Genomic DNA, 72,089 nt, shown 5'->3' with positions numbered 1-72,089 from the left:
TATATTGCAAAAATGATAATTCGTCGTGACTGATACATATTGCCTAAATGTTCTAAATTAGCGGTTGACCAAATTTACGTGTTTTAGTTTCTGTGTTGTCCCCTTAGCTGTGATTGTACAGGAATTTTTGGAAGTCATAGGCGAGTCAACCGGATGTGTATTAAATCTAGAACATAGCCATATATTAAGGGCCCTGTAATTGTTTCTCATTTCGTCTCTTTAGCTGCCCGGTAAAAAAACCTTTTTTTACACTTTAGTTTAGCGCGTAATTCTAAGTTTTTAATAATGTTGTAACACTGTATGTATTGTATCATTGTGCATGCACCCTATACGGGGCGTTGCTGAACCAGCAGCGAATAGACTGTTTCTGGTTTTACAGAAACTAGAGATAAGGATATCGAGGAGCGCCCTGTATATTCGTAGCGTAAGGACATCTGTAAATCCCCAATGTGATATATACTGATAATATTGTACGTGTAGATTAGAATTAGCACCCTGGCCTAGTTCAGAAAAAGTTTACAAGGTATTACATAATCAAACTAGATTCTTCGGTTAGACCACGGACATTGCACTTTGATAAAATTGATAATAATATTTTACACTAACATATAACACAATGTTAATAATTTGTTTGCTTAACTATCGTAAGTTGTAATAAAATATTGTTGTAAGTTGTTAAATAAGACTGAAAGTATACAACCGACGTGTTTTATTTTCAAACACCTCTCCCGTGAATTTACAGAGGAATGTTGCCGTGCTTTTTCTTCGGATTCGTCAGCTTTTTGGTCTCCAATAAGTCCAGGTCCCTGCATAGCCTCCATCGCGTCGTCCTGGGTTCTATGATGTCATCAATGAAACCTTGAAGATAAGTATACATTGTAAGTCTATAAAAAATGAGATAACTTCTATTCTAAGTATTTTCCCAGAAATTTTCACATAATTAATTAAGAAAGATGATACATTTCTCTCAAATTTTACATGCAAAAAACTATAAATTTTTACTCGCTATTTTTAAATAGTGCCACTATAATTTCAAAATGAAAAATGTGACGTTAGACCGTGGTTAGACCTATGTCTAAGATAAAACCAGCTAGGTGGATTAGATTATAATTAGAAAATAACCGAACTTTTTGAATTGCGCGGTAATGGAGATATTTAGTGATATGCAGTTGGCAGTACTACGTTGCGCATAACCTCCTCTACAACCTCATGTTCTCCAATTTTTGATATCTCATTTAGTTTTCGTGATATTGATATTTGAGTACAACGCGTTCAAGGGTTAGTGACGATTTTTGGAATGAGCGATTTTCTGGAACATCAATGCAACGTAAAATTTTGCGTGAAATTGAGGAAAACTTTCACAGAAACGTTTCAACTTTTGAAACAAGCTTACGGAGATGATGCTTTGCTCTGGGTCGTACGCAGTATTACGAATGGTTTTCACGATTTAAAAGTGGTTGTCAATTGAAGATGATCCTCGACCAGGAAGGCCTTCCACTTCAATTGGTGACTCTCACGTTTATAAAATCTGGTGCGTGCAAATCGCCAATTGACTGTCAGAAAAATTGCGGAAGAGGTTAGCATTTCAGTTGGGTCATGCCATGAAATTTTGACTGAAAAATTGAACATGCATAGAGTTGTAGCAAAATTTGTTCCCCGCTTGTTTACCGAACAACAGAAAAAATCGTGTGGACGTTTGTCGGCAATTTCTTGGAGGGGTGGACCTGGGGGGGGGTATAGTATTTTCAAGGAAACAAGAACCAATAATGTATAAAATCAATAATAAAGTTTAAAAAATAAAATTCGGTTATGTTCTGAATAGAACTAGTACCTATAATAGTTTCAAGATTCATCACCGTATATGATAACAGCTACAAAATATATCAAAAATGGAAAAATTCATCAAAATACCATTAGAAATATATCAAAAACTACTTAGTGCGTCAGAAAATTCACAATACACCATAGTACCTATGTCGGTGGATATACATCTAAATAACTAAGTCGTTCATCGGTCGTCTCACGCAAGTAATACTGATGAGAACCAATAAGTCGAAACTGATCTGTCTTATGATGCTGTTGATGAATGATCTGTTTACCTACTAGGTATTGGGTGTGTATAATTCGGTACTGGACAGAGCACTTACAGGGTGATTCACTATACTTTGACCCCCTTTAACTTTTTTGTTTTAAGAGTTATCAAAAAATGTGAAAAACAAAAGTTGCATGATCTAATTAGTGAGATTTATTTAAAATTCCTATACCTATTTTAGACCATATCAATGTCCGATATGTCAAAAGATATTATAACTAAATCTGTAAATCCTTACGTAATTGAAAAAAAGGTAGAAATGCCTGAAAGAGGTCTAACAATTACAAGAGATCTTATTTTCTTAATAAGAAACCCTTTTTTCGTTTCTTAGTAGTCTCTCGCTTATCGTTAGAGATGGATCCAACAAACCTTATATGATTACACTCGACAGAGAACGTCCTATCCAAATATGTAAAAATATACAGGGTGTTCCATTTAAATTAACAAATTTAACATCCACGGCCATTTTGTTTGAAGTTCAATTGTTTTTCAACTATTATTTTCGAAAAATTCATAAAAAATCATGCAACTTTTGTATTGCACATTTTCTTATAACTATTAAAACAAAAAAGTTAAAGGGGGTCAAAATATAGTGAATCACCCTGTACCTCGCAGGGTAGTTGTTTTCCACAGTACCATTAGTTAAAAAGTTTATTTCGCCTAATGCGACACAAGTTATATTTACATAGCACCTACAGATCAGTAGGTAACTCTTTGTCAGTAGATGCAAAGTAGGTATGTACTGTTTTGTGCCAACAGGTATTGGGTAGCAATGACATTTAAGATAAGGTTCTATAGGTTTAGGTTTAGAATACATTTAAATCCTTCAAAACTAATATGAAATATATGAGACGTTTTTTTCTTAATTGGATATTTCCATTACACTAAAAAAAAAAGAAAATTTGAAATAAATATCTACTTGTGTCACGTACAGGTGTTATTCTTATAAATTTACTATTTTCTAACAGAAAATATAATAAATATTCGGTTAAATAAAAAAAATGGTAATTAAAAATGCGACAAATAAATAATTACATGGTACATTAATATGTTACAATCGCAACACATCTAAAATCATAAAAAATTAAGCAAAATCTCTATGTGCAAATACTCTGAAATCCTTAAAAATTCTCGAAATACCTGAAAATATTTCGAAATCTTCAAAATACTTCAGAACATTAAAATACCTCGAAAATTTCTAAATATCTTTAAATATTTCAAAAACTTCTAAAAAACTTTTACCGTTGACCACAGGTTATTACCACCTGTTATTAAGTATTAATACATATTCTGAGGATATTATGAGAAATTTTATTTTATTTCAAACAGTTTTTTCAACATTTTGAACAGTCAAGGGTTATTTTTATGCGTAACGAAAAAATCTCACACAGAAAAAGCAAATAATATTATGTATATATTTAGTAACAAAAAAAAAAGTATATTCACTGGTTTCAAAGGTATGTATTTTGAGGTACTTCACCCCTTTTAGTTTCCTGAATATTCTGTTTAAATATAAACGCTTTCAAGACGATTGAGGATGATGAATTACTTACCTTTCTGTGCAGCCGGGAAAGGACTTCCAAAAGCATCTATATACTCCGCTTCTCGCTTGTCCAGATCAGGTTTTCCCCTGTATAAAATCGTCACTGCACCTTTGGCGCCCATCACGGCGACTTCGGCGGAAGGCCAGGCGTAGTTTATGTCTCCTCGGAGATGTTTAGAGGACATTACATCGTAAGCTCCACCATAACCCTGAAAAGTTACTTGCGAAATTAAAGATCCAAAAGTTTGCGTTAACTTTTAGAAGTCCTAATTGGTAATACATCATTCAGTTTCACTAAGGTTGTAAAAAGTTACGGAATGTGGCTCAGTGTTATGGTGAAACTTTTTCTCGGTTATTAAGTGGGATACTTATGGGGAGCAAACTGATTAAAAGTTTGTAAATGAGAAAAAAGCACTCTGCCTAGGTTCATTAGACAGTTTGCTTTTCTCTAAATCAATGTTAAGACATCAAAATAGTAAGTATGTATATGTTTTTTAATTTATTTACTTTGCCATGTCGGAAAAAAATTTAAAATTAAAATTAATGAAATTGCGCCAAAAGCATCAGTCAAGGATTATTTTGTGTGAAAATATGTAAAAACCAAAAAGTCCGTGGAAACTGACNAAAAATTGAGATTATTACCCGTACGCGCGCCAATGATGAACATAAAATTCTTAATTGCGTGTCAAAAAATGCTCAATAACTACCTTTTAAAACCCACCAAATTTCATTTGCACATCACGACCGGTTTCAGAGCAATAAATTAAATAGTCAGTTTTTAAGAAAAACTTTGACACCCCGTACCTCGGAAAACGAATTATTTGCGGACATACGTTTATAAGCAAACTGCCATTATTTTCTCATGTAGAATCACCCCCTGAAATTTGTCGCACTTTTTTACTAACACCCTGTATAAATATTTAGGATTTTCTGTCATTTTCTTCCTCTTTTCTTTATTGGCTATTTTGCGACCCCTTACAACGAAAGAATCAATTAAGGATTATTTTTATGAAAATAGTTTTGCCTAATCAAAAAATCGCACACATAAAAATGGAAACAATATAAATATTTAGTAACAGAAATAAAAGTATATTCACTGTATATTAAAGTATATTCAAAGGTATGTATTTTGAGATACTTCGCCCCTTTTAGTTTCTTGAATATTCTGTTTAAATATAAACGCTTTCAAGACGATTGAGAATTATTAATTACTTACCTTTCTGTGCAGCCGGGAAAGGACTTCCAAAAGCGTCTATATACTCCGCTTCTCGCTTGTCCAGATCAGGTTTTCCCCTGTATAAAATCGTCACTGCACCTTTGGCGCCCATCACGGCGACTTCGGCGGANCAAGACGATTGAGAATTATTAATTACTTACCTTTCTGTGCAGCCGGGAAAGGACTTCCAAAAGCATCTATATACTCCGCTTCTCGCTTGTCCAGATCAGGTTTTCCCCTGTATAAAATCGTCACTGCACCTTTGGCGCCCATCACGGCGACTTCGGCGGAAGGCCAGGCGTAGTTTATGTCTCCTCGGAGATGTTTAGAGGACATTACATCGTAAGCTCCACCATAACCCTGAAAAGTTACTTGCGAAATTAAAGATCCAAAAGTTTGCGTTAACTTTTAGAAGTCCTAATTGGTAATACATCATTCAGTTTCACTAAGGTTGTAAAAAGTTACGGAATGTGGCTCAGTGTTATGGTGAAACTTTTTCTCGGTTATTAAGTGGGATACTTATGGGGAGCAAACTGATTAAAAGTTTGTAAATGAGAAAAAAGCACTCTGCCTAGGTTCATTAGACAGTTTGCTTTTCTCTAAATCAATGTTAAGACATCAAAATAGTAAGTATGTATATGTTTTTTAATTTATTTACTTTGCCATGTCGGAAAAAAATTTAAAATTAAAATTAATGAAATTGCGCCAAAAGCATCAGTCAAGGATTATTTTGTATGAAAATATGTTTGCCTAACCAAAACGTCCGTGGAAACTGACAAATAAACAAACTTAAACTGTCAAAACTATTTTAAGACGAAGTGTCATTCCAAGTTCTGATAACAGAGTGGTTTTCGACACGTCAACTTATTAAAATCAGTAAATATAGTATAATGTATTTTCTTCTTTTTGTATTTTTTGAGAGATTGTTGACTAGGATAAAATACTTTCATAAAATATAACTCTTGACTGATCCTTTTGACGTGAGGGTTTATGTCATTATTATTATTTTTTTTTTCATAAGTGGAAATAAATAAAAAATAAAAATAAAACTGTCAACAGTAAATAATTTCCGATAATATATAATAAGTAAGTATAATTATTTTTCAAATGCTTTTTTATTACACTTTTGAACAATGTGACTTCACCAAATTCATATTAATTTTTCTTACATTACAAAAAGTTTCAAATTGATATAGAAAGTTCAAATTTACCTTTCTCGTAATCACAGTCAATTTTGGAACAGTAGCTTCAGCGTAAGCATAGAGCAATTTGGCGCCATGCCGGATAATTCCTGAGTGCTCTTGTGTTACCCCGGGTAAAAATCCGGGTACATCAACCAGAGTTATAATGGGAATATTGAAGGCATCGCAAAACCGAACAAACCTTGCCGCTTTCACAGATGCATTAATATCCAAACAACCTTGAAATGATAAAATATTCAATATTAAATTGTTGAATCTTCCTACTATACACCACGTCCAAAATAGTAGGGAGTGTATCATTCTATACATGCTATTCTATGGGCGTATCATTATAGCGGGTTCAAAAAAATTAATTAAATACAAACAGACATGTCGATTTTAGTGAAAACTCAAATTTACACACACCTTGGTAGATCCAACAGGCAGGTATGTATGTTTTTTTAATTATACTATAATACGTATTCAACAATTCTACCATCGTATGCAAAACTGGTCTACTGTACCTGTATACAGTTTTTTTTATGGGACATAGCCAGTGCTTTCATTATCTGATGATAACGACTGTTACAAGCATTAGCAAAACTACTCATTACTGTTACAGATATTACTATCTCTCAGTATGACTGGTTCTTTTAACTTCAACTATTGAATCCAAGTCCATTACTTACAACAATATACTTAAGGAGGTTTATCTGATTTGGAATTGACGAAAAAATATTCATATAAAAATTCATATAAGCTTATTAATATGAAGAAATTCCTCAAAAAAAATTATGACTAGTTTGGATACCTAAGAGATGAGTTATTAATAAAATAATTTTTCACGATTTAATACAGTCTTATGAGAATGCAGATTTTTTTGGTCTTTCCACTTAGAATGCGCAACAATTGACGAACAGTTTCCACAGTAACTTGTATAAATAGGAAACCGGTATCTAAGAAACCGTATGACAGCTTGTAGAAATCGATTAGGTACTTGTAAGATACATAATTTATAATAATTCTCCTTCAAACTGCTGTCGTTGACAAACTTATCCTCCATATGCGTGATTGCGGCAACGCCGCGTTCTCGACGTAGCGTATTATTTGAAATTTGCAGGTGTCCAAAGAGACTGATCGAACGGGAGCGAGCGAACGCCGAGCTGAGCGCGCCAGCCAAGTGCAACGTTGCCAAATCTAAAGGCTTACTACTTTAGTCACTACCGCATCTACAGAAACTTTCGTTAAACTTTAGACGTACCTTTGTACCCGATAAACCTCCTTAATATTCCAAATGGGAGCGCAGTCTAAACATATTGGAACACTATGCGAAATCGACGACACATCACAATTTCTATACAGAGAATATAGAAAACTGTTTTATCAGATTAAAAATTAGTACAAATTTTGGCTTGATATATTTATGATTCTGCTGTGTACTATTTTGATACTGCAGTATAAAGTAATTATTAATTTACAATAACCGATTTGAGAATAATACCGAAAGGCAAAAGTTTACTAATCCTGGAAACCTTTACCTGCTGCTACTTTTGGTTGATTGCCAACTATTCCAACTGTTCGTCCATTCATCCTACCAAATCCAATGATGATGTTCTTGGCATATTTCGGCATGATTTCGAAAAAGTCCCTTTCATCTATAATACTAAGAACTACGTCCAGCATATCGTAAGGTGTGGTGGTTGAAGGAGGGATAACTGTGTCCAAAGCTGGAACATCTTCGTGGCTAAAAAAAACATTATTCGCAGATTGGATTGGTAGAAAGTTTTATAAGTTAACATCGCAAATGGTATATTACCATGGGCGTAGCTAAGGGGGAGCAGGAGTGTGTACGGTCCCCCCAGAAAGCCCGGGAAGATCTAATATTATCGTCTATCATATCGGCATAACGGTAAACGCTGACTGCATGACCTCTTTTTTTAGAATGAAATCAAAACGTATTCAGGTTTTTGAAATTTTATTCGGCAAGTTGCTGATTGAGAGAGCTTTTTTTTAGAGGCTCCATAGAGCTTGCAGCCCTGAACCCACTCCATGCAAAAATTGTAGTTACGCCCATGTATGTTACTATTATTCTTTTGCATAAAACAACTATTATTATAATTTCCATTTTTTATCTTTTTTGAATTTCGCAACGTACTTTATTGGGAAACATGTTTTTTTTATTTTGATCTATACCATCACGTGGGTACTGAGTGAAATTGAAAAAGCTGTATATGACAGAGAAATTTGGAACATCAAATTTAAATATGTATATTTTTTATGAATTTGGGGGTAATAATACATCCACACAAAAAAAGAAAAGTTGTCTGTACTTTTCATGCGACATATGTTATCCGTAGTATTTTTGGCTCCTCATCACGAATCCGGTGTCAGTATTGAGCTATCACAGGAATTTTCTAACCTCTAAAAACAGGTCAAAAATAGCAAAAATTCACGAAAAAGTGCTAGGAAAAATACCGTTTTCTATATTCAAATGTTCATTTATATGGTTAAGACCCCGCCAAACGTGAATCCGCGATCAGAATTGTTGGTTCTTTTTCTAACCTCAAAAAAACGGGTCAGATATCACGAATTTTCAAAAAATAACAGGTGCGCGTCAAATTTAGCATACGGAGGTTTTCGGGGTCGCTAATCACGGATCCGAGGTCAATTCTGCAAAATTCAAGATGGCGGATCCAAGATGGCTAACCAAATTTTCAAAAAACGACAGATTCGCGCCAAATTTGGTATATCGGGGTTTTCGGGGTAGCTGATTATTATTCGAGGTCAGAATTGTGAAATTCATTTTGTAATATTTTTGTTTACTTTATAACCTTCGTACCTAATCATGTTTGAACCTTTCTATTTTCGGCTATATCTTGTTCTTTTTTCTGTAAAAGATCTATTCACGGGTATTCTGCCTAATCTCAGGTAATAAAGTACATAGGTAATTGATTAAATTTTTAAAAACGAATTTTATAAATCTGATCTCGTATTCGTAATATTCGTATTCTCGAAACCCTCTGTATATCAAATTCGGCGCGAATCTGTTATTTTTTTAAAATTTGGTCGGCCGCCATCTTGAAGTTTTCAAAATTGACCTCGAATTCGTGATGTACGACCCCGAAAAGCCTCTTATAATAAATTTAGCGCGAATTTGTTATTTTTTGAAAATTTGGTCACCCATCTTGGATCCGTCATCTTGAATTTTTCAAAATTGAGCTCGCATCAGTGATCAGCGACCTTGAAAATCCTCATATACCAAATTTGGGGCGAATCTGTTATTTTTTGAAAATTTGTGATATCTGACCTTAATTGACCCGTTTTTTTTTAAGTTAGAAAAAGAACCATCAATTTTGACGGATTCACATTAGGCTGGATCTTAATAACCATATAAATGAACATTTGAATATAGAAAAAAAAAGTTGTATTTCTCCTAGCACTTTTTCGTGAATTTTTGCTATTTTTGACCTGTTTTTTCTGACACCGAATTCGTGATCAGGAGGCAAAAATACTACGGATAACATATGTCGCATGAAAAGTACAGACAACTTTTTTTGTGTGGCTGTGTATTTGGCTTTTTTTCTTCAGAAATAGTCGAGGCAAAAATTTCGAAATTCAGTTTGCATGACACACTTCTTGTACGACCTTGATTTACCATGGATCGTCACACATCCTAACAGGCGTAGGGAACTGATTAGATTGCGGAAGAAATCCCATGAAATGTCTAAGCTGCAACAGCGCATCTACATCGTTATTGAACGAGTTGTGAGCCACCCCAGAAATTGAGGTGTGAGTTTTGGCACCACCCAGTTCCTGCTGACTCACGTCTTCATTGGTAACAGACTGAAAAAGTTTCGTATATATACTTGCGCATATGTAGTCGATAAAAGTTAAAATTTCCTTGGAGATCACAAAATTTAGTTGCTAGAAAAATATTCATTCAATTTTTGACAAGATCATGAAACAGCCATATTGGAAAAATAACGATTGAATTGTAATTTATGGGAGTACTTGACATAACCATTGTTTGTTTTATTTATTGGTGCCGAAATATACACATGACAAATAAAATATTAGGCAAATCTTACCAAATGCTTCATACGTTTAAAAATGATGAAGTAATATAAAAAGGAGCAATAAACTTACGTCCTATATACATACCTTTACAACTTCGGGTCCCGTAATAAAAAGGTATGATGTATCTTCAACCATAAAAGTGAAGTCGGTAATAGCCGGAGAGTATACTGCTCCACCAGCGCATGGTCCCATTATAAGTGATATCTAAAATAGGGATCCAATGAAAGTGAAAGTAGCAGGATGAAAAAAATGGGTAGATGTATAATAAAACGAAACTTTTATATGCCGACTTGCTTATAGCTTATTCAGTTAGATAAAGCTACATAGGGTCTTACATTAGACAAACGCAACACGGTAATGCTTTCGTAACATATTTTGACTTAGGCACAGCTACAAATTTTCAAAATTGCCTAGTGTATAGCAATGCACAATGAACATCTTTTTGTGCTGCCGCTCTAGAAAATGTCTGTTTCTGATCCCTTTTTAGATAGAAAAAGTGCTGATCTAGACGGGACAGGAGGAGAGAGCTCATTAAAGCAACTTTACCGNAAGTTTACATTTATTATGTAAACTTTGGTTATACGCAACTGCATATTGAATAATAAACTGAAATACTAAAACTGTGTATTATTTAACATAATAAATTATAAAACGTCAAAACGTTAATAATATTAAAAATGATAAATTGTAATAACCGTACATTCGAAAACAATCATCCCTATTCATTGATGACACGATTTTCCTTTGATAAAACACCGACAACTTTTTGCGACGACACTAAAGTGCACACGTGCAAATTAGAAGATTATTGAACTCGACAAAGGTTGACCTAGGTCGGAAACGGACGGACGAAGTTGTTTATTTGTCTCCGTCCGACTGTATTTTTATCTTCTATTACTTACAGTCAATATTTAAATACTACATTACATTTCACCCTCTCTTTATAATTTATCTAGTGAGTGTTGGTTTTTTATGTCATTATTTCTATAATGATATTGAAATGGTTATGAAATGAAATTTAAATTATTTGAACTCTTGGGGTTTTGTAATTTCAATATTAAATTTTATATAGAGTGAAACGGAGCTAATTTTTTTGCAGCCATAATAGTCACATTTGGTCACCCGCACACTACTCATCGGTTTAGCTTTCAGAGGAGGTTGGGTGTCAATGTATGAACAGGAGTATATGGCGATCGTTTAATTGGGCCGCATTTTTTACCTGTACATCTGAATGGGCCGCGTTACTTTCAATTTTTAGTAGAAGGCTTACAGCAAATTAAAAAATTATCACTATAATGTTAATAAAAAATGATTTTTGGCAAGTCATGCTCAGACCTCCTCGAGGTTCTTGCTGGGTAACAATAACAATTTAATATGTTGATTGCATAATTATAAAAAAATAATTTATAGCATTTTAAATTATTATTGGCTGACGTGAGCAAACCGTTTATTTATTGTCTTTATATGTGCGAAAATATATAAATATGGCAACATTGCATCTAGGTCGCTTTGTTCATATCGTAGCCGGCTGACGTCAGCCGGTCAGTAACAGCCTGAAAAGGGGGTTAAATAATGATTTGAAAATTTTTTTTTCAGCTTAAATATGCATTTAATTTTTTTTTAATCACTCCATCGTATTATACTCATTTTTCTCTATCTGCTCTTAAAATTAATGACATTATGACTGAATCACCCTGTATACTTGTTTCTATGTTATCGATAAAAGTTCAAATTTCCTTGGAGAGCAAAAAATTTAATTGCTAGAAAAATATTAATTCAGTTTTTGACAGGATTATGAAACAGCCATAATGGAAAAATGGCGGTTGAATGGGAATTTATGCGAGTGCTTGGCATAACCATTGTTTGTTTTATTTATTGGTGCCGAAATATACACATGACAAATAAAATATTAGGCAAATCTTACCAAATGCTTCATACGTTTAAAAATGATGAAGTAATATAAAAAGGAGCAATAAACTTACGTCCTATATACATACCTTTACAACTTCGGGTCCCGTAATAAAAAGGTATGATGTATCTTCAACCATAAAAGTGAAGTCGGTAATAGCCGGAGAGTATACCGCTCCACCAGCGCATGGTCCCATTATAAGTGATATCTGAAATAGGGATCCAATGAAAGTGAAAGTAGCAGGATGAAAAAAATGGGTAGATGTATAATAAAAGGAAACTTTTATATGCCGACTTGCTTATAGAAAGACTATTCAGTTAGATAAAGCTACATACGGTCTTACATTAGACAAACGCAACACGGTAATGCTTTCGTAACATATTTTGACTTAGGCACAGCTACAAATTTTCAAAATTGCCTAGTGTATAGCAATGCACAATGAACATCTTTTTGTGCTGCCGCTCTAGAAAATGTCTGTTTCTGATCCCTTTTTAGATAGAAAAAGTGCTGATCTAGACGGGACAGGAGGAGAGAACTCATTAAAGCAACAACGAGCTCTTACGTCAAAATTTGCGTTAAAACAAAGTATCAGCAGAAGATTTATACTCGATCTTTGGTGGTTTATATTTTGATAATCAAGATCGTAGATAATAAGTGCGACCCCGCTAGATTCATTTCCAGAGATGAATATATGAAAAAAATGTTTCTTTTTTACATAGTTGTTTCTTTGCCGATAAATGAAACAACAACTTTCCCACTGCACTTGCCTGTGGCACAACTCCTGAAGCCAGTACGTTCCTCTGAAAAATATCAGCGTATCCAGCTAAAGAAGCCACTCCCTCTTGTATTCTAGCGCCACCAGAATCATTCAGGCCAACAACAGGAGCTCCGACCAATATAGCTTGGTCCATGATTTTGCAGATCTTCCAGGCATGGGCGCTGGAAAGGCTGCCTCCAAAAACAGTAAAGTCTTGACTGAAGACGTACACTGGTCTCCCATTGACTAGACCGTGACCAGTTATCACGGAATCTCCTGGAAACTAGCGAAAATACAAAATTAAAGATAACAGATAAGATATAACAAAGTGTTACATCTATGAACGGTCATTGATATTCAATGCCCTGGCCTTCAATGTGGCCAACTGGCAGAGAGCGACCTACTATTTCATAGGTACAATGAAATAAGACCTGTGTTGTCAGTATGAAGGAGAAAATAATTTTAAAATGTGATAAGGAAACAACTACTGCGAATTAATGCCCCAACCAGCACTGATTTATCCCCCAATACTTATTGTTAGTAAGCATTGGCTTTTATTAATATTGCGGGTATAGTTCAATACTAGTCGAGGCATTCTTCCGCAGAGTAGTTATTTTCTGCAACATGGTCAATTAAAAATTAATGTTTTGTTTCTAAACTAGAAGATTATTATAAAGTATCTAACATATCTTATTATAAAGTATACCTTATTATAAAGTATCTAATTTACCTTTTGTTTGTCCATTCCAAAATCGGTGCAGGTGTGTTCAACGAACATGTCGTATTCCACAAAACTTCCATGGTCACAAAATAATGTTATCCTTTCTCTTGCTGTTAGTTTTCCCTTAAAACATACGTTAAAGATTTTAACAAATATCGTTCGAAAATTAAAAATATTTTCTGTATAAGATCTCACATCTAATACATCTTTACCGGTAACTTTGGTTTATTTTATAATTGAATTTGCAATATGTACTTTGACTAAGGGGCACACTTTAATCATTTTATATTTATTTTGTTTCGCTAAAATTTAACTACATAGACATAATATCGTATTCATTTCATTCATAAAATCCAAGTGGTAATGACGGTGGTGCTAACTATTGGTTTTGCAAGATTAATATACAAAATATTGCAATGCCAATATTTTTCTACATTTTGTAGGCAACTAACTGTACACGTAGGTGTATTAGGAGTTATCTAACTTACGGAATTGATGTAAATAGCTCCACATACCAATAAATTAACTAAATAAAAATTTTCTAGATAAGAAATACAAAAATCGCAGAATTTATTGTTTGTCTGTTTTAGATCAATCAGACTTCTTAATTTATTGGCATAATTATACTATACGTCGTGGATCGTGAAGTAATATTTAATCATCCTTATCTTTGACCTTCCAACTTTATACTGCGGAATTTAATGTGATTTCTTAATTTATAAATAAAAATTAATAAAAAAAAGACCAGAATTATATTAAAAGTGCCTAGGTATAACCCATTTCCCAATCCTAGCAGAACATTGGTAGGAAAGTTGAAGGTGAACTAGGTATCTGATTTTTGTACTTACCTTTTTGTGTTGTGTATCAATACGCTTTTGCCCTCCTCCTAGTAGTGCTTCATTTCTTTTTTGTTTAATTCTTTCAGCGATTTTGAGCGTATGAGTAGCCGAACTGGAATATCTTAACAATTTCTTAGTATCACATTTTTTTCTATAGAAAGAAATAGTATTGTTTAAAACACGAAAGGACATTGCCTCGTTATTTGCGACTGTAATAGAGGTTGCCCAGAAACTGGTTTATCTCATTATAAACATGGTTTGAATAGATAAACGTTGTTGATTGTTAATCAATCTTTAATTTACTTTAGGGACACCTCATTCATTAGGAATATGTTGTTTGTTTAATTTATGTACACTGATCATCCTGATTATAATAATGTGGTAGTACTTAATAATAAAGACTTTATTCCTTATTCCAATATTTTTGAGCTGTCATATTTTGAGGACTAATAGGTAGGTATATATGCCTACAAAATTAGAAAAAATATTCAGTGCCGAGTTGAAAATAATAAAAAGTAAGTAAATATATCATTTATATTATAAGTTATGATATCAATTATATTATAAATAAATCTAATTTTTATATACTTTACTCCTTTTGGATTGTAGGCAACCAACCAAACGATAAGTGTGTATTTCTTGTTAGAGCCCGACAAACCCGGATTAATTTTAAAGTTAACTACCTATTTTCTAACACGTCTGTGAAATATCATGAAAGAATATTTGGTAGGTATTTCATATTACATTTCCAGTTTCCTATTATTGATTAGATCACACTTATATTTTTATACTGTATATTTATTTATCAATTTTCTGCGTTTATGAACGGTCAACTGCGTCTATATAATTAATCTTCGTTCATAAAAACATAAATAGAATTATACGGAAATAGATTACAAATATATACCTATTTGAAAAATGCCCCCTTTAAAGTTCAGTGTAGCCAATGTAAACAGCCAGGCAATGTAACCGTACTACCAACTTCAGCTGTGTAAGTCTAACTAAACTAACTAAAGTAAATCTGTCTTCTGTCAAGTCTGTCTGACTTGTGTACTTAGATTGAATACCAACGGATTTTACTTTATTTCAATTACACACAATTGATGACTCCTATTTTTATAATGTATTTGTGTATTAAAATATATTGACGCGAAACGCAGAACAAAGAGGGTAAGAAAACAGGGAAGTACCTAATCGATATTTTTGGAAGTCGATCGGTGGTAAAACAAAAAAATGGAGGCCCTAATTCCAGTAATTAACAAACTGCAAGATGTATTCAACACTGTAGGATCCGATTCGATCCACTTACCACAAATCATAGTTTTAGGATCTCAGGTAAATAACCTCGTCTCTTACATTATGTATGACATAACCTAATTTCTTAGTTTAATTTTAGAGTTCGGGGAAGAGTTCTGTGATTGAAAGTTTAGTGGGTAAATCGTTCTTGCCCAGGGGCACCGGAATTGTTACCCGACGGCCCTTAATTTTGCAGCTGGTTTACTGCCCAAAGGATGATAAAGAACATCGCAATGCTAGAGATGGTGAGTAACAAAAATATTCAAGTATAAAGTGTAATACACCATTAGTTTTTATAACATGTTACAGTAAGGGATTAGGATGTTATAAATCAGAGTAGTTAGGTGTTGTTTTTCATTAACAATATAAAGTTCCTCGTTCAGGTTCAAAAAGAAATTAATTAATAATCAACAATTTAAGTTTTTTTGCAGAAGTGAAATGTGACGATATAAGTATTTATGTTCTCTTCTATTCTTAATACTTTTATCAGAAATCTTCTATCTTTCAGATAATCTAATTATTTGTGCGTGTTTTTTATCCTTTTAATTTCTCTTATAAATATAGTAGTTTGTAGTAGCTTTCTTTGTATCTAAGTATCACATTTTTCATTATATAAATAAGTTTTTATTATTTATTTATTAATTTATCTTGAGAATTTACTTTTGAATTGATTAGAACAGAACACGAAAAAAGTTTTGTAAAAGAACATTTTGTGGGAAAAAATTAAATATTTTAATATCATAAAATTTTTTAAACATGCTATAAATTCCATAAGTTTTTATTATTTATTTATTAATTTATCTTGAGAATTTACTTTTGAATTGATTAGAACAGAAAACGAAAAAAGTTTTGTAAAAGAACATTTTGTGGGAAAAAATTAAATATTTTAATATCATAAAATTTTTTAAACATGCTATAAATTCCATAAAGTTTCATTAAGATATTTGTCTACTAAATATATTTTAATATGCATTCAAAACTTAGAAAACTAGTAAATAGAGAACTTGACTTATATAATTTTGCTTTCTTTTAATTGCATTTGAATATTTAACACAAAAGGAATTACCAAGAACACAATATATATATAACAATTTAATTCTACAATGGTTAGATTGTTTTTCAATTTTGTTATAATCTTGAAATTCTTGTCCAAAAAAATGTGAAACCCTATTATAATAATGATAGTAGTTTTGTAAAAGATTACCTACTTGAGGAAAATAATATGGAAAAAAGTTCCAGTAAAATAAATCAAATTTTAGACGTAGGTGTTCTTATAATAAAGATATTATTTAAAAAGTATATGGTTAGTCAAGTCATTCAGTGGACTAATACCTACAGTTATGCATACAGTAATAAACTGTTAACAAAGCATTGTCTGTGATATTTCGAATTAATTAATATATTATTGTTAGTTAGTCCACAGAATACAATTATGATAATCATAACCATAACTGATAAATTTTCTGGCCAAAGAACAAAACATGATTTGAAATAAATAATAACAACGATAAGAATGGATTGTTCTGTAGGTATGTGTTATCTAATTTTTTTTAAGGTAAGTATAACATATAAGTAAGTACTTATTGAAAAATTAAATTAGTTTTAAAATAATAATTTGTGGATGTTCTGACACAATAGTAATTTCAAAACCAAAATTTCAAAATATTAATTACAGCACATTTTGATTGTTTTTTGTGCTTTTAACTTCCAGAAAATCAAGAATTGAGCAAAAAAAATGTATGTAACAGCTTATTACCACTCATATTCAGTGATATAGTGAATTACCTATTTGAGTGAAACCACGGTGGATGTTTAAAAGTTTTATGCAAGGTACATTAGCATTGTAAAGCCGATCATAAAACATATCAATGTTGTTTATTTCATCTAAAAAACTCCAGTCAGTTTCAAACAGGGAATTTTAAAGGGATAGAAAATTGGCTTTTTTAAAGTTATACTTTTTGCTGTTTATATTAATTGAAAAGTTAGGATTGACAGAAGATAATTGGGGTAAATTGATTATTAAAGGGGGATGATAAGCATCTTCACAGACAAGACGAACGTTATCTCTAATAACTTCACAGGTGATAGTACTTATAACTAAATCTAATAATCTTCCGATGCTATTATAAATATGGTTACACTGGACAAAATTAAATATGTTCATAAAATTAAGAATATTTTTTTTATCGACAGAATCTAGGTACCTATATATATGTATACAGGTTGTTTGGTTAGTCGATGCATTCCTTGCAGGAGGTTATAGTACAAGCGATATGTGATATATTTCCTTAATATACCATATTCCGAAAACGCTTAGTTTCCGATCTACAGGGTGATAAAGTTTTAATAAAAAATGCAAATTTATAAATATTGCGAAAACCGCTCAGAATATTTTAATGAAATTTTACAAGCTTTGATAATTAACAACAATACATGTTTTACGATAAAAATATTGTTTTTAGTTTCACCAGTGGCGTGCGCACAGGCACGTCTTTAGACATTTTTAATGAAAAAAATGATACAACACTGATTTTTCTTAAAATAAAAATTATTTTTCAATTCCTTGTTCAATTTGGAAGAGAAAAGGTATCTCAACTGTTTTTCTTATGATGCACCGTTTTCGACTAAAAAAATAAAATCGATTTATTGCATGGCGTAATGTGGTTTCAATAATTTGAAAAATAGCAGAAATTATGCATTCAATTTTTTTTGTAGCAATTTTCTTACAAAAAATTATTATTTCTCACAGTTAACTTCAGTATATAAACATTTTATCAGTTTTTAGATTCACTGTTATTGACTATCTAAACAGAAATTAGCAAGTTGACTGTGCACTCGTTTTTGTTATTGTTTGACAGAATTAATAATAGTTGTCACTTTGAGTGTTTGAGTGTGAAGCAGTTAAGTGCATAATTTTTGATATTTTTCAGATTATTGAAACCGAATTACGCCATGCAATAAATCGATTTTATTTTTTTTACTCGAAAACGATACGTCATAAGAAAAACAGTCGAGATGCCTTTTCTCTTCCAAATTGAACAAGATTCAAATTAAAAAATAATTTTTATTTTAAGAAAAATAAGTACTGTATCATTTTTTCTTTGACAATATGTGCGCACGCCACTGGTGAAACTGAAAAAGAATATTTTTATCGTAAAACGTCTATTGTTGTTAACTGTCAAAGCCCGTAAAATTTCATTAAAATATTCTGAGCGGTTTCCAAAATATTTATAAATTTGCATTTTTTAATTAAAACTAACAGCCTGTAGATCGGAAACTAAGCGTTTTCGGAATATGGTATATTAAGGAAATATATCACAAATCGCTTATACTATAACCTCCTGCAAAGAATGCATCGACTTACCAAACACCCTGTATATTTCTTAATACATACAATTGAAGGCCGACACATTATAATAATTTACTGCTACATATTTAAGTATTAAATTGTCTGCAATAAAGTATATTTATTTATATTATCAAGGCTTGTAAATATTGTTAAATTATTCTATTATGTATCCTGTATTTTCAGGAACTGTTGATATTGAAGAGTGGGGTGTCTTTTTACATGCAAAGGATAAAATATACAGGGATTTCGATGACATTAGAGTTGAAATCGAAGAAGAAACGGCCCGTATGGCTGGAACTAATAAGGGGATTTGCTCGGAACCTATTAACTTGAAAATTTATTCCACGAAAGTAGTCAATTTGACTTTGGTTGATTTACCTGGAATCACCAAGGTAAAGCGAAGAAAAATCCAAAGATTTTCCTTTGCTTTATCGGCAACACATTTCAGGTACCTGTGGGCGATCAACCTCCAGACATAGAACAACAAATTCGAGAACTAGTTTTAAAATATATCGCAAACCCTAACTCGATAATCCTAGCTGTAGTAACGGCCAACACCGACATGGCAACTTCGGAAAGCTTAGCTATCGCCAAAGATGTGGACCCTGACGGTCGCAGAACATTAGCTGTAGTCACCAAATTAGATTTAATGGACGCAGGTAAGGGAATCGTGATTTACAGATCAAATTCGGTCGTTTAGTTCCGTTTACCAAAAAAAAATAAGGATTTCCTTTGCAGGAACTGACGCAATTGATATTTTATGTGGTAGAGTCATACCTGTGAAACTGGGTATAATCGGTGTTGTAAATAGGTCGCAACAGGATATTATGAACAACAAAAGTATTAAGGACTCGCTTAAAGACGAAGCTACGTTTTTACAAAGCAAATATCCCACTTTAGCTGCTAGAAACGGCACGCCTTACCTTGCAAAAACTTTAAATAGGTTACTCATGCACCATATAAGAGACTGCTTACCTGATTTGAAGGTAAGTGGGCTTTTTATAAATTTTAGCTTTATAAAACGTGAAAATTGTATTTTAGACGAGGGTCAACCTAATGATATCTCAGTACCAGTCGCTCCTTAACTCCTATGGGGAAGATATTTCTGATAAGAGTAAAACGTTGTTACAAATAATTACTAAATTCGCGTCAGCGTACTGCTCGACCATCGAAGGCACGGCTAGGAATATCGAGACCACGGAATTGTGCGGCGGAGCTAGAATATGCTATATTTTCCATGAAACGTTCGGCAGAACGCTCGATTCCATTCACCCTTTAGCCGGTTTGAGTAAAATGGATATTCTTACAGCCATAAGGTAAAAAATTACCTTGTAATATTTTTATGGTGCCTAATTAAATCAGGAGAGGAAATATTTTGAAATTTATTAATTACTGGGCGTGATTTTATTGTTGGAAAGTCTTGGTAATGATAATACAAGAGGCGTCTCTTCTTGTGGGTCATGAAAAAGTATAGCGTCATTGTTTTTTATCAAAATTCGTCATTTTTCGTTCTACGCATTATTGTAAAAATACTATTAATCTTAGCAAAAAATGTTCTAAGACGATTTGATTTAGAGAAACTCGTCTTTAAAATGAGACTTTATAAGTTAAAATTGCTTTATAAACAAAAAATTTATTGCAAAATTAAACGGAAAAAGTGCTTTTTTTTTAATTGTTAATAACTTTTTAAATAATTAATAAAATCTTACGAGTTTTTATATCCTTAAGAGATGTGCAAAAGATGGGCTCGATCAGTCAAATAGTTTTTGCAAAATTCCATTTATTTATCACATTTTTGCAAAAAAAGGCCAATTTTCGAATGACTATTCAGGGGGCAGGGTTATGACTAGAACATTCTTTTTGGGCTCATTTTCTTCGAAAGGACACCAAGTATCCTCTAGNTAACGGCCAACACCGACATGGCAACTTCGGAAAGCTTAGCTATCGCCAAAGATGTGGACCCTGACGGTCGCAGAACATTAGCTGTAGTCACCAAATTAGATTTAATGGACGCAGGTAAGGGAATCGTGATTTACAGATCAAATTCGGTCGTTTAGTTCCGTTTACCAAAAAAAAAATAAGGATTTCCTTTGCAGGAACTGACGCAATTGATATTTTATGTGGTAGAGTCATACCTGTGAAACTGGGTATAATCGGTGTTGTAAATAGGTCGCAACAGGATATTATGAACAACAAAAGTATTAAGGACTCGCTTAAAGACGAAGCTACGTTTTTACAAAGCAAATATCCCACTTTAGCTGCTAGAAACGGCACGCCTTACCTTGCAAAAACTTTAAATAGGTTACTCATGCACCATATAAGAGACTGCTTACCTGATTTGAAGGTAAGTGGGCTTTTTATAAATTTTAGCTTTATAAAACGTGAAAATTGTATTTTAGACGAGGGTCAACCTAATGATATCTCAGTACCAGTCGCTCCTTAACTCCTATGGGGAAGATATTTCTGATAAGAGTAAAACGTTGTTACAAATAATTACTAAATTCGCGTCAGCGTACTGCTCGACCATCGAAGGCACGGCTAGGAATATCGAGACCACGGAATTGTGCGGCGGAGCTAGAATATGCTATATTTTCCATGAAACGTTCGGCAGAACGCTCGATTCCATTCACCCTTTAGCCGGTTTGAGTAAAATGGATATTCTTACAGCCATAAGGTAAAAAATTACCTTGTAATATTTTTACGGTGCCTAATTAGATCAGGAGAGGAAATATTTTGAAATTTATTAATTACTGGGTGTGATTTTATTGTTGGAAAGTCTTGGTAATGATAATACAAGAGGCGTCTCTTCTTGTGGGTCATGAAAAAGTATAGCGTCATTGTTTTTTATCAAAATTCGTCATTTTTCGTTCTACGCATTATTGTAAAAATACTATTAATCTTAGCAAAAAATGTTCAAAGACGATTTGATTTAGAGAAACTCGTCTTTAAAATGAGACTTTATAAGTTAAAATTGCTTTATAAACAAAAAATTTATTGCAAAATTAAACGGAAAAAGTGCTTTTTCTTTAATTGTTAATAACTTTTTAAATAATTAATAAAATCTTACGAAACTTTCCCAAAATGTGAGTTTTTATATCCTTAAGAGATGTGCAAAAGATGGGCTCGATCAGTCAAATAGTTTTTGCAAAATTCCATTTATTTATCCCATTTTTGCAAAAAAAAGGCCAATTTTCGAATGACTATTCAGGGGGCAGGGTTATGACTAGAACATTCTTTTTGGGCTCATTTTCTTCGAAGGGACACCAAGTATCCTCTAGTTAAAAAAAATTATTTTTTTTTCAAATTTAGTTGTATATAATTGTTAACAAATGAAAAACTCTTTTTTCCCTAATAAACAAATAAAATAACTCTGCGGTTTTTAACTTTTGAAAGAAGTTTACACCATTCGAAAGCTCGTAAAAGAACTACAAATTGAAAAAAAATTTTTCTGTGACCAATAGGTCCGGAGTTAGCAATTTTTTTACAACCAAATTTGAAAAAAAATTTAATTTTTTTTAACTAGAGGATACTTAGTGTCCCTTCGAAGAAAATGAGCTCGAAAAAAAATGTTTTAGTCATAACCCTGCCCCGGGAATAGTCATTTGAAAATGGGCCTTTTTGCAAAAATGGGATAAATAAATGGAATTTTGCAAAAACTATTTGACCGATCGAGCCCATCTTTTGCACATCTCTTAAGAATATAAAAACTCACATTTTGGGAAAAATGACAAATTTTTGACCTATTTGTTAATAAAAAACAATGACGCTATATTTTTTTCATGAGCTACGAGATGAGACGCCTTTTGTATTATCATTCCCAAGGCTTTGCAACAATAAAATCACGCAGTAATTTTCACGATTTCTCGATGATTTTTCACTATTATTTCTTGGTCTAAATTTTATTGTATCGCAGAAACGCAAATGGTCCACGTCCAGCACTGTTTGTGCCAGAAGTGTCATTTGAACTACTAGTCAAGCGACAAATTAGAAGGTTAGAAGAGCCGTCTCTAAGGTGCGTAGAATTGATACACGAAGAAATGCAAAGGATTATTCAGGTAAGAAATTTTCTTCCTGGGTTTTTAACACATTTTAACCGTGTCTTCTCTCGTAGCATTGCGGTAGCGAAGTGCAGCAAGAAATGTTGCGCTTCCCGAAACTCTACGAGAAAATCGTGGATGTGGTGACTCAACTCTTGAGGCGCCGGCTGCCCACCACCAACGTGATGGTCGAGAACTTGGTAGCTATCGAGCTAGCGTATATTAATACGAAACATCCCGATTTCTACAAGGAGATCGCGATGGTTCCTACGATGATAAAATCCGGCGAAGGTTCTCGGCCTTCTCGCCCAAAGAGCATGTACGGTAAATATCATCCAGAGCAGCAGGAATTGGTAAGTAAGGTGTGTTTTTATTCCCGATTTTTTCCGCTTTTTGTAGAGTAGATGGTGGCGTTAGTTGCGGGCATGTTCTTTCTACCTTTACTATTTTTACGAGGTCTACACGGTGTGAAAGCTTGTAACACATATTTAGTTACGCCCTATGTATATTTGCATGCAGGGTGTTAGAAGTTTGACTGCCTTAATTTTAACAAACGATAGAATACATTAAAATAAACAAAAAAGCTTTATATGACATGGGTCCTAAACTCAACCATTTGCGAGAAAAAAAATTATCAGTCCAACTTAATATACAAAAAGCTCAATTAATTAAGGAATATTGACATAACTGCGTGCATAGAATACCATAAAATCACTTTTTTGAACTTTAAGCTTAATTCTAAAAAATAATTAGCGTAATAAATTTAAAATTCGATAAAATTCATATCAAGCAATGTGACAATGGCGCGACGTGTAACATGAGGTAATACTAAACTGTCCAGCAATACGCAAGTTAGTTGTTGTTGGTATCTGGAATTGGACGGTGTTGGAGTGTTTTTTGCGTACCACTATTTCCTTTTCTTGAGGTATTTTCCAGCGAGTGCATGGAAATTGGATTCTAAGGTGTCGTGCGTGCATCGAAAATGGTGGTGGACATTTTGAGAATATGTTGTAGTTTGTTTTATACCTATGCATTTAAAAATTACTGACTTTGCTTTTTGGAAAGTCCCTAAATTATTTTTAGTACTTATGATTATTTGGACAACGTGAATATTTGGGTACTTTAATTACATATTTTTCAAATTCATAAATTGATTAAAAGTTAAGTTCCTGTTTTAAGAGATTCATAATTTCTAAAATTTGAGCTAAAATTTAAGCACAATTATATCTTCGTACTACAAAATCGATACATTTTATTTTATTTATTTGAAAACTGGAAAACAATTGTCTTGAAATTTACTAAATGTTTCACAATAGTTGTTTACATTTTTTCCGTAGGACAAGTCTGTCGCGTGTACACGTGGTGTGCATCAGCTGTGTAGCGCTGTTGTCACGTGATGAAACTCTCCAATATTAATACTCGCTGTATTTCGAAAACTGTTAACCTTATGCCCCTGTAATATACAACTTTTTTGTTCATTTATGATTATTCTATCTCATGCTTAAGTTATGACGGTCATACCTCTTACACCCTGTATTTCACTGATTGTAGATGCAACTTAAAGCACCAATAGCAGGCGGTCAACAACAGGAACAGGCCGACGATTTCTTTAACTACCTGTTCCGCATATTGCCCGTTGGCAGCTATACCGATTTTATGAATGCCGTTCAGGTACTATAAGCAGCGTGTTTGATGCGGGATATTTTTTTTTCTTGTAGTCATTACTAATACCAATCACAGAAATCGCAAAAAAATTGTGTTTGAAGTACTTAATCGTTTATTTTCTGGTAGCTGTCTTGAAGGCGATAATAAAATTCTGTTTGTTTCTTAACATTATATTTCATCATGTTAGATGTATAAAAATCTTAGGAAACGCGTAAATTCTCATCCTACTTTCACTTGCTTGCCTCATTCATTTATAACTATTAGAAATCTTAATTATGTTTGTGTGAATTAAAGTTTTTGTTGGATTAAATATTAAAAGAAACTGACAGTGATTTTATATTCCAATTCCTATTAACTTTTTTAAATATGTAATAAACTTTAGATTTTTTTCTTAAATACCTATTTCATAAAATTATGTTTAGTATCTGCCAGTTTCTCTTAAACCCATGTTTGTATTCCAATATTTCAATTGAAAATACAATATTTTGTTATTTTTTAACATTAAAAATTATAAAATTATCCGTTGATGTTGATAGGATAAAAAGAACTATGTAATTCCAATTAACTATAACAAAATAGAGAACAACTTTTGGAAAATTCCACAGGATGCTTGATATATAGGATCTTCCAAAAAATATCCGAATTCCCAATAACCTTTCAAGATTTAGTCCTATCAAAAAAAGTTTCAGATAAAAATTGTGGGATCAGTTTGAGAGACCAATATCTGGTTGCCTTGGATTTGGCCTTAACCTTAAGTTTCAAGGTCAACTAGAACACCCTATTCCTTATGCCAGCAATTCTCGATAGGGTGCTATAATTTACATCCATTATATAGTCAGAAAATTTTGCTGGTTATGTCCTTACAGGTTATTTCAAGGTCAAGCCCATTTTTCTCTGAATTATACTACAAAAATGTTTCGAGCAAAATTTGTAGGATTTTGAATGACAAATAAGATGGTGACTTTGATTTGACCTAGCCTCCAGAATGGCTTTTCATCAAACTTAATTATTAGCCTGTGCTATTTTCAAAATTATTAACAATATCATACTAATAATTTTAGTTGAATGTCTGTTATTTATGTATACATTATTTTTTATATATTCTATTTGATATTAAGTTGACCTTGGTTTGACCTTGCAACTCGTGAAGGTCGAATAAAAAGTCACCATTTAATTTGTCATTCAAAATTCTACAAATATTGTTTAAAACATTTTCCTGCACAATTTGACAAGTTTGTAGAGGAAAATGAGTTTGACCTCACATTCGGGCGAAAAATTTGGCACTTTATTAATTACTGGTATGCGAATTAGGATGTTTTGTTCAATATTTTCATGTTTACCTTGAAAAATCCAATTAACTAAATCCTATAAACATTTAACCCGATGATATCCCAACCTATACTCGGCGGCCGAAATTATAAAGAGTGACTAATACATAATATAAAAACACTATTACCATAATGCGTATAAAATATAAAATGATTTCTATACGGTTCANCAAGAAGCGTGCCGGAGATGCAGCACTGAAAAATGCTGCATTGAAAGATTTTAAGATAGAATATTCCAAATCTGGCCGTGCTACGTGTAGGGGTTGCGAACAGAAAATTTTAAAAGATGAGGTATTTTTTGTTTCATTTTTGATTACCTTCATTATCTCTTATAACTTTATATTTGATATTCAAAATTCAAAATTTAAGTCTCATCTTTTTCATTAATTAAAGATGAGGAAGCTGACGTTCTCATTTTGTTTCTTGGAACTTGTCGGGTTTGAATCTAAGTGGTCTGATATCAATTGGTTTTATATAACATTTTTAGATTCGCATATCAAAAAAAGATTTCGATACCGAAGTGGGCAAGAAATATGGGGGTCAAGACATGTGGCACCACGTCACTTGTTTTGCTCAATTAAGATCAGAACTAGCCTTTTTTGAGTGCGGGGATAAATTGCCCGGGTTTAAAAGCCTGAAAAAGGAGGATCAAGCGGTGGTTAAAAAAGAAATCCCGTGAGTTGTACCCATCTTAAAAATTATCAATCGGCAATAATTTCTTTTTTCTTTTAGAGCGATAAAGCAAGAAGATGTTCCCGATGCGAAGAAAATAAAGACTGAAGATTTTGAAGAGAACGATCCTAACGAGAAAGAATATCGGCGACAGAATAAAATCATGTTTGATTACAGGGATCAATTAAAGAACCAATTGAAGCCGAGTGAACTCGAGGAGCTGTTGGAACATAATAAGCAGCAGCCAAGTAAAGGAAAAGACGAGGTAACTGTTATAAAATATATACGAACAGGTCCGTACGAAGAATTAAAATATATTTTTCAGCTGCTGGACCAACTTGCAGATGCGATGTCATTCGGCGCACTTAAACCCTGCCCGAAATGTAAAAGGGGTCAATTGAAATTCAACAAAATAGGATACGTGTGTACTGGGGACTTGACGGAATGGACAAAGTGTTCCAATGTGGAGAAGGAACCGAAAAGGACTGCTTTCAAGGTGCCGGAGGTGTTGAAGGAAAAGTACCATTTCTTGAAGGCCTATAAGTATGTACCCTGCAAGAGGGTTATTAAAGAAGTTCATTCGACAGTGACTCTGAAAAAGGATGTTAAAGAGGAAGAGTCTGAGTGAGTACTGTAAAAAACATTATTTTGCTTTATGTTTATATTTTTTTTTTACATAGACCCAAAGTGAAGCGGGCATTGCCGTCACTCTACGACATGGAATTCGTGATTGTCGGACATCCCTCTAAAAGCAAGGATGAAATTAAGAAACTAGTGACCTCTATGGGCGGCAAAGTAACCACAAAAATAAAAGAATCTGTGATGGCCGTGATTTCGACCGCAGAGGAAGTAGAGAAAATGGGTGCTAGGATGCTGGAAGTGGAAAGGTGCCAGATCCACGTCGTGCCGGACGATTTCCTTGACGAGGCCAAGGACAATGCGGGCAAAATCCCGGATTTGATCATCAAGAAAAGTCTCTGCAACTGGGGTGCAGACGTGAGTACAAAACGTTTTCCTTCAAGGTCATTTATCACAAATTTTTTAGTTTTTCAATTATTGCAACAATTTACCTGTTTTTCTGTAGTACGTAAGTCGAGTACGATTCCAGAGGTTCTCAATAAGTTTAAAAAATTTCGATTATTATAAAGTCTATTAATGTTTATCAGCCTACCACTCGTGTACCATCGGCGCCTTCGACGAGCAGCTCTAAATCCAAGTCGGGCAGCAGGTATACCAGTTCCGTGCCCAGCAAAGTAAAACTGAAGCTCAAGGGAGGCGTTGCTGTCGATCCCGACTCGGGACTTGAGGATGTCGCGCACGTCTACCTGGAGGGCCAGGACAAGTACACCGTTACTCTGGGCCTCACCGACATTCAGAGCAAGAAGAATAGTTATTACAAGTTGCAGCTGCTGGCCGCCGACAGGGGCAATCAGTACTGGCTGTTCCGATCCTGGGGCAGAATAGGGACCACTATCGGAGGTCAGTTAATTTTGGATTCGAATGCATTCTTATATATTAAAAGGTGCAGGTGGTTTTTTTTGCTAGCCACCATCAAGTTTGGTCAAAGGACCAATTTTCAAGATCGTTTTTGGAAATGCGTCCTGCTTTTGACTTGCAATTAGTACTAGAATAATCGTTTGCGTTTTTATTTCATATTTCCGGAGAGATAAAGAAACCATTTTATTTCTCTTGTAGGCAACAAAGTGGAACCGATGTCGACTCTCGTCGAGGCCAAGAAGCAATTCCGGTCGTTTTACGAAGCGAAAACCGGTAACGCGTGGGAGCAGCATAATTTCTTTGTCAAGGTACCAGGTAGGATGTGCCCCATCGACGTGGATTACGGTGACATGGACCAGATCAATCTGGACATCGTGGAGGCCGATTCGAACCTCCCCAAACCCGTGCAGGACCTGATGAGACTTATATTCGATATCAACTCCATGAAGAAGCTCATGGCGGAGTTCGAACTGGACATGGAGAAGATGCCGTTGGGCAAGCTGAGCAGCGCACAGATACGTAAGGCCTTTGCGGTGCTGGGCGAGCTGCAGCAGTTGATAGATTCGGGAAATCCCGACGAGATGCAGCTACTCGACGCCACTAACAGGTTTTATACGTTTATTCCGCATTCGTTCGGTGTAGACGATCCGCCTATACTGAGAGACTCGGAAGTTATTAAGGTCAGTTTAACATCGACAAACTTGTTTTTTCAATTATCAGTTATTTGCAGGCATAAATCGTACACATTGTATATATTTTTCTTTAAACTATTAATATTGTTTTAATTTATCGAATTTCAGCAAAAACTGGAGATGTTGGACAGCTTAACAGAAATGGAGATCGCTTACAACTTGATGAAATCATCAGGATCCGAGCACACAGTAGACAGCTACTACAAGCAACTCAACACGGAAATAGACGTTTTGGACCGCGAATCCGAGGAGTTCACGATCATCCAAGAGTACGTCACGAACACTCACGCCGCCACCCATTCCAGTTACACGTTGGAAATCGAGGAAGTCTACATAGTCAAGCGGGAGGGCGAGGACAAGCGATTCAAGCCCTTCCGCAAGTTGCACAACCACAAACTGTTGTGGCACGGTTCTCGGGTGACCAACTTCGCTGGTATCCTGTCGCAGGGGTTGAGAATCGCGCCTCCCGAGGCTCCCGTCACCGGTTACATGTTCGGTAAAGGCGTGTACTTTGCCGACATGGTGTCCAAGTCTGCGAATTACTGTAACACGACCGTCACGGCGCCTACCGGACTGTTATTGCTGTGTGACGTCGCTCTGGGCAGTGTAAGTGCTTGTACATGGGGCGGAACGGGTTTTAATGGAGAAGCTTCGCCAGACGGCAGGATGTACGGTTTTTGGCAAATACTGGCATAGATTTTTTTTAAATAAAGCGTTAATTATCAAGAAAAAACATCGAGAACATATTCAACGTCCCTATACTTTTTGAAAATGATGAAAATTTTTATTATTTTCTCAAAAATGCTCAATTATTTCTGATTTTCTCAAGAATGCTCTCTAAATGCTCAATATTTCTTAATATTTGCAAAACGTACCATAATGACCCGCATGTGAGGTAAACTATTTCGAATTTTTTATTTCCTGGAATAGCGGACATAAATAAAATTCTTCCACAGAAACGTGTACGGTTCATGGATTTTTCTCCCGTCTTCAGAGATTTTACGAAAATTTATCAATGCGAATCTTGAAAACGAAGCGTTCTGCATATCAGTGTTCTGCCACGGTGGAGTTTTTCGATTCAAACTCGTTGCATCCTGTGCGACTATTAAGGATTTGCGGCGAAGCACCAAAAATTTTTATTTTCAGATGTACGAGCTGTTCCATTCGAAGTATATAGAGAAATTGCCCAAAGGGAAGCACAGCACGAAAGGCGTGGGTGGCACGGAGCCCGATCCGACCGGTTTTAAGACCTTACACGACATCGAAGTACCGGCAGGGAAAGGAATCAGGAATTCCTCTATCAACACGTCGTTGCTGTACAACGAGTATCCTTTTACCTAGACGATTATTTTTTTTTTTAAAGTTAGGCAAGATAACGGTGATTTTCCTCAACACGTTTTTCCAGGTACGTCGTATACGACGTCGCCCAGGTCAATGTTAAATATTTGTTGAAAGTTAACTTCAAGTACAAGTACTAATACCTCAAACGGGTCTACGTAGCGCTTAAGATTGGAAAAGTGGAATGTTTCTTCACACTGATAATAATAGTTAAGTATATCCTGTTTTCGTTTGTTCTTATGTTATTTAACTTTGATATATGTATGTTCGCTTGTATTTTTGTAATAAAATATCTAAATTAGTAATGTGCTGTGTTTATAAAATTTGGAAATACAAGATCGTTGGGCGAGACTTGAATTAGAGAGAAATTCCTTTGTTATTTTAAAATGCAGCAGTTAACGGACTCCCAAAACATCGTGATGTGTTCTATCACATTCTTGTGGACGATTTGTAAAAAAGTTTAGGGTTTCTGGAAAATTACCACCTCTGGACAATAAAACAAATGTTCCTTCTTGCATAATTTGACTACTTTATTGTAAAATCTAAGATAGAAAAATGACAATGTTCATTATGCTCAGAAACAAACAAACAAAATTTAAAGAGCAAGGCAAGACGTAGTTTACAATGGTGTAGTTTCAATTTAGGGCAATATACAAATGTAAAGGTGAACCACATTCATTTGAGCCCTGAGGGTAGGATGCGCAGTGGCAAAGTACTGGAGTGGGGGGGACTATTAGACCGATCGAAATAACTCATTTAGAGGGAAAAAAAAAGAAAATTGTTACCTGGACTTTATAAGTGGAAACGATAAAGGGGCTTATAATAAACGAAAGAAAAATAAATGTGTGAGCAGGGGTGGCGGAGAGTTGATTTAGGGCTGCAGTCGGCAACTGGCGGACTGCGGTCCAGATCCGGACCGCGGAAGGTAAAAAACGACTGCCAAAAATGTTTTGAAAGTATAATCATTCAAATTATTTAAAAAATATATTTTTCTATAGATATCATTATCATCATCATGTCATGTTGTCATATTATCATTTTTTAATGGTTAGTAGGTCGGTAAAAAAACTGACTCAAGACCGCAAATGTAATTTCTCCCATTGATTTTTGAATGCAAATTGCTATTCTATTGAATTCATATAATTTTGTGAGTGCAAATTAAAACAAAAAGATTAGTAAAGAATATGAGGTTTTTTCTGGACCTCGTTAAAAATTTTCAAAAGTATCCGGACTCCACCTAAAATTACTTGCCGACCCTTGATTTAGGGGGTTGAAAAGTTGTGAAAAATTGTATCATTGGGATTAGGTGAAAGTTGACATCAAACAAAAAAGTCTTCCATACAGTTGTAGATCATGCAAAAATCTACAACATTTGTAGAGGTCACTTTTTAAGTAACCTCAAAATTTCCGAGAAAAATGCAAAAAACAGGTTTTTTTCTTATTTTTCGTTTTTTATTTCTCATTTCTGCAAAAATAATTTAATTTTGACGAAACTTGGTGAGAGTATACCTTTCTGTGTCTGTCTTAAATAATCGCAAATTTTTTTACATAAAAAAATCAAGTTTCCGAAACACTTTTCAACGAAAAATTCTACTTAAATCATCGTACAGAGTTCTGTCGGTGATCATTTTTTTCGTTTTGATATATACTTTTTGGTGAAATAAAAAAATCTGTAATCACAATTCAATTCAGTTACAATATCATCAAAATTAAAAATGACTAGATTTTGTCATAAAAATAGCAGCAACGTATTTAAAAAAATTAACCTGATGATGGCCCCTCGAAGACGAAACGTCGGATTGCAAAAATGTTGATGCCATTGGACGAAGCGAAAAAAGTGGCAATGTAAATATGCAAATTATTTTAAAATTCGTTTTCAAATAAAGCCAGAAAAAAAATAAAATGATTGCAAAATTTCAGGTTTTGTGTCAACAGTACTTTGCAGTTAATACTTTGTATTGCTGAAATCTCAAATCAACCAGAGATAATTTATCATTTGTGCATTTGTAATTCAAACTTAGATGTTTATAGCAATACCTACTGTACAAAAATAAAGTTTTGGGTCAAACAATGAGACAGTCTTCTTTGTATTTTTTTCCGTAGAATGAATGGTGTAGTCAGTTTTTGAATTTTTTTTTTAATTTAAACAAATTATCAATTACTGAAAAATTCATTGTTGCGTCATTTTTTATTTTTTTTACATATTTGAACATGTTTTTGAACTGCGATTACAGATTTTTTATTTCACCAAAAAGTATATGTTAAAACGAAAAAATGATCACTTGCAGAACTCTGTACGATGATTTTTCTAAGTAGAATTTTTCATTGAAGGAAAATTGTTTCAGACCGAAAAAAATGAATATCAGAAACTTCTTGATTTTTTTATCTAAAACAATTTGTGGTTATTTAAGATACAGAAAGGTATACTTTCACCAAGTGTCCTCAAAACTTCAAAATTAAATTATTTTTGCGGAAATGAGAAATAAAAAAAAAAAATCAGAAAAAAACCAGTTTTCGCATTTTTATCGGAAATTTTGAGGTTATGTTAAAAAGTGATCTCTACAAAAGTTGTAGATTTTTGCATGATCTACAACTTTTGTATTGGATACTTTTTTTTATTGAAGTCAACTTTCGTCAGAAATTCCAATGATGCAATTTTTCACAACTTTTCAGCCCCCCAAATCAACCCTTCGCCGCCCCAGCTCACGTATTCATTTTTTTTCGTTTATTATAAACCCCTTTGCCATTTCCACTTATAAAAGTCCAGGTGGTAACAATTTTCTTTTTTCCCTCTAAATGAGTTATTTCAATCGGTCTATTTATTGTGTTTCAATGTAAAAAATCAAAATAGGCAATTTCAGAACTATATTCCAGGTCCCAAGTAGTGTACATAAATACACCTACTTTGAACTTAAACTCACCACTGAGAATTACCGAGCCCAGTCTTCCCAAGTAGCTTTCGATTTACCTCAAGCTAAATGGTTTTTCTGGAATTCCGTCAGCAACGGTTTTTCTCTTTTTCTCTTTTGCCTTGAAAACAAAATATTTAGAATTTAATGTTAATAATTATTGCATATTAGGGTACTTGACTTTGTAAAAATTGTAACTAGAGTTGTGTATCCGCTGACGACAACATTCCCTTGATACGTTGGTTCTTCACCGCTGTAATTTCTGCCAAAATAATAATATTGCCGCTCGTCTGAATATTTAGTTGTCAGTGCTTATGCGGTATTTTATATTTTGTTCATATCTGAATTCACAATATAGAGTGATATAGAACTTATCCAAAAAATTTTTTTATTATGAATGTTATACATCCTATTCTGTGTAAAAATATCTTCATCTGTAACTAACGCGTCAGCAGTAAATCTGGGATTTTGACCATTTTATTGCAGTAGCCATTCACAAACTCTAATTCACAAGGAATAATCCCTTGGTATTAATGCCACGCTGTTGATTGAGACATTCCTTGTACCTATTGAGCGATTTGCCTGGCACTTATTCAGGGATTTCCTTCAGCAATTTCTAAAATGTGTTCCTCAGCTGCTGCAATACGCTGTGGACGCCCTGGACCTCTATCTCTTCCACAATTTGGCAAATTTCGCGTGTTATGCCCGCGTTGCACTATCGTGATAAAAGTAACTGCATTTGGCACATATCTACCGGGAAATCGTTCTGCGTACAGACAAGAAGCTGCTAAAGCATTCAGTCTTGCTCCACCATAAATTGGCAACTCAAGAGTTGATGAATATAACTCTGAGTTGCTATATATATATAAGCCATTTGCGACACTAACTATTGAAAAACTATTGTAAACACTATCGCAATGACGTTAATACTAATTGTAAAATCGGATTTTAGTATTTGGTGTTGCTGGGGTCACGTGGCTCTCCACGGGCATTGCGTAAAGCACACAACACGAATGACGCTAGAGACTACAGTAGTTCAGCGTTGAAAGGGTTGTAAATACTACAACTTCAATAATTTTTTTCTTGGAAACTGTAAGGAGTTTACAAAATTTTTTTTACGATATTCACTCCATTTTTCATGTTGCATCTATTCCCAAATTTTTTTTGGATAAGTTGTGAATCAATGAACATTTCATATTTTATTTCTTTGTTATATCATTAAATTGTAGTTTCCTGACATTACCAAGTAGCAAATCTGTGTCAAACTGGTAATGGCAGTGCACGTTATTATGTATGAGTAGAAATTATAAACAAAAATGGCGATCGAGGACGAAGAAAACATAATATTCTTTTGTTTTCAGGCACTCCAAAGGGCATCGCTCATCATTAGTGAAATCCGCGAGACACATATGTGGTAATTGAAAAAACTGTAAAAGGGGGTGTCGTGTGACTAGTCATGATTTTTTTTTGTCTATGATAATTGTCAAGCTAATGTATAGAAAGAATTAAAATGAGCATTACTAGTTCTTAAGGACGAGTTGTTAGCATGCTACCGTTTTTACCAGTGGCGTGTCACCAACAGACCCTAAATAACCTCCTTATTTCTTGTTGACTGTTATTGTATTGAAAACTAAATATTTTTTAATTACTGTTAGCTGTTGAACACGATCGTCATAGTGGCACGATGCTACGATTTAGGCTTTTTTTATATAAATTTAAAACATTTAATTGTCTGTCGCGAATATCCATGTTCTCTTTTATTTCGAGAAACTTCCTGGATATTCTTGGAAGACTTACTGATTTTCTACGCTATATTATCTTTAAATTATACAAATGCATTTGCAGTGATTTACAAGCTGAGTACAGTTTTATTGATGTCAATTTTATTCTTTAATTGTGAGTACTCATTCCCAACTCAATAGGGCCGTTTATGGTTATATTAATTTTTTTGTTTATTGTAATAGACTTTTTGAAATTGAAAATTTAGTTGTATTTTTTTAACCTCACAAACCGCTCTCTTGGTAAAAAAAAAATTCGGAAGGCAACTTACTGAATGTCCGTCATTTTCAGGTATACCGAAAATAAATTTGGTATTTTCTTACCGTGGAAGTGGAAGTGGCCTAATTTGTGGGACTTTAACGTAATCCAACTGTTTTTTTAAATTATACCACCTTAAAATATTTATAAAACCGATAAACCTCAATGAAACCTAAATCGAAATTAAATTTAAGTGGTTTCAGATCTGGAGATAATAGAACTTCAGTCTCAGTAACGTTCTTGTAAAAGCATTTTTAATGTCATTGCAGGCATAAGACAACTGGCATCAGCTCAGGAAAATCTTGAGGCCAAAGGACAAAATAGCAAAAATAATAATTACAGTATAACGATATTTTATTTCAACCATAATTATTTGAACTGGATTATATGTTAATGTACTAAAAATATATTTTTTGATAAAAATTATGCCTAGAAACATCGAAATATTGTGAAGTTTTTTTTCGGACTAATCAAATTTATTAACATTCTTATTAAAGTTTTTTTAAATGTGTTTGCAAGAGGCAATCAACTGGTATAAGATCAGGAAAATCTAAAGGCTAAAGTATTAACAAAGCAAGAATTATAAAAATGTGTTGGAGAACAAAAAACAGCATAAAGATGCTAGTTACAGAACAGCAATAACTATGAGATTTACTAAAAATATTTTAATTGATAAAAATCTTGCCTAAAAAGCATCCAAATATTATAAAGTTACGCTTTGGAAATAATAGAGCCTTCCAATTTTCATAACACATTTATAAATGCTTTTTTAAAAGTCTTCATGTATGGCAGTCAACCGGTGTCAGGCCAGGAAAATCTAGAGACCAAAGTGTTAGATTGCACAGCAAAATTTATGAAAAAGTGTAAGTATTTTAAACATGCTATAAAACACATTTTAATATACAGGGTATAGCAAAAGTACCGGAATGGCAGAAAACTTAACTCGGCAGGAGGGCATTTTAGAGAAAAATTCAAAAGTTTCAGGATGTCTCCCTGGCTATCCGATGGTGACCTTGACAATGACCTTGACCTTGGTACCCATTTCAAGGTCAAATGTGATTTTTCAAATGAGACCTTATACTTTTGACCCCAGAAATGAAAAGAGCAGAAGATTTTACATTCAGATATGCCCTTGAGTGACCCCTCCCTTTTGACCTTGGGGCCTCCACAAGTTAAACTAACAAAATTACAGGAATGCCAGAATAACTCGGCAGGAGAGCATTTTAGAGAAAAAAGTTAAATACAAAAGTTTCAGGATTTCTCCCTGGCTATCTCATTTGAATGATCTTCAAGGTCAAGGTCACCATCGGATAGCCAGGGAGAAATCCTGAAACTTTTGTATCTATCATTTTTCTCTAAAATGCTCTCCCGCCGAATTATTCTACCGTTCCTGTACTTTTATTAGTTTGACCTTGTGAGGGCCCCAAGGTCAAAAGGAAGGGGTCACTCAAGGTCATATCTGAACGTAAAATTTTTCGCTCATTTCATTTTTGAGGTGAAAAGTATAGGCTCCCATTTGAAAAATCACATTTGACCTTGAAATGACCTTCAAGGTAAATGTCAAGGTCACCATCAGATAGCCTGGGAGAAATCCTGAAACTTTTGTATTTAATATTTTCTTCCAAAATGCTCTCCCGCCAAGTTATTCTGCCGTTCCGGTACTTTTGCTATACCCTTTATTTAAAATATATTTTTTTTTTACAAAAATCTCTAAAAGTACCAGATTATAAAGTTAACTTTATATAAAATAAAACTGTTTAATTAAATAACAACTTGTAAAAGCTTTTTTGAATGTCTGTGAACAGAAATCAACTAGTATCAGACCAGGAAAATTTAGTGGCTAAAGGCGTTAGATCTCCGTAGCAAAAATTATAAAAATGTGACAATATTTTATACCAACCATAATTGAAATAGGTACAAACTTTTTAATTTACTAAAACCATGTTTATTATTTTATTTTATTTTTTGTAAAATCATTCATTAACTTTGGAGAAATGTCTGGACAGAAGTCAACTGGTATCAGGTAAGGAAAATGTAAAATTCCATTTGGATTATCCATACATTACTGTATATTAAAAAACAAAATACGGTTTGGTCAAGATACCTTGATGATATTTACCCAATTTGCCTCATCATTTTGATACTGAAAAACAGAAATAAATATAAGAACGAATGAAACAAAAGAAAAACACATTTTCAATAATAATTAATTTACTTTTATTATTAATTTATTACACTTTCTTTCCTGTAACCTCATCCCAGAGAGTTGCCAAAGCAGCACATTCCTGAGTTTTCTGTTGTAGAGAAATATCTAAGGAAGCGCATTTAATTTCTAAACGTTTAATAATACTCATAAGTTTATTAGTAGCCATCTCATACTTGTCCCTTAACGTGAGTATCTCCTTGTTGGATCTAGGATTAAAAAAAGTAAATATAGGTATATTTCAAAAAAAAAAGATTTATTACATTATTGTTTACAAAAATAGTTTTTATATTCTACTTACATTCCTATCTGTTCTTTTGCGTGCGCTTTTAAGGCCTCATACCTCTCCTCGTGTAGCTTAATTGTGTTCTCGGAAGCCTGCAGAGCAGCATTTAAAGTGTCTTCATTCGATTTAAATCCTTCTAACAGATCCTTAGTTCTCTCATATTTCCTAAATAAAAAAATACATTTCATTCCATACTAGTTTGTTGAAGACTGTTTTACTTACTGATGTAGATCAGAAAATGCCAGTTCAATATTGGCTAAATGACGTGCCGCTATTTCATGTTCTTCTTTCAACTTCTGACAGTCTGCAAGGCGGGTAGCTATTGTTTTTTCGTATTCTTCCATAATTTTTCTGTAAATCATCGATACACGAGATTGATTTTTTATTAAAGGAATATACATACTGGTAATGAAGGACATCTTTTGTTTTCTGGTTCAATTCAGCAACGGCCTTGGCTTCCCTGGCTTTGGCCTCTTGCAACTGATCCTCTAATTCCTTCCTTTCATTTTTTCCGATTAACTTGGAATTTTCTTTTAGTGTTCCCTCAAGTTCACTAACTTCTACTTTTTCTAATTTCTTCTCAGTTTTTGCTTCACTATCCAAATCTAAATGTGTCTGAGGTTTTTCTGTCTCCTTCCTAAATTCAGCCTCATTTTCACAATCTGATGTTAATTGCTTTTGAGGTTGTTCTGAGATACGGCATGTTTCCAATTCTGCTTCACAACTAGATTCCGCATGCTTATGACATATTTCGAGTTTCTGAAATTGGAGCTCAGACTCCTTCTTAAAGGATTCTTGTTCCTCTTCTATTGATTTAGGTTGTTCTATAAATTCAGATGAATTGTCTTTGTGTCCCTTCTCATATTGTATTTCAGACGTTTCTTTGGAAGGCTCTTCTTTTTCAATTTGTTTATCGGTAGACTCTGTTTCGTCCTTTGACGATTCTTCTGATGGTTGGTATTTCTGAAGGATTTCTTCTTGTTGAAAATCATTTATTTCATTAGATGGTGTCTCTTTTATATTTTTGTCAGTGTCCTCTATTGCACCTTCTTTTAATACAGACGATTCCTCTAGAGACGACTGCAATTTAAAATCAAAGATAGTACAATCTGTTTTTGCTTTAGATGTATCAGGAAAAATATTTTCTTCTAAATTAACTTCCAAGACAGTTTTTTTGTTTAATCACTGTAATTTTTGATTCCTCACTGTCGTCAGATGATCCTTCCTTCTCTATAACTTCGGTAACTCCTAAAGTTCTTTTCTCTAAGCTTTATTATTCCGCTGCTAAAATTGATTAATCATTTCCCATCTTACTTTTTAAAGATACAATAGATCTCTCATGAGAAATATTTCTTATTTTACTAACAGCAAATTAGCTTCACTAGCATCTGCAGCATTTTCTTGCCTGACTCTGAAAACATCTTTATTTACGGGATAAAATGTCTCCTCAAGGTTATAATTTTCAGAATTTGGACGTGTTGGATTGATATCAAAATAACTTCTAATTTTTTATTTATAACACTAACAATTCTGCTTCTGTTATAGTTGGAATAAGCAAAGTTGAACATTTCGTTTCCTTGTGAATATGGGTTGGTCGGATTCACTATCACTCCTTTTTCGAGCAACATATACCTTTTCTGTTGTATTAGAACTCTAACAAAGATTCTTCTAATCGAAAACTTTTGTTTTCAGCAACATGGAACAGAAAAGGTATACGTTGCTCGAAAAGGCAGTGAGAGTGAATCCGGGCCTACCTCTGACTTCTGATGTAGCTGAAAATCATCCAGTATTAATAAATGTTGAAATATGTACTTCATCTAGTGACCAGTCGCATATTGAGAAGGAAACGATATGTTCCACATACTTATTTCCGACTGTAACGGAAAGCAAAATTATTAGTGCAATTAATAAAAAAATAAGTATAAATAACAAACTGAATGAATCTGAACTTGAAAATTATNATTTTATACTTAAATAATTAAAAATGTTTTAATATGATGAACTACAGATAAAACTCCTTAAAAATTGATCCATTGAAAACAATTTGCCTTATTTGTTTTGCCAGGAACAGACTACCAATAGCACAATAATGTAAATTTTCTTTACACGCTTTACGATGAAGACACAAAAATAAAATTTTTAGATAGCTTGAACCTTGAACTAAAAAAAAGCACTCTTGGTTGATATTGATAAAAGGAACTGTTTTCGAAAAAAAACTCTTTCTTTAATATGACTGCGAATTGAAGATTGTTGGATCCTCTGTTGCCCATCGTATTAAAAAATAATTAAATTACACAAAGTATTATAAAAGTTATTAAAAAGATCGATTTTTAGAGGCATCCTTTAAGGGCCTGTATCTCCGTACATGGGCTCTCTAGAGAAAATTGTTATAGGAACTTGTCATGTTATTTTAACATCTCCTGTATAAATCCGAGAGATTGCCTACATATTCTGGGATACCCTATAAGTACTATTAACCCTAAAAAACTTATCCACACTTAAAGTTGCACCATGTATATTGTGAATTCTTGATACACTTAAAGTTATTGAATTATTTTTTTATTTCATTTCTTTATTTGTTTCTTCTCGAAAAATTAACAAATTTTATTGAACACTTCGTATTTAATAATTAAGAAAAAACTAAGAAATGTAGAAAAACATAAAAAAAATAATAATAATCGGTGCATGCTCTATAAATCATCAATAAAAAAATGTTTCCACTCGATTACAAATAGGGATTGCTGCATCGACTTCCATCAGCTATTGAAAAAAATAAAAACCTCGAGGTAAACAATGATATTTTTGTTTGCAGAGCCGTTCTTCGAGCAACCCTCAGTTGAACCACGACGACGCCACCACATGGGTTTCGAACTTGACCTCTGTCCAAAACGGGAGAGAAAATGATATCGACCACGTCAATAATCTACCGGACAGCGCCAAGACGGACGAGTTGCGAAACGTTCTGAGCCCACAGAAACCTGTGAATTTGTTACCGCAAGTACCTATAAATAATAACATTTACAGAAAGCTTTCGGAGAACGAGGAGCACGATTGTGAAATAATCGGTGAGAAGGGATCGCACGTAATTGTTTACGGATTAATTTTTATTTGTTTCAGAACGCTTAATCAAGTCATACTTCTACATAGTGAGAAAATCTATTCAGGATACCGTACCAAAGGCAGTGATGCACTTCTTGGTGAATTTCGTCAAGGATAATTTGCAGTCCGAGCTTGTCACCCACCTGTACAAGGCCGATAATGCGGATCAACTCTTGGATGAGTCCGAGCATATCGCTCAGAGGCGCAAAGAGGCGGCTGATATGCTGAAGGTAAGATAAACCAATGCAAACATCTCTAAAATCAACATTTTTCTTATACTGTATAAAAAAAACCTGTGAAATAAATCGATGCGAACAATTAACAAAATAACGTCTAGCTTTCACTTAGAAGAAGAAGAAGAAGAAGAAGAAGAAGAACTTAATTCTGCTTTTCGTTGATAGATGGCATAATTTTAAAGTCCACTAGAACTGCTTGAGAGTTGAGTGACTTTCGATTGTTATAGATTCATCCTTAAGTCGTGCATAAAAACATAAAACTTTTCATTTTTAATGATCCATTCCAACCAAACACTTGTAGAAAAAAAAAATTGTTACCTGGACTTTTATAAGTGGAAATGGTAAAAGGGCTTATAATAAACCTAAAAATAATAAATGCGTTAGCAGGGGTGGTGGAGGGTTGATTTGGGGGGTTGAAAAGTTGTGAAAAATTGTATCATTGGAATTTCTGGCGAAATTTGACTTTAAACAAAGAAGTATCTAATACAAGAGTTGTAGGTTATGCAAAAATCTACAACTTTTATAGAGGTCACTTTTTAAGATAACCTCAAAATTTCCGAGAAAGATGTGAAAAACAGGTTTTTTTCTGATTTTTCGTTTTTTTATTTCTTATTTCCGCAAAAATAATTTAATTTTAACGAAACTTGGTGAAAGTATATCTTTCTGTCTTAAATAACCACAAATTTTTTTAGATAAAAAAATCAAGAAATTTCCGAAATATTCATTTTTTCAGGTCTGAAACACACATCGTACACAGTTCTGCTGGTAATCTTTTTTTTCGTTNTTTCAATATTTTCTATATCTTGTTGCCTTTTACGCAGACACGCCAATGGATTTTCGTTCCCGGCACGCTTCATCCCCCTTACTAGTCCAAGAGCTAGCGATCAATCACTATCTATAATTTTGGCCGTCGAGTATAATAAGCCCATGAACCCAAACCCCAATAACCCTATTACCCCATAGCCTCGTAACCCCATGACCTTATAACAGAGTGAGCCCGTTATCCAGCTGATTCTCTGGATTGTGACTTTTATGCCGCTACGGCAGGCACATGTAAGATGGGTTTAAGAAATGGACGAACCTCAGTCCCGTAATACAGATTGCCTATGATTTATTCTCTCGGTTATGAGGTCATTGGGTTATAGGATTATGGGAGTATTTGGGTTTGAGTACTTGGGTTTTCAAGTAGTTCTCAGCTATGTGATATTTTGCAATAATACAGATTGCCTATGATTTATTCCCTTGATTATGAGGTTATAGGGTTATTGGGGTTTGGGTTCATAGGCTTTTTAGGCTGGGATATCATTGGATTAAATGTTTATGAGATTTGGTTAATTGGATTTAGCGTAAGAAGCTTGATTCTTGTTCAGAATATCGGTTTTTTGAGGTTATGAAAAATCCTGAGGTGATAGAGTTAAATGGACTTCGGATTCGGATTCAGCTACCCACAAACCGTATAATAAACATAGTCTAACCTCAACCTGAAAATCGATTTTTGTGTAGCTGTGATTATTCATTTGATTTAAAAAAAAAATAAGTTTAGATTAATATTCTGGATTATACCACGTGTCCCAGAATATGTGGCCAATCCTTCAGATTTATACAGGGTGTTTCAGGATTATATGCAAAAATTTTAAATACGAATTGGGAATCGGAAAATAAGAAAAAAAGTTCCTATGGACGTATTTTCGGAAACGATTTGTGAAGGAGTTACAGCACTTTAAAAATGTCGGTCGGGTTTTAAATTTTTTTCTCAAATTTGAAAACATAAAATCCTGAATTTAAATTTATTGAGACCTACTACCTGATTGTAATAAAGAATTATAATAAATTGAACTTATTTCATGTTACGTCTTACATTCTTATTATTTAGATAATAGGCACTCAGTTAGATTGATCGTTGAAATACAAACAAAAATTTTGTTTTATTTTTTTTACTCAAAAACTACTTATTTCATGATAAAGATGAAAGAGATGAAAAAGTTTCAGAATTAATCTGTCTCTACAAAAGATGTATTGCAACAATTGAAATCCTAACGAGTCAAATGTTTTCATGAAAAATATACAGGGTGTTGTTGATTTCACCCATTCCAAATAAGATTATTTTAACGGAAAAATACTGGTTAGATCGGCCTGGATCAGTATAACATCTGTACCAAAATTCAGGATTTTATCTGTTTTCAAATTTGAGAAAAAAAATTGTCTCGATTTTGACCTCCATTTTTAAACGGCTGTAACTCCTTAATGAATCGTTTCCGGACATACATCCATAGGAACTTTTTTTGTTATTTTCCGATTCCCAATTCGTATTTAAAATATTTGCATATATTCCTGAAACACCCTGTATAGGGGACGTTAAAAGTTGCTATAAAAATTTTCCTTAAAGGGCCCCCTGCGGCGATACAGACACCCATGAAAATCATTTTTTTTTAATAACTTTTAAAATACTTTGTGTAATTTAATTTAAAAATAATTTATTTTTTATTTTTTATTTATNTTTAATCCATAATTTAAAAAATTGTACCTAATAAAAAAATAATATAAATATATTTATATAATATAAATAATAATAGCTAAAACAAGGTAAAAACTTTTTAAGCGATTACAATAGTAATATCATTTAATTCACAATTAAAAATGACCAGATTTTGTCATAAAAATAGCAGCGATGTATTTGAAGTTTTTGAATTTATTTTAAATTTAAACAAATTATCAACAATTACTGAAAAATTCATTGTTGCGTCATTTTTTATTTTTTTACATATTTGAGCATGTTTTTGAACTGCAATTACAGATTTTTTATATTACCTAAAAGTATATGTCAAAACGAAAAAAATTATCACCTGCAGGACTCTGTACGATGATTTTTCTAAGTAGAATCTTTCTTTGAAGATAAATAGTTTCAGACCGAAAAAATGAATATCAAAAACTTATTGATTTTTTTATCTAAAACAATTTGTGGTTAATTTAAGATACAGAAAGGTATACTTTCACCTAGTGTCCCCAAAACCTCAAAATTAATTTTTTTTTTGTGGAAATGAGAAATAGAAAACAAAAAATTAGAAAAAAACCTGTTTTCGCATTTTTATCGGAAATTTTGAGGTTATGTTAAAAAGTGATATCTACAAAAGTTGTAGATTTTTGCATGATCTACAACTTTTGTATTGGATACTTTTTTGTTTGACGTCGACTTTCGTCAGAAATTCCAATGATGCAATTTTTCACAACGTTTCAACCCCCCAAATTAACCCTCCGCCGCCCCTGCTCACGCATTCATTTTTTTTTTCGTTTATTATCAACCCTTTTGCCATTTCCACTTATAAAAGTCCAGGTAACAATTTACTTTCTTTCCCTCTAAATGAGTTATTTCAATCGGTCTATTTATTGTGTTTCAATGTAAAAAATCAAAATAGGCAATTTCAGAACTATATTCCAGGTCCCAANCGCTCATTTCATTTTTGAGGTGAAAAGTATAGGCTCCCATTTGAAAAATCACATTTGACCTTGAAATGACCTTCAAGGTAAATGTCAAGGTCACCATCAGATAGCCTGGGAGAAATCCTGAAACTTTTGTATTTAATATTTTTCTCTAAAATGCTCTCCCGCCGAATTATTCTACCGTTCCTGTACTTTTATTAGTTTGACCTTGTGAGGGCCCCAAGGTCAAAAGGAAGGGGTCACTCCAGGTCATATCTGAACGTAAAATTTTTCGCTCATTTCATTTTTGAGGTGAAAAGTATAGGCTCCCATTTGAAAAATCACATTTGACCTTGAAATGACCTTCAAGGTAAATGTCAAGGTCACCATCAGATAGCCTGGGAGAAATCCTGAAACTTTTGTATTTAATATTTTTCTCTAAAATGCTCTCCCGCCGAATTATTCTACCGTTCCTGTACTTTTATTAGTTTGACCTTGTGAGGGCCCCAAGGTCAAAAGGAAGGGGTCACTCCAGGTCATATCTGAACGTAAAATTTTTCGCTCATTTCATTTTTGAGGTGAAAAGTATAGGCTCCCATTTGAAAAATCACATTTGACCTTGAAATGACCTTCAAGGTAAATGTCAAGGTCACCATCAGATAGCCTGGGAGAAATCCTGAAACTTTTGTATTTAATATTTTTCTCTAAAATGCTCTCCCGCCGAATTATTCTACCGTTCCTGTACTTTTATTAGTTTGACCTTGTGAGGGCCCCAAGGTCAAAAGGAAGGGGTCACTCCAGGTCATATCTGAACGTAAAATTTTTCGCTCATTTCATTTTTGAGGTGAAAAGTATAGGCTCCCATTTGAAAAATCACATTTGACCTTGAAATGACCTTCAAGGTAAATGTCAAGGTCACCATCAGATAGCCTGGGAGAAATCCTGAAACTTTTGTATTTAATATTTTTCTCTAAAATGCTCTCCCGCCGAATTATTCTACCGTTCCTGTACTTTTATTAGTTTGACCTTGTGAGGGCCCCAAGGTCAAAAGGAAGGGGTCACTCCAGGTCATATCTGAACGTAAAATTTTTCGCTCATTTCATTTTTGAGGTGAAAAGTATAGGCTCCCATTTGAAAAATCACATTTGACCTTGAAATGACCTTCAAGGTAAATGTCAAGGTCACCATCAGATAGCCTGGGAGAAATCCTGAAACTTTTGTATTTAATATTTTTCTCTAAAATGCTCTCCCGCCGAATTATTCTACCGTTCCTGTACTTTTATTAGTTTGACCTTGTGAGGGCCCCAAGGTCAAAAGGAAGGGGTCACTCCAGGTCATATCTGAACGTAAAATTTTTCGCTCATTTCATTTTTGAGGTGAAAAGTATAGGCTCCCATTTGAAAAATCACATTTGACCTTGAAATGACCTTCAAGGTAAATGTCAAGGTCACCATCAGATAGCCTGGGAGAAATCCTGAAACTTTTGTATTTAATATTTTTCTCTAAAATGCTCTCCCGCCGAATTATTCTACCGTTCCTGTACTTTTATTAGTTTGACCTTGTGAGGGCCCCAAGGTCAAAAGGAAGGGGTCACTCCAGGTCATATCTGAACGTAAAATTTTTCGCTCATTTCATTTTTGAGGTGAAAAGTATAGGCTCCCATTTGAAAAATCACATTTGACCTTGAAATGACCTTCAAGGTAAATGTCAAGGTCACCATCAGATAGCCTGGGAGAAATCCTGAAACTTTTGTATTTAATATTTTTCTCTAAAATGCTCTCCCGCCGAATTATTCTACCGTTCCTGTACTTTTATTAGTTTGACCTTGTGAGGGCCCCAAGGTCAAAAGGAAGGGGTCACTCCAGGTCATATCTGAACGTAAAATTTTTCGCTCATTTCATTTTTGAGGTGAAAAGTATAGGCTCCCATTTGAAAAATCACATTTGACCTTGAAATGACCTTCAAGGTAAATGTCAAGGTCACCATCAGATAGCCTGGGAGAAATCCTGAAACTTTTGTATTTAATATTTTTCTCTAAAATGCTCTCCCGCCGAATTATTCTACCGTTCCTGTACTTTTATTAGTTTGACCTTGTGAGGGCCCCAAGGTCAAAAGGAAGGGGTCACTCCAGGTCATATCTGAACGTAAAATTTTTCGCTCATTTCATTTTTGAGGTGAAAAGTATAGGCTCCCATTTGAAAAATCACATTTGACCTTGAAATGACCTTCAAGGTAAATGTCAAGGTCACCATCAGATAGCCTGGGAGAAATCCTGAAACTTTTGTATTTAATATTTTTCTCTAAAATGCTCTCCCGCCGAATTATTCTACCGTTCCTGTACTTTTATTAGTTTGACCTTGTGAGGGCCCCAAGGTCAAAAGGAAGGGGTCACTCCAGGTCATATCTGAACGTAAAATTTTTCGCTCATTTCATTTTTGAGGTGAAAAGTATAGGCTCCCATTTGAAAAATCACATTTGACCTTGAAATGACCTTCAAGGTAAATGTCAAGGTCACCATCAGATAGCCTGGGAGAAATCCTGAAACTTTTGTATTTAATATTTTTCTCTAAAATGCTCTCCCGCCGAATTATTCTACCGTTCCTGTACTTTTATTAGTTTGACCTTGTGAGGGCCCCAAGGTCAAAAGGAAGGGGTCACTCCAGGTCATATCTGAACGTAAAATTTTTCGCTCATTTCATTTTTGAGGTGAAAAGTATAGGCTCCCATTTGAAAAATCACATTTGACCTTGAAATGACCTTCAAGGTAAATGTCAAGGTCACCATCAGATAGCCTGGGAGAAATCCTGAAACTTTTGTATTTAATATTTTTCTCTAAAATGCTCTCCCGCCGAATTATTCTACCGTTCCTGTACTTTTATTAGTTTGACCTTGTGAGGGCCCCAAGGTCAAAAGGAAGGGGTCACTCCAGGTCATATCTGAACGTAAAATTTTTCGCTCATTTCATTTTTGAGGTGAAAAGTATAGGCTCCCATTTGAAAAATCACATTTGACCTTGAAATGACCTTCAAGGTAAATGTCAAGGTCACCATCAGATAGCCTGGGAGAAATCCTGAAACTTTTGTATTTAATATTTTTCTCTAAAATGCTCTCCCGCCGAATTATTCTACCGTTCCTGTACTTTTATTAGTTTGACCTTGTGAGGGCCCCAAGGTCAAAAGGAAGGGGTCACTCCAGGTCATATCTGAACGTAAAATTTTTCGCTCATTTCATTTTTGAGGTGAAAAGTATAGGCTCCCATTTGAAAAATCACATTTGACCTTGAAATGACCTTCAAGGTAAATGTCAAGGTCACCATCAGATAGCCTGGGAGAAATCCTGAAACTTTTGTATTTAATATTTTTCTCTAAAATGCTCTCCCGCCGAATTATTCTACCGTTCCTGTACTTTTATTAGTTTGACCTTGTGAGGGCCCCAAGGTCAAAAGGAAGGGGTCACTCCAGGTCATATCTGAACGTAAAATTTTTCGCTCATTTCATTTTTGAGGTGAAAAGTATAGGCTCCCATTTGAAAAATCACATTTGACCTTGAAATGACCTTCAAGGTAAATGTCAAGGTCACCATCAGATAGCCTGGGAGAAATCCTGAAACTTTTGTATTTAATATTTTTCTCTAAAATGCTCTCCCGCCGAATTATTCTACCGTTCCTGTACTTTTATTAGTTTGACCTTGTGAGGGCCCCAAGGTCAAAAGGAAGGGGTCACTCCAGGTCATATCTGAACGTAAAATTTTTCGCTCATTTCATTTTTGAGGTGAAAAGTATAGGCTCCCATTTGAAAAATCACATTTGACCTTGAAATGACCTTCAAGGTAAATGTCAAGGTCACCATCAGATAGCCTGGGAGAAATCCTGAAACTTTTGTATTTAATATTTTTCTCTAAAATGCTCTCCCGCCGAATTATTCTACCGTTCCTGTACTTTTATTAGTTTGACCTTGTGAGGGCCCCAAGGTCAAAAGGAAGGGGTCACTCCAGGTCATATCTGAACGTAAAATTTTTCGCTCATTTCATTTTTGAGGTGAAAAGTATAGGCTCCCATTTGAAAAATCACATTTGACCTTGAAATGACCTTCAAGGTAAATGTCAAGGTCACCATCAGATAGCCTGGGAGAAATCCTGAAACTTTTGTATTTAATATTTTTCTCTAAAATGCTCTCCCGCCGAATTATTCTACCGTTCCTGTACTTTTATTAGTTTGACCTTGTGAGGGCCCCAAGGTCAAAAGGAAGGGGTCACTCCAGGTCATATCTGAACGTAAAATTTTTCGCTCATTTCATTTTTGAGGTGAAAAGTATAGGCTCCCATTTGAAAAATCACATTTGACCTTGAAATGACCTTCAAGGTAAATGTCAAGGTCACCATCAGATAGCCTGGGAGAAATCCTGAAACTTTTGTATTTAATATTTTTCTCTAAAATGCTCTCCCGCCGAATTATTCTACCGTTCCTGTACTTTTATTAGTTTGACCTTGTGAGGGCCCCAAGGTCAAAAGGAAGGGGTCACTCCAGGTCATATCTGAACGTAAAATTTTTCGCTCATTTCATTTTTGAGGTGAAAAGTATAGGCTCCCATTTGAAAAATCACATTTGACCTTGAAATGACCTTCAAGGTAAATGTCAAGGTCACCATCAGATAGCCTGGGAGAAATCCTGAAACTTTTGTATTTAATATTTTTCTCTAAAATGCTCTCCCGCCGAATTATTCTACCGTTCCTGTACTTTTATTAGTTTGACCTTGTGAGGGCCCCAAGGTCAAAAGGAAGGGGTCACTCCAGGTCATATCTGAACGTAAAATTTTTCGCTCATTTCATTTTTGAGGTGAAAAGTATAGGCTCCCATTTGAAAAATCACATTTGACCTTGAAATGACCTTCAAGGTAAATGTCAAGGTCACCATCAGATAGCCTGGGAGAAATCCTGAAACTTTTGTATTTAATATTTTCTTCCAAAATGCTCTCCCGCCAAGTTATTCTGCCGTTCCGGTACTTTTGCTATACCCTTTATTTAAAATATATTTTTTTTTTACAAAAATCTCTAAAAGTACTAGATTATAAAGTTAACTTTATATAAAATAAAACTGTTTAATTAAATAACAACTTGTAAAAGCTTTTTTGAATGTCTGTGAACAGAAATCAACTAGTATCAGACCAGGAAAATTTAGTGGCTAAAGGCGTTAGATCTCCGTAGCAAAAATTATAAAAATGTGACAATATTTTATACCAACCATAATTGAAATAGGTACAAACTTTTTAATTTACTAAAACCATGTTTATTATTTTATTTTATTTTTTGTAAAATCATTCCTTAACTTTGGAGAAATGTCTGGACAGAAGTCAACTGGTATCAGGTAAGGAAAATGTAAAATTCCATTTGGATTATCCATACATTACTGTATATTAAAAAACAAAATACGGTTTGGTCAAGATACCTTGATGATATTTACCCAATTTGCCTCATCATTTTGATACTGAAAAACAGAAATAAATATAAGAACGAATGAAACAAAAGAAAAACACATTTTCAATAATAATTAATTTACTTTTATTATTAATTTATTACACTTTCTTTCCTGTAACCTCATCCCAGAGAGTTGCCAAAGCAGCACATTCCTGAGTTTTCTGTTGTAGAGAAATATCTAAGGAAGCGCATTTAATTTCTAAACGTTTAATAATACTCATAAGTTTATTAGTAGCCATCTCATACTTGTCCCTTAACGTGAGTATCTCCTTGTTGGATCTAGGATTAAAAAAAGTAAATATAGGTATATTTCAAAAAAAAAAGATATTTATTACATTATTGTTTACAAAAATAGTTTTTATATTCTACTTACATTCCTATCTGTTCTTTTGCGTGCGCTTTTAAGGCCTCATACCTCTCCTCGTGTAGCTTAATTGTGTTCTCGGAAGCCTGCAGAGCAGCATTTAAAGTGTCTTCATTCGATTTAAATCCTTCTAACAGATCCTTAGTTCTCTCATATTTCCTAAATAAAAAAATACATTTCATTCCATACTAGTTTGTTGAAGACTGTTTTACTTACTGATGTAGATCAGAAAATGCCAGTTCAATATTGGCTAAATGACGTGCCGCTATTTCATGTTCTTCTTTCAACTTCTGACAGTCTGCAAGGCGGGTAGCTATTGTTTTTTCGTATTCTTCCATAATTTTTCTGTAAATCATCGATAAACGAGATTGATTTTTTATTAAAGGAATATACATACTGGTAATGAAGGACATCTTTTGTTTTCTGGTTCAATTCAGCAACGGCCTTGGCTTCCCTGGCTTTGGCCTCTTGCAACTGATCCTCTAATTCCTTCCTTTCATTTTTTCCGATTAACTTGGAATTTTCTTTTAGTGTTCCCTCAAGTTCACTAACTTCTACTTTTTCTAATTTCTTCTCAGTTTTTGCTTCACTATCCAAATCTAAATGTGTCTGAGGTTTTTCTGTCTCCTTCCTAAATTCAGCCTCATTTTCACAATCTGATGTTAATTGCTTTTGAGGTTGTTCTGAGATAAGGCATGTTTCCAATTCTGCTTCACAACTAGATTCCGCATGCTTATGACATATTTCGAGTTTCTGAAATTCGAACTCAGACTCCTTCTTAAAGGATTCTTGTTCCTCTTCTATTGATTTAGGTTGTTCTATAAATTCAGATGAATTGTCTTTGTGTCCCTTCTCATATTGTATTTCAGAAGTTTCTTTGGAAGGCTCTTCTTTTTCAATTTGTTTATCGGTAGACTCTATTTCGTCCTTTGACGATTCTTCTGATGGTTGGTATTTCTGAAGGATTTCTTCTTGTTGAAAATCATTTATTTCACTAGATGGTGTCTCTTTTATATTTTTGTCAGTGTCCTCTATTGCACCTTCTTTTAATACAGACGATTCCTCTAGAGACGACTGCAATTTAAAATCAAAGATAGTACAATCTGTTTTTGCTTTAGATGTATCAGGAAAAATATTTTCTTCTAAATTAACTTCCAAGACAGTTTTTTTGTTTAATCACTGTAATTTTTGATTCCTCACTGTCGTCAGATGATCCTTCCTTCTCTATAACTTCGGTAACTCCTAAAGTTCTTTTCTCTAAGCTTTATTATTCCGCTGCTAAAATTGATTCATCATTTTCCATCTTACTTTTTAAAGATACAATAGATCTCTCATGAGAAATATTTCTTATTTTACTAACAGCAAATTAGCTTCACTAGCATCTGCAGCATTTTCTTGCCTGACTCTGAAAACATCTTTATTTACGGGATAAAATGTCTCCTCAAGGTTATAATTTTCAGAATTTGGACGTGTTGGATTGATATCAAAATAACTTCTAATTTTTTATTTATAACACTAACAATTCTGCTTCTGTTATAGTTGGAATAAGCAAAGTTGAACATTTCGTTTCCTTGTGAATATGGGTTGGTCGGATTCACTATCACTCCTTTTTCGAGCAACATATACCTTTTCTGTTGTATTAGAACTCTAACAAAGATTCTTCTAATCGAAAACTTTTGTTTTCAGCAACATGGAACAGAAAAGGTATACGTTGCTCGAAAAGGCAGTGAGAGTGAATCCGGCCCTACCTCTGACTTCTGATGTAGCTGAAAATCATCCAGTATTAATAAATGTTGAAATATGTACTTCATCTAGTGACCAGTCGCATATTGAGAAGGAAACGATATGTTCCACATACTTATTTCCGACTGTAACGGAAAGCAAAATTATTAGTGCAGTTAATAAAAAAATAAGTAGTGATTCTAATATCATTTCAATATGATCCAAAAACAAACTGAATGAATCTGAACTTGAAAATTATAACCTTCTTAGAGAGACAAAATAGCGAAAAGAAGTTTTCAGAGCCAGGCAAAGGAAATTGTGCAGATGTTACATGAAGCTAATTCGATAATTTCTGTTAGGCAAATAAGAAATATTTCTCCTTAGAGATCAATTGTATTTTAGAAAATAGGATTAGAAGTGATGAATCAATTTCAACAAATAAAATAGAACTTTAGGAGATACTGGAGCTATAGAAAAGGAAGGATCATCTGACAACAGTGAGGAACGAAAAATTACAGCGACGGAGAAAATATATGCCTTGGAGGTTAATTTAGGAGAAAAACAACAAAATATGTTTTCATGTTTTCATATAGGTATATTTATTAGGGTGGCTCCATTGACGAAGTATTGATTTAACCAATGGAAAAAAATCCTCACCATATTTTAGTTCTTCATTTTAATTTTAAGTAGGTACTCGCTATTCGATTTTAAAATTTTCCTATTCATTTAACACGTAAACCTCCATTTTTTTATTGAATAATTTCAAATATTTCTAATTTTCACCAGCAAGAACGGCGGTGACAACATTTTCAACATTAAGGCGATGTTTCCCATTATATTAGCTATGTCCTGTCCAAATTTTGTTCGTGCAACTCTCTTGGTTTCGACAATGCAATGCCTATACATAATGCGAAACATCGCCTTAATGTTAAAAATGTTGTCACCGCCGTTCTTGGTGGTGAAAATTCGAAATATTTGAAATTATTCAATTTTCGTGACGGAAAACATACATAGGTATTGCTGGTGAAAGTTCGAAATATTTGAAATGATTCAATTTTCCTGTCTAAAAACATATATAGGTATTGCATTGTCGAAACCAAGAGAGTTGCACGAACAAAATTTGGACAGGACATAGCTAATACAATGCGAAACATCGCCTTAATGTTAAAAATGTTGACACCGCGGTTCTTGAAGGTGAAAATTCGAAATATTTGAACAGTGACGAATAAAAAATGATAGTGATGGAAAAAAATTGTCTGTTAATTTACCAGAATGTATATACACATGTATAATAATACTATCTATAACTGCTGCAACTTCTTTCTTTCTAATATTTTTATTATGTATGGACTGAATTTTCTTATACAGCAAAACAATATCCTCAAATATTTTATCTATTTTTTAATTTTTCGCACAGTTTAATTGACACCGTTATAGAGATGTACTAACTAGATGTACATGGATTCTGCACAATGAGAAAGTGTATCTTTGAAAAAAAGTATCACTGGTGGTTAATTCTCTGGATTTGGGAGAAGTAAGAGAAACATATTGTTACTAAAAAAGTTTATATAATTACAAAACTTCTATTTTTACTAACACTTTGAAAATTACCTTTAAAGTTATGAGAGATTACAAAAACAGAAAATATAAAAATATTACTAGTAATTTTAATTGTTATGTCAAGTAGGCGAGCTAATCAAGGGTAATAGTAATTTCGATATAGTGTTGAGAGAGAGAGAGGGGGGGAGGGACGGAGAGAGAGAGAGACGATATCAGAGGATAAATGTTATATACAGGGTCGGAAAATCCCCATGGTTCATCGGCCGTTCCACAAATAAGAAGTGGATCTAATTTGTGGAAGGGCGAAATGGGCGGTGACTATTAGACGCCTTCATTATAGCCATCTTTCTCTATCGCACGGATTTCTATGAGTTCTTTATCGTTCTCACGTAACGGTCGATGAACCATGGGGACTTTCCAACCCTGTATACCTAATTGTATATGTATAACAGTTCGAGCATTTCCATAAGTGCGTTAGACACAGTTTGAAATGAAAAAAATAAATAAATTTTGAAGGTTGAGTTTAAAGAAATTGTAACTGATTAGAACTGATAATTGTCTATAAATAGTGTAGTTTCTTTAACATACAGGTACCTACATCATTGTGTATTGAANGAGAAGGGTGCGAAAAAGTAGCTATTAATAGTGGTAATGTGTGTACAAAAGCTCAGTCCTGTAGTTCAAACGATTCCTAAGTTACTGGCGAAAAACTAAAAAAAAATTAAAGTTTTGACACCGTGTATCTCGAAAACGAAAGCCCGGAGAGAAAAATGGAAGAGGAAATAACTGTTTCTTTTTTCAAGAGGAATTTACAGTTTTCCGTTGCGACACTTATTTAGGAACACCCTGTATAATATAAATAATAATAGCTAAAACAAGCTAAAAACTTTTTAAGCGATTACAATAGTAATATCATTTAGTTCAGAATTAAAAATGACTAGATTTTGCATAAAAATAGCAGCGACATATTTGAAATTTTTGAATTTTTTTTTAATTTAAAGAAATTATCAATTACTGAAAAATTCATTGTTGCGTCATTTTTTATTTTTTTTACATATTTGAACATGTTTTTGAACTGCGATTACAGATTTTTTATTTCACCAAAAAGTATATGTTAAAACGAAAAAATGATCACTTGCAGAACTCTGTACGATGATTTTTCTAAGTAGAATTTTTCATTGAAGGAAAATTGTTTCAGACCGAAAAAAATGAATATCAGAAACTTCTTGATTTTTTTATCTAAAACAATTTGTGGTTATTTAAGATACAGAAAGGTATACTTTCACCAAGTGTCCTCAAAACTTCAAAATTAAATTATTTTTGCGGAAATGAGAAATAAAAAAAAAAAATCAGAAAAAAACCAGTTTTCGCATTTTTATCGGAAATTTTGAGGTTATGTTAAAAAGTGATCTCTACAAAAGTTGTAGATTTTTGCATGATCTACAACTTTTGTATTGGATACTTTTTTTTATTGAAGTCAACTTTCGTCAGAAATTCCAATGATGCAATTTTTCACAACTTTTCAGCCCCCCAAATCAACCCTTCGCCGCCCCAGCTCACGTATTCATTTTTTTTCGTTTATTATAAACCCCTTTGCCATTTCCACTTATAAAAGTCCAGGTGGTAACAATTTTCTTTTTTCCCTCTAAATGAGTTATTTCAATCGGTCTATTTATTGTGTTTCAATGTAAAAAATCAAAATAGAGTCCGAGCATATCGCTCAGAGGCGCAAAGAGGCGGCTGATATGCTGAAGGTAAGATAACCCAATGCAAACATCTCTAAAATCAACATTTTTCTTATACTGTATAAAAAAAACCTGTGAAATAAATCGATGCGAACAATTAACAAAATAACGTCTAGCTTTCACTTAGAAGAAGAAGAAGAACTTAATTCTGCTTTTTGTTAATAGATGGCATAATTTTAAAGTCCACTAGAAATGCTTGAGAGTTGAGTGACTTTCGATTGTTATAGATTCATCCTTAAGTCGTGCATAAAAACAAGCTAAACATAAAACTTTTCTTTTTTAAAGATCCATTTTAGTCCAACCAAATTACACTTGAAGAAAAAAAAATTGTTACCTGGACTTTTATAAGTGGAAATGGTAAAAGGGCTTATAATAAACCTAAAAATAATAAATGCGTGAGCAGGGGTGGTGGAGAGTTGATTTGGGGGGTTGAAAAGTTGTGAAAAATTGTATCATTGGCATTTCTGGCGGAAGTTGACGTCACACAAAAAAGTATCCACTACAAGAGTTGTAGGTTATGCAAAAATCTACAACTTTTGTAAAGGTCACTTTTTAAGATAACCTCAAAATTTCCGAGAAAAATGCGAAAAACAGGTTTTTCTGATTTTTCATTTTTTATTTCTCATTTCCGCAAAAATAATTTAATTGTAACGTAACTTGGTGAAAGAATATCTTTCTGTGTCTTAAATAACCACAAATTTGTTTAGATAAAAAAATCAATAAGTTTCCAAGATATTCATTTTTTCAGGTCTGAAACACTTTTTTTTTTCAAAGAAAAATTTTACTTAGAAAAATCATCGCACACAGTTCTGCTGGTAATCATTTTTTTTGTTTTGACATACTTTTTTGGTGAAATAAAAAATCTGTAGTCACAGTTCAAAAACATGTCGCTGCTATTTTTATGACAAAATCTAGTCATTTTTAATTCTGAATTAGATTACTATTGTAAAAGGTTTTTAGCTATCATTTAAAATTTTTCCTGAGTATGGCTNGTGTCTGAAAACATATATAGGTATTGCATTGTCGAAACCAAGAGAGTTGCACGAACAAAATTTGGACAGGACATAGCTAATACAATGCGAAACATCGCCTTAATGTTAAAAATGTTGACACCGCGGTTCTTGAAGGTGAAAATTCGAAATATTTGAACAGTGACGAATAAAAAATGATAGTGATGGAAAAAAATTGTCTGTTAATTTACCAGAATGTATATACACATGTATAATAATACTATCTATAACTGCTGCAACTTCTTTCTTTCTAATATTTTTATTATGTATGGACTGAATTTTCTTATACAGCAAAACAATATCCTCAAATATTTTATCTATTTTTTAATTTTTCGCACAGTTTAATTGACACCGTTATAGAGATGTACTAACTAGATGTACATGGATTCTGCACAATGAGAAAGTGTATCTTTGAAAAAAAGTATCACTGGTGGTTAATTCTCTGGATTTGGGAGAAGTAAGAGAAACATATTGTTACTAAAAAAGTTTATATAATTACAAAACTTCTATTTTTACTAACACTTTGAAAATTACCTTTAAAGTTATGAGAGATTACAAAAACAGAAAATATAAAAATATTACTAGTAATTTTAATTGTTATGTCAAGTAGGCGAGCTAATCAAGGGTAATAGTAATTTCGATATATTGTTGAGAGAGATAGAGAGAGAGAGAGAGAGGGAGAGAGAGAGAGACGATATCAGAGGATAAATGTTATATACAGGGTCGGAAAATCCACATGGTTCATCGGCCGTTCCACAAATAAGAAATGGATCTAATTTGTGGAAGGGCAAAATGGGCGGTGACTATTAGACGCCTTCATTATAGCCATCTTTCTCTATCGCACGGATTTCTATGACTTTCTTTATCGCTCTCACGTAACGGCCGATTAACCGTGGGGACTTTCCAACCCTGTATACCTAATTGTATATGTGTAACAGTTCGAGCATTTCCATAAGTGCATTAGACACAGTTTGAAATGAAAAAAATTAATAAATTTTGAAGGTTGAGTTTAAAGAAATTGTAACTGATAATTTAGAACTGATAATTGTCTATAAATAGTGTAGTTTCTTCAACATACAGGTACATTATTGTGTGCCCCCCCCCCCAAGTATTGAAAATAATTTTTTCCAAAAAATATGAAGGACCATTCTCGAAAACGGTTTCGGTACCAAAAGTTTATAAGTAAATATTTTATTTATTTTTATCCTTAAAGTTTCTACACTTCCTCGTGATGCATATGTTTAATTTGATAGAAAATATAACAAATAAATATGTAATAAATACAAAACAACTTTCTGTAAAAATTTCTACTGTGAAAATTTTTTATTTGTACAGAAAAAACGCAACACTTTTCTATTTTATTATCAGTACTGGTCGAATAAAAAAATGTGCTAAATATTTATTTATATCTTCATAAAACAAACTTTTAACTCTATGGATTTCACGTCGGTGTATATTCGTAGAAAAGATAGATAATGTGAAAAAACATAAAAACAGAAAAAATTCTTTCTACGTTTTCACAATGTACGACATGACCACGAAATTTTATTAGCGTATAGAAGCAAAAATAATATCCCGTATTTAATTCAAGTTTCATGAAATAATTTAAAATTACGTGTTTAATTATTGTTACATTACTGAAAAAGAACCTCTGTTGTTAATAATAATTAACATTTTGATATATGAAAAAGAATAATATAATTATTTAACAGAAATGTTTAACAGTTTAAGGCAAATGTCTAGAATTTCTAGGATAAAAAACACATTCAATTATCGAAATAATTAATATTCGTTTCAGAATTGAGTTCGAGAAATTTTAGTCGTAGAGGAAACAAATGACGTCTTGCAGTTAGTACAAATTCGAATAAATAATAACTTTTAAAAAGGTGTAAAATATTAAAGTTAAAATTGTTCTTACCATTTTGAACGGTCAAAATAACACGGCTGCTGTTTTAACGACGAAGTACGAATTATCCTTTTTCTAATCTGTGATATGAATCAAATAAATTTGAGCGGCATGCGGCATGGTGAAGAACCTAATAAAGGCACAAATATACGCAAGTGACGCAAGTATTCGCCGTTAGTCTAGTTCCAGTTAGTCGGGATGCCAATAGACCTTTTTAGTAGTGACGTCACATACGTCAAATAATAGGCAACCCCATAGTGCACATTATTATCATGAAGAATTTCTCAATATTTTTACTAGATCGATTTTCGACCTTATGTACTTTGGACATAAATGCCAAAAATTGGCTTCTTTGTAAATATTGCGATATTCTGGCAATATTAGAAATATTTAAGAAGTTTCAAACCCCAAGTGACAAAACTAGTAGAATTATAGAATTTATATATATTTAAATTTATAGAAAAATTTTGACTTTTATAGTAGGTAATTAATAAACCAATGTTATTGAGCATGAGCTTTAAAGATAATTTCATGTAAGCGAAGTAGCCTCGCAACAGGATATCAGTCAAGGAAAGTTTGGTTATGGTTACGAGTACGAATAAACCACTTGAAGAAGAAACACTCGATAAATCCACTTGCACAGTACAACACCTAGAAAAACAATAGCAATACTTAGTAGAACTCGAAAATGACAAGATTAAACAAAACAAGAGAAAATACGCTAATGGTGACAGCGATAACATATCAACAAGAGCTCACCTGCATATGAGGTTATTCCTCCAGAACATGCATGAGCATTAGGAATAACACAGCTAATGTTAAATTTTTACTTTATTTAAATTTAGGAATATTCTTTTATATCATTTTTGTAAGTGTTAAGCACGTATTGGATGTTCTTAAATATTTCCAAATACCTTTAAAAATAAATTAATTTGAAATTGTTCAATTTTATAGTTTCTATGTAAATAGTACACAAGGGTCAGATTCGGTCTGTACAATTTCAACCTTGACAATTTGTTGCGGGTTGCCTATACTCCGTGGTCGAAACTATAGAGAGTGACTCATCGCTAGCTTTTGGACTAGTAAGGGGGATGAAGCGTGCAGGGAACGAAAATCCAATGGCGTATCTGCGTAAATAAAGGCAACAAGCTATAGAAAATATGGCAAAAAGATATTAAAACATAACATCTAATACTTTTTTACGGTTTGTTAATAACCGGCACTTTGATTCATTTTAATTATTACAGCGTTTCAAAACGTCCCGGTTGTTTTTTTAATTTATAAATTTATTCTATCCATGGAATTAGACCCCTCACCTACGCTTATGCTATGACGTTTCTAAAGACGGGTAAATCAAGTCCGTTTACATCCACTAATAAAGCATTTCTCTATTCCCTACCAAGTGCAAAATACAAAGATCGACGTTCAGTGTAACTCAGCCTGTAGATAGATTCTATCGATGTGCGTAGCGAGCGGCACAAAGACAAATAATATTGAACCATTATAAATATCATTTTATATTTTATACGCGTTATATGGTAATAGTTTTTTATTATGTCGGAGTCACTCTCTATAATTTCTACCGCGGGGTATAAATATGTGACGTCACACTAAAAGAGTCTATTAGAGCATATTCTCGTATGTACTACATTGGGAAACCACCGCGTGTTAGAAGTGTAGACGTTGCAGAGACAAAGGGTTTGGGTACTCGCTCTCTCTCTATCTCTACACTAATTAGTATTTTTTTTTCTCTATTACTCGTCCACACTGTCGCCGTAAGCGTGCTTCTACATGTAATATATGCTCTAAGGGATGATAGGATGTTTGTAGCAAATAATCTTGCGAAATATCGCTCGACGTTAAAATCCTAAGCGATTATGTTTTGTTCCTAAGCGTCTGTTGTGGTTGACGTGAAGGGCGAGACGCCTGAGCACCCTGAAAATTCCTTTGCAGGCGAATAAGCGATTAACCCCAGGCAAAAATGGAACAGGAAACCGTCTCTCAATCCGATCCCTCTTTCCTAATCTAAGGTATAAATGAACATGAAATGAACTTCTCAACATGCTATAACCTCACCCCTCACTTCCACCCCTAAAATAGGGATGAAAATATTTTCATTAATTTTTCCTTAACTTGTTTCAATTGAGTATCGATTCCACCAGAATGTGTCTTAATTTCACTGTATTTATCGAAGATATAAGATTTTTGAACAAAGAAATTCGATTTTCACTTATTTCACCTATTCACCCTTCATTTCCACCCCCAAAATAGGGGATCATGACATTCACAATAATTTTCCCTGTCTGCATCAAATAAGCTTTAATTTAAAAAATGCGCCGCCGGGAAAAGGTTAACAAAAAAACATATACACAAAAAAAAACCTGTATAATAACACAGCCACACACAAAAAAAAAAGTTGGGTATACTTTTTATGCGACATATATTTTTCGTAGTAATTTGGCCTCCTCAACACGAATCTGGGATCAGAATTGGCCCATCACGTCACAATTTTTTCCTAACCTCAAAAAACTTGTGAAAAATAGTGAAAATTGATGAAAATTTACTGGGAAAATTTGGAAAAAAATTTATTTCCACATCAAATAGTACATTTTTATGTAAAAGACTCTGCTGAATTCAAATCCACTGTCANCTTTTCAGGACACAAATCAATTCAGCCAATTACGGCCATTTTCCGAACTACAAAAAAATTATGGAGAAGTTCAATAAAACTGACGTCAATTTCGCTCATGTTGAAAAAATTGATATTTTGATACAAGCTTTTGAAAATCGTTTTGTAGACTTCAAAAAAGTTAAACCGCTATTGGACATTTTCAGCAATCCTTTCAACATTTCACCCGAAAATGCGCCGGAATTAATGCAGCTGGAATTAATAGACATGCAAAATGATGATAATTTAAGAAACAAATTTAATGAAGGTAATTTACTCAACTTCTACCGTTGCGTTGATAAAAACGCTTATAAAGAGTTGCGAATAAATGCATTGAAATGCGCAAGCTTATTTGGATCGACGTATATTTGTGAACAAACGTTTTCAGTGATGAAACTTAACAAAACGAAAAACCGAAACCGTCTGGCAAATGAAAATTTGGAAGCAATTATACGTGTGGCTACAAGTAATGTGGAGCCAAATATAAAAAAACTTGTTAGTTCAATGCAATGTCATGCATCAAAATAATAAAACATGAAATATTACATTGTAATGATTACATAATTATTACAACAAACATTTTTGAAAGTTATTTTATTGTTATCATTGTATTTCATACTATTTAAAAATAAAAAATTTTGAGTTAATAAATATTGTTTGTAGTGGCCCGTCCTTGACTTATATTTTTCCCGAGTGGCCCCTGTACCCTATAAGTCTGTGCATCCCTGGGTTAAAGTCACACATTGTCCGCTCTCTAGTTATAACGTTATCGATTTCGAGCCGTTATTCCCATCACTGGTGTTTATGATTATCTGGGACATTCATAAATAAGCATAGTGATTGGTGGGGGTATCTTACAGCTTAGGAATGCACTTTGCAGTCATGTTTACTGTGTATCCCTAACCCTAACACCCCAACCCCCATTATTTTGCTTTTGAAATTTGTAAAGTTGTAAAAAATTAGCTTTTTCTACCTGTTATCTACCTACCTATTTTAATAATAATGATCTAGAAAAAAAATTTCCCTCATTTATAAAATTTTTAAAGGTTCACTGCCACTACCGCCTTATAGTGCCGCAGTAGAGGAACAACTCGGAACGGACTGGCGCCGATGCCGCAGGGAAAAGGTTAACAACAAAACAGCATAAAAAACACACAAAAAACTGGTATAATAATCGTTCCAACCAAGCATAATTACTTGAAATAAAACACATTTTAAATTACAAAAAATATATTTTGATAAAATTCATGCCTAAAAACAGATCCAAATATTGCAAAATTACACTTTGGGTCCTTAATCCACAAAAAACTGTAAGTACTAATTTAAAATAAGTATAAAAACGACTTAAGTACCAATTCATAAATTTGGTTTTGATCACTGCAAAATTACACAGATACTGATTCTAACGTCGCAAAAAAAAACACTATAATATATTTCCCCCTAATGATATAACTGTTTTGCTGAAAGCGAGTTTATACATTACTGACCAGTCAACAAAAAAAAATCAATCTAGTATCTGTAATGATCAGGCTTGAACGGTCCGTTTACTGGCACCCCTAAATACTTGGACTGTTCCTGCGTCAACTTCGTTAATTTCACCCCTAAATGTTCCAAATGAAGCCTAGCTACTTCTTCGTCGAGAAGCTTGGGTAACATGTGAACGCCAACTGCGTACTGTCCTGGTTTCGTCCACAGTTCGATTTGAGCTAGAACCTGATTCGTGAAAGAGTTCGACATGACGAACGACGAATGTCCCGTAGCACAACCTAAATTGACTAAACGGCCTTCGGCGAGCACGATAATGTGGTTTCCGTTTGGCAGCAAGTATCTGTCTACTTGTGGTTTGATAGCGATTTTTTCCTTTGAGTTTTTCTCCAACCAGGCTACGTCAAGCTCGCAATCAAAGTGACCAATGTTGCACACGATGCTGTCATTTCGCATGTTGTTGAAGTGTCGCTCCAAGATTATGTCTTTGCAGCCCGTTGTCGTTACGAATATTTGGCCCTCTTTGGATGCTTCGTCCATAGTTGTTACCTCGTAACCTAAATTGCATAAAACTATTGTGTAAATACAGAACAACATCCTATTTATGGCCGGTTTACCATAAAATTTAACTGTACTGTTTATCTAAATCAAGTTTGGTTACTAAAAGATGAGAGACTCGAGTGGCTGGTGTTAAGCAATTTAGTTAAATCCAGTTTAATTTCTTATGATAAACCGGCCCTGGCCCTTATAATGCAAAATTCTGGAAAATTTATTTATAGGAAATACCCTGGAGATATATAATAAAAACTTAACTAATGGTTGTGAGAACTTATAATTCAGAAAAATTAAAAATGTCATTAGCACATATACCTTGCTGACATAAAGTGACTTACTAATCTGTAGGTGCTATAAATACATGATTAGTATCGCATTAAATGGAATGAACTTTTTAATTAATGACACTATGGAAAACAATTCCATGGGCTGTATGCTCTGGTTGGCATTGAATTAGACTACCAATATCCAGTAAGTTGATAGATTCATCAGACATAGACTGTTTTGAAATTTAGAAATGATTATTAAGCAAAATATAATTATTTTTAGTTGTTTCACATAAAAAAATACATTTAATGTTTTGGAGTAATTTATTTTCCGTTGGTGATAAATTACTATTATTTTTTAATTGCATAATTTTTACGAAACAATTATTGTAATTAACAGACGATTTAGCCTTATTTATATTGCACAATTGATAAATTTGAATATATTTTTCAGTTAATTTCTAAATATTAAATGTGTTTTTTTCTCAAAAACCGTTAATGTTATCGAATTAAAATAAGGACATTTTTAGAAGATTTTTTTTTATGATTCATCAGAAAAAGGTTGTTTAATTTTTAAGAACAACTTGTTGCCCATAAGTGTGTATAATTAAAAAATATATATAATAACTAAAAAAGTTATAATCAATTATTTATTTAAAAAAATAACTGAAGTTAGTTGAACTCTGTTAACATTAAGTTTTTGAAAAAGTAGAACTTTGTTTCATAATTTTTATAAGTAGAATCTCCCACTAAACTTTTTGCTCACAGCTTTCAGACATACTATACAGGATGTCGTAGAAATAAATACCAAAATTTTACCACATATTCAATTCATCAAAAACAACTTTTATTTAATATACAGGGTGTCCTGAAATTAATGCAACAAAATTTGGTTACAGATTCTTAAGATAAATTTAGGAGACTCGTATTTTTTATTTTTGCCAAGTGGCCCTCTCTTTTGGAGTCCCCTGAAATCCAGCCCTAAGAATAATTTTTTTTTATATCTCAGAACCCTGTTGTACGAGTATCACTGAATTTGGTACAAAAGGGACATGTGGAATCTGATGGTGTCACGCTTAAGACAATTTTTCGTGGGCCACGTGGGTCTTTGGAGTCAAAAAACTTGGTCACAAACAGGGTGTCACGCTTAAATGTGATACAAGCCTGTAGCTTCTTTATTTTTTGACCGAATTCAAAATTTTTTTTTTAGAATGTAGGATAAAAAACTATCTAACTGTAGCACTATTGTTTTTATTAATGCAATTCACGGTCAACCAGGACTCGTTTTTTGACGTCGAAACAGCTAATTGGTATTAGCGATTTTTTTTCCAAAAAACAGATTTACTTATTCTCATTTAGCATCCCTTAAAATGTCTTACCACCAAGTTTGATCAAATTCGATACATCTTCAGATGAGCACTAGTTGGGCATGCATTGCATTAATAAAAAACAGCAGTATCAGAGTTAGATAGTTTTTTTTTTCTTCACACTCGAAAATAACAATTTTTCAAATCGGTCAAAAAATAAAGAAGTTACAGACTTGTATCACATTTAAACGTGACACCCTGTATTTAAATTTCTTAAAAATTATTAGTCCGTTAGAAAGCCATTAAATTTAGAAACGTCTTTATTTCTTGATACTTTTTTCGTAAACCGCAATGTTTTCGAGAAAAATGTCAAAATGTGATTGAATGCATATCATGATTCGCCATTTTCCTTAAAAACATTGGATTTTACAAAAAAAATATCGAGACAAAAAAGTTTCTCAATGCAATAGCTTTCTAGCTAAAAAATAATTTTTAAGAAATTCAAATTTGCGGTTAAATTTTTTTTGGTTCTATAGACAAGGGGGCCCTCGAAACAGTCTCTTAAGGGGATTCCCCGCCAAAACACGTAGCACTATCACATTCCAAATGTCATAAAAACCCCTGTGTACCAAAGAGTGACCGCAAAATCGGCCTGTTTTTGAGACTGACAGAGGCGACAGGAAAAATCCTAAAAATATCCAAAAGCTCATCACGAAAAATGAAAATGAGCATCACTTTTAGTTTTTCGAAAATTTTCGAAAATCACCCTTATTTAGGGGTTGAAAAGACAAAAAAAGTGAACAAAATAAGAATCATCAACAGTTGTAAAACCTTAAATATTTCTATGTTGTTATCAAAATAATATTATGAACGTAAAAATATCTAATTTTGTATTTGATACGGTCTTGTCCGGATTGAAAATCAACCCTTAATATACCCTAAAGAGGTGAAATTATCCCCTAAACGCCTTAAAATGCAAAAAATATATCAAGAGGTACAATTTTTTTCTTTTTCTTTTATATGTGCTAATTGAACCGTTAATAACCCACAATCACTAGATCCGAAGGAAAATACCCCTAAATGAAGGTAAAACCTTAAGTTCAACCATAAAGGGTGATTTCCAAAAATTTTTGAAAAACAGTAATGCTCATTTTCATTTTTCATGACGAGTATTTTGATATTTTTAGAATATTTTTAGGATTTTCCCTGTCGCCTCTGTCAGTCTCAAAAACAGGCAAAAAAATGGCTTTTTTGGGGTCACTCTTTAGTGATTCTCGTACAAGGTTCTGAGATATAAAAAAGACTATTTTTAGGGGCAGATTTCAGAGGGCTGTAACTCTGAAAGAGGGGGGGGGGGCACTTGGTAAAAAGAAAAAATATGGGTCCCTTAAATTTGTCTTAAGAAGCTATGACCAAATTTTGTTGCATTAATTTCGGGACACCCTGTATTATTATGACACACAATTTTGCAAGGTATCTTATAACCATTACAATAACACTATTCTAAATACTGAATATTATCACTAAATAGTTTCCATTTTATGTGCTTGTTTTGTTTATTATTAACGAAACTATGAGTTCGACTTATGCTTCAATAGTAACAAAAATACAAAATTTGGAGCAATTATAGCAAGAGGCTTTTTAAAAAAATGATTAGACAAAGGCTTTTGCTTTAAATTTGTTGAACATATTAAAATTTTGGCAATTGAAATTAAAACAAAAAGGTGGACTCAAATTCAAAAAAATGATTCCACTTTCTTAATATAAATATGTCATTCTACCTAAAATAAATCAGCCTTTAGTCAGCAGTATAAGAAATTGCTGAAATGTTGGCCATTTTTAGGGGTGGATCAAAAAAAAATTCCAGAAAATTTCTCTATTTTCCTGTTGGTGGGTAATTTTGGGAAATCGCGGGAATAATTTCTGAGATAAAGAAAATGTACTAGATAGTTTTTGAAAATTTCAAATTTGTGATGTTCTTCAAAAATGAAAGAATCCATTTTCGAAATCGTATCACCAAGTCCAAGTGTCTTTTAATAACGTACCTTCCATAGCTGCTTGTAAAGCATTAATAGGATCGATTTCAGTAATAATCACTCTTCCTCCAAAGGCCCTTAAAGACTGAGCACATCCCTTCCCCACATCACCGTATCCAGCAACGACACATACTTTTCCAGCAAGCATAATATCAGTCGCTCTCTTGATGCCATCTATCAATGATTCCCGACAACCATACAAATTATCGAATTTGCTCTACGAATTAAAAAACAAATTTCAAAATAAAAATAAATAGACAACACACTCTCACTCACTTTCGTTACAGAATCATTGACGTTAATAGCGGGAACCTTCAAGGTGCCCTCTTTAAACATTTTGTAGAGGTTGTGAACACCAGTCGTAGTTTCTTCGCTGATACCTTTGCAGTCCTTCAGATACTGAGGATATTTCTTGTGCACTAAATTAGTTAAGTCACCTCCATCATCAAGAATTAAGTTGAAAGGTTTTCCGTCGGGAAATAAAAGGGTCTGTTCAATGCACCAGACATACTCTTCATCGGTTTCGCCTTTCCATGCATACACTGGCACTCCAGTCTTTGCTATAGCGGCAGCAGCATGGTCTTGCGTGCTGAAGATGTTGCAACTAGACCATTGCACCTAAAATAGTTTTAGATTTTTCCAAAGGATTTTTCATTATTTTTGTTAACCTTGCATTGGAATATGTTTAAAAATATATACTGGTATTATGTACGTTTACTTATTTACATATTGCACATTGTTTTATTATTGAGCAATTCAATAAAACATATATTGAACGTGTTGTAACAAAGTCCATGTTGTTATTTAAAAATGTAAAAACAATTTTTATGTCTCTAGGTGAAAGGCTATATCTAAATATATTTTACAATGAAAAGGTCACTTTAGAGATAACAGATAACCCAAAAGGTTATTTAAAATTTATGTTAAAAGTGCTTTATCATTCTAATGACTTGAATTAGCATTTCTTAAAAAAAATGAAGATTGCTGAAAGATAGGTAAAACACTACAAAAAGTTTTATTTATTAAATAAATTGCTGACAACAAGGTCCTTTGTGCAATTCAACAAAAATATTAAAATAAATATTTTTTCAATAAATGAAGAAATAATAGTTTTACAGCTACACGATTTGCCATATTTTTTAATGGACGTACATCAGATGTACAATGCAATTATAAAGGCACAGGACTTACCTCTGCACCTAGTTCTACAAGAGTTTCAATTAATACAGCAGTTTGTATAGTCATATGGAGACATCCTGCTATTTTGGCACCTTTCAATATCTTATTATCTGCATACTTCTTACGGAGGCTCATCAATCCTGGCATTTCATTTTCTGCCAATGTAATTTCTCTTCGCCCCCATTCAGCTAGTTTCAAATCAGCTAAAAAATTGGTTTAAATTAAATTGAGGATTTTCGATCCTTATTTAATAGATATAAAAAAAGCCAATGTTTACTTATTTTCCTAAAATTACTACGCAATAGTTGGTACAAGTTGCATTAAGAATGTGGTAATTAATAAGTATTTTCCATTTAATTTCTAAGAAATTTTCATCAGTCAAGAAAACATAACCCCTTTCTAAGTGCACATGTTGCTTGATTAAAATAGAAACTACCTATTCTAGAACTACACTTACCAACTTTATATGGTGGTTTGGACATTTTCATAAATTATTTCTGATATAATAATTTCACTACACTTCTTTTAAAGAAATGCCAAAGCAAAGCCGCTGTAACTAAATATCAAATAAAAACCGGCGCCACAAGACGACCCACTTTATTTTTATTGGGTACGTTATTGTGCAGAACGTGCTGCCATCTCGTGAAATGAATAGCAATAATTGAAAATTTCAGTAGTACCAATTCATTTAATTGGAATAGAAATATAAATACCTTTCCTTTATGGAAATACCATATAAAATAAAAATATTACAGCCTGCAGAGTGGACAAATGACAAATATATGCAGAATAATTAAATTGATCCTTCTTATGTTAATATTGATTGTTTTATATAAAATAAATATACAGGGTGGTCCTATTGCCTCCAAATATTTTCAGGACGGATAATAAATAAGGGTCCATTTTTTCAGACGGTGAATAATAAGAAAAAATATACTTTCATAAAAGGAGATGGTAGATGTTATATTTTTAAAAATGTTCGTACAAAATATGATCTACACAGTCTCCATGTACACAGTTTAGTTTCGGATTATAAGTCAAATACTTAGTCGGTACCTTAGAGCATATACTACTGGAGGCAGCGTCTCAGTGGCCGAGAGTGTAGCGGAGNCAATAGTTGGTACAAGTTGCAATAAGAATTCTAAGAAATTTTCATCAGTCAAGAAAACATAACCCCTTTCTAAGTGCACATGTTGCTTGATTAAAATAGAAACTACCTATTCTAGAACTACACTTACCAACTTTATATGGTGGTTTGGACATTTTCATAAATTATTTCTGATATAATAATTTCACTACACTTCTTTTAAAGAAATGCCAAAGCAAATCCGCTGTAACTAAATATCAAATAAAAACCGGCGCCACAAGACGACCCACTTTATTTTTATTGGGTATGTTATTCTGCAGAACGTGCTGCCATCTCGTGAAATGAATAGCAATAATTGAAAATTTCAGTAGTACCAATTCATTTAATTGGAATAGAAATATAAATACCTTTCCTTTATGGAAATACCATATAAAATAAAAATATTACAGCCTGCAGAGTGGACAAATGACAAATATATGCAGAATAATTAAATTGATCCTTCTTATGTTAATATTGATTGTTTTATATAAAATAAATATACAGGGTGGTCCTATTGCCTCCAAATATTTTCAGGACGGATAATAAATAAGGGTCCATTTTTTCAGACGGTGAATAATAAGAAAAAATATACTTTCATAAAAGGAGATGGTAGATGTTATATTTTTAAAAATGTTCGTACAAAATATGATCTACACAGTCTCCATGTACACAGTCTAGTTTCGGATTATAAGTCAAATACTTAGTCGGTACCTTAGAGCATATACTACTGGAGGCAGCGTCTCAGTGGCCGAGAGTGTAGCGGAGTTTTAGAGAGAGCGGAATAGGCAGGTATTTGCTCTCTCTCTAGCAGCACGCGATTGAATGTTGCTAGAGAGAGATAGCATATACATTCCTATACCCATCTCTCTCTAAACCTCCTCTACACTCTTGGCCACTGGGACGCTGCCTCCATTAGTACCTATGTGCTCTAAGGTCGGTGCCTACTTTAAAATTTTCCGTTTTTTTTCGGTTATTTTTTAGGACCAAGGCATATTGTAAGATTAGATTTTTCTAGATTTATGGTCAAATTTTGTGTTAATTCATAAATATTTAAAAGTCGCAAATCTAGAAAGACGACTATCTCTGTTGGTTTGCGACTATTGTGCACTGATTCAACTGGGTCTGTGCAATGTTGATTTTGTTTATTATGAAGGGCACAAACCTTGAAAAACTCTAGACTACGTCAGCTACATTTGGCCAATGAATGCAAATTCAGTACCAATTTTAGAAAGATTACAACCTTTGTATCTATCTAACTCGCTTTTCATGCCGATATATTAAAATTATACTTAAATCTACTTTGAGCCCTAAGTACGACTTTATAATTCACTGTATTTTTTAAGTTTTTAAGTAAAAAAATTTCATTTACATCACATTGGCTGAAAGTCTGTTATTTTTATTGTTATGAGGTTTCATAATCAGCTAATAAGATATAATTGCCAAACTTCATTATTAATAGAACCTGATAAAACTGAACCAATTTCTTAACATTAAATTTTGATATGTTTGCCTGGTGTTATTGATATTAAAACGTTTATAATTATCTGTACGATATAAAAAAAATTATTTGACGAAAACAATAGGTTTCTTTCCCTCATTTGTCTATAACTGAAATAACATTCTTTTTGACCAGGATAAAAGTTTCAGTTTCAAAATTATCACGCCCTTCGCAGTTTTCTTCGAGCCATTTGTGATTCTCTATTTCTAATTAGATATTACTAAAATCAGAAAAAATTCTTGGGAGAGCATCTGCAGTAGTATATTATTGATATAATTAATCAAAACGTGTTAATCGGCCTTTGAGAATACCATATATGACGAGTTGCTAATCGTTTTAACACAGCCATGTTCGATTTCAAATAAAATGAAAATTATTCAAAATCCTCAAATGTAGTTTGAATTGCTTTGAAAGCGGGATGGATATTGAAATCGACCTAAAACCTTTTCTGCTCTAATCGACGTACGCCAAATAGCTGTAGTAGTTGGTACGTTGAATTTAAATCTCCAAACTGCGGCTACCTCGTAATAAATGCTGCGGCATTATATATTTTGTGGCTGCGGCTATTGGAAGAACGCTTGACAGCCTACTGTGCTGGGCTGGCACATGTTGATTTCGTACAGCCGTTTTTTGTTAATGCTCTGTTAATATCCGGCTATATTATGTTGAGACTTGCTGGCTCTGAATTTTTGCTTTGTCTGGATTTGCATCAAAAATTAATAAATATAAGTAGTTTATATCTTACATTAAAGTACCTATACAATACAGTGCGTCCCAGAAGTAACGCAAAAAATTCGTATTTTATTTTGTATTGAGTTCACAAAAACGCTAAAACACGTCAATTACTAAATAGGAATTGTCGTTTTGTCACGTTGGTTAAACCTTTTTTGCGCTATGTTTCATAAACCTATGACGTCATTGACAATTTTTTTAAATAGCACTACCTATTATAATTTTTTAAGCATAAATGGATAGCCCTTTTGAAGGGCAATGCGTCGATATAGTGTTTGGCCTACTTTACTTTGACAGGTGCAAAAAAAGCCAACGATTGGAATGAACATGATTTGAATTAATAACAAAAGTAGGTATCACAAACTTATGCGCGAACAGTGCTATAGCAAAAAATCTGTTTTGGTTGATTGTAGGTACATGTTTTTGTGTAGATTGGGTAGGTACACCCAATCACAGTGGCTATGTAGGCATTGTTCTGAAGAAGACAGTTAGCGAATGCAATAGTGCCTAGTGCCTCATATCATTGTGACAGTTACAAATACCATAACTTTACATTGCGATGGTGTTGTGTTTAAATGAGAAACAAAGAATTGAAATCCTAATTATGGTTGGATACGGAGATAGGATCCGTAGTTATGATGAAGTATATGTCACTTATTCAATGCCAAGTATCCAGAACAACCAATACCTGCGTCTACAGTATGCAGATTAGTACGCAAATTTGAAGACGCTGGCCATGTTAGAGATCTGTCTAGATCTGGTAGGTCAATGACGGTGATAGAAAATGATAGGCAAAATGTTATGTTTAGCTGTCACTGAAAATCCACACACGTCGTCGTATCGCCGAAAACGCCAACATATCAATACATAAATACGTACTAACAATCAACCAAAACACAAAATATCCACAAATTTCCATTTTTTGCTGTGGCACTGTTCTTGCATCAGTTTGTGATACCTACTTTTGCTGTTATTTTAAACCATGTCCATTACAGTCATTGACTTTTTTTCCGCTCCTGTCAAAGTAAAGTAGGACAAACCCTATATCGACATACCTGCTAT

At 33.4% G+C, this 72,089-nt stretch overlaps 5 protein-coding genes across 8 annotated transcripts; 2 read left to right on the top strand and 3 right to left on the bottom strand.

Annotated features, from left to right (window-relative positions):
* Positions 1-547: 547 nt before the first annotated feature.
* Positions 548-14,582, bottom strand: LOC108907216 (propionyl-CoA carboxylase beta chain, mitochondrial). 3 transcript variants are annotated; one of them, XM_018710790.2, is made up of 10 exons: positions 14,345-14,582; positions 13,506-13,619; positions 12,786-13,058; positions 12,107-12,226; positions 9,688-9,875; positions 7,571-7,776; positions 6,063-6,271; positions 5,090-5,211; positions 4,852-4,928; positions 548-858 (listed from the first exon to the last, which is right to left on the bottom strand). In XM_018710790.2, exons 1-10 carry the CDS (start codon positions 14,525-14,527, stop codon positions 737-739), a joined length of 1,614 nt encoding a protein of 537 aa, XP_018566306.1. In that variant the 5' UTR covers positions 14,528-14,582; the 3' UTR covers positions 548-736. The 3 variants fall into 3 exon arrangements, with proteins under 3 accessions (XP_018566306.1, XP_023310264.1, XP_023310265.1); XM_023454496.1 differs by lacking the exon at positions 12,107-12,226 and adding an exon at positions 10,194-10,313 and having other exon boundaries at positions 14,345-14,581; XM_023454497.1 differs by lacking the exon at positions 4,852-4,928 and having other exon boundaries at positions 5,013-5,211; positions 14,345-14,581.
* Positions 14,583-15,366: 784 nt separating this feature from the next.
* Positions 15,367-41,169, top strand: LOC108907209 (dynamin-1-like protein). The gene is made up of 12 exons (XM_023454491.1): positions 15,367-15,670; positions 15,732-15,876; positions 19,164-19,372; positions 19,429-19,639; positions 19,719-19,966; positions 20,022-20,296; positions 22,894-23,035; positions 23,092-23,370; positions 24,569-24,688; positions 40,457-40,709; positions 40,762-40,973; positions 41,092-41,169. Exons 1-12 carry the CDS (start codon positions 15,569-15,571, stop codon positions 41,167-41,169), a joined length of 2,274 nt encoding a protein of 757 aa, XP_023310259.1. The 5' UTR covers positions 15,367-15,568.
* On the top strand, positions 26,161-30,541 carry LOC111691508 (poly [ADP-ribose] polymerase-like). The gene is made up of 10 exons (XM_023454495.1): positions 26,161-26,301; positions 26,498-26,685; positions 26,743-26,947; positions 27,008-27,306; positions 27,363-27,678; positions 27,849-28,161; positions 28,378-28,859; positions 28,980-29,477; positions 30,018-30,196; positions 30,277-30,541. Exons 1-10 carry the CDS (start codon positions 26,161-26,163, stop codon positions 30,347-30,349), a joined length of 2,694 nt encoding a protein of 897 aa, XP_023310263.1. The 3' UTR covers positions 30,350-30,541.
* An 8,797-nt stretch (positions 41,170-49,966) lies between the features above and the next one.
* LOC111691506 (transforming acidic coiled-coil-containing protein 1-like) lies at positions 49,967-51,647 on the bottom strand. The gene is made up of 5 exons (XM_023454490.1): positions 51,609-51,647; positions 50,630-51,306; positions 50,449-50,577; positions 50,242-50,391; positions 49,967-50,147 (listed from the first exon to the last, which is right to left on the bottom strand). Exons 1-5 carry the CDS (start codon positions 51,645-51,647, stop codon positions 49,967-49,969), a joined length of 1,176 nt encoding a protein of 391 aa, XP_023310258.1.
* A 10,408-nt stretch (positions 51,648-62,055) lies between these two features.
* Positions 62,056-69,039, bottom strand: LOC108907212 (adenosylhomocysteinase). Of its 2 annotated transcripts, none has more exons than XM_023454489.1 (5): positions 68,910-69,039; positions 67,684-67,874; positions 66,769-67,110; positions 66,502-66,709; positions 62,056-62,885 (listed from the first exon to the last, which is right to left on the bottom strand). In XM_023454489.1, exons 1-5 carry the CDS (start codon positions 68,938-68,940, stop codon positions 62,353-62,355), a joined length of 1,305 nt encoding a protein of 434 aa, XP_023310257.1. In that variant the 5' UTR covers positions 68,941-69,039; the 3' UTR covers positions 62,056-62,352. The 2 variants fall into 2 exon arrangements, with proteins under 2 accessions (XP_023310257.1, XP_018566298.1); XM_018710782.2 differs by lacking the exon at positions 68,910-69,039 and adding an exon at positions 68,129-68,268.
* Positions 69,040-72,089: the final 3,050 nt, after the last annotated feature.

The sequence above is a fragment of the Anoplophora glabripennis genome, unplaced genomic scaffold (genome assembly GCF_000390285.2).
Source record: "Anoplophora glabripennis isolate ALB-LARVAE unplaced genomic scaffold, Agla_2.0 scaffold303, whole genome shotgun sequence".
NCBI classification, from domain to species: domain Eukaryota; kingdom Metazoa; phylum Arthropoda; class Insecta; order Coleoptera; family Cerambycidae; genus Anoplophora; species Anoplophora glabripennis.
The sequence above is the reverse complement of the archived record's forward strand: the minus strand, read 5'-3'. Positions and strand labels throughout refer to the sequence as shown.

What these genes read in the sequence shown, in the direction of transcription:
- LOC108907216 (XM_018710790.2), bottom strand. Translation starts at nt 14,527, where the DNA reads ATGTCCTTTCGTGTTTTAAACAATACTATTTCTTTCTATAGAAAAAAA. An exon ending in AGGATGTGTGACGATCCATG is followed by an intron (nt 7,777 to 9,687) that starts GTAAATCAAGGT and finishes TGTTTTTTTTAG; the next exon opens with CCACGAAGATGTTCCAGCTT. An exon ending in GCAGTGACGATTTTATACAG is followed by an intron (nt 4,929 to 5,089) that starts GGGAAAACCTGA and finishes GATTTTATACAG; the next exon opens with GGGAAAACCTGATCTGGACA.
- LOC108907209 (XM_023454491.1), top strand. Translation starts at nt 15,569, where the DNA reads ATGGAGGCCCTAATTCCAGTAATTAACAAACTGCAAGATGTATTCAAC. An exon ending in AAATGCAAAGGATTATTCAG is followed by an intron (nt 23,036 to 23,091) that starts GTAAGAAATTTT and finishes CTTCTCTCGTAG; the next exon opens with CATTGCGGTAGCGAAGTGCA. An exon ending in ATTTTATGAATGCCGTTCAG is followed by an intron (nt 24,689 to 40,456) that starts GTACTATAAGCA and finishes TTTTGTTTGCAG; the next exon opens with AGCCGTTCTTCGAGCAACCC.
- LOC111691506 (XM_023454490.1), bottom strand. Translation starts at nt 51,647, where the DNA reads ATGTTTTCAGAGTCAGGCAAGAAAATGCTGCAGATGCTA. An exon ending in AGAAAATGCTGCAGATGCTA is followed by an intron (nt 51,307 to 51,608) that starts GTGAAGCTAATT and finishes TTTAAATTGCAG; the next exon opens with TCGTCTCTAGAGGAATCGTC. An exon ending in GCATTTTCTGATCTACATCA is followed by an intron (nt 50,392 to 50,448) that starts GTAAGTAAAACA and finishes TTTTTTATTTAG; the next exon opens with GAAATATGAGAGAACTAAGG.
- LOC108907212 (XM_023454489.1), bottom strand. Translation starts at nt 68,940, where the DNA reads ATGAAAATGTCCAAACCACCATATAAAGTTG. An exon ending in CAAACCACCATATAAAGTTG is followed by an intron (nt 67,875 to 68,909) that starts GTAAGTGTAGTT and finishes CCAATTTTTTAG; the next exon opens with CTGATTTGAAACTAGCTGAA. An exon ending in TTTACAAGCAGCTATGGAAG is followed by an intron (nt 62,886 to 66,501) that starts GTACGTTATTAA and finishes TATGCAATTTAG; the next exon opens with GTTACGAGGTAACAACTATG.